This window comes from Drosophila kikkawai, chromosome 2L, assembly GCF_030179895.1.
Source record: "Drosophila kikkawai strain 14028-0561.14 chromosome 2L, DkikHiC1v2, whole genome shotgun sequence".
Lineage (NCBI taxonomy): Eukaryota > Metazoa > Arthropoda > Insecta > Diptera > Drosophilidae > Drosophila > Drosophila kikkawai.
Window position 1 is genome coordinate 7,363,804 of NC_091728.1, and position 72,089 is coordinate 7,435,892.

Consider the following 72,089-nt stretch of genomic DNA (forward strand, 5'->3'; position numbering starts at 1 on the left):
TCTGATAGATATATACATGTTATTATTATTTAACAAGCATTTATAAAGTCCTAAGGAGCTTAAAATCTAAGTCAACGAGAAATCCAGAACTCTTTGGTAAAAGTGCCTCAACACTTAAAGGTTTAAGTCAGCCAGGGATTCAATTGATATGCAGCAGACAAAATAATTTCCACTTTTGGTGTTGACAGTGCAAGAAGGACGACGCCTTAGCACCCTTCTCTTTCGTTCACGCGTCCCGTCTCTCTCGCTGATGGCGAAACAAAAGAGCTTTTAACATGTCTGCCTGCACGCGTGTGTGTGTGTGAAGTAACCTTTGGCCGATTAAACATAAATCCCTATAAAGCAACAAAGTAAAAATTGCCAACGAGCCAAGTAAAAACTTTGGCAAAGTGCTCAACGTCTTGGAGCCTCGCTGCCTTGCTTTCCACGCTTTCCACGCTTGATGGCAAGGACGTGGGGCTCGGGTGGGGCTCGGCGGCCGGATGAGGCCTTTGAAGCTGCTGTTAATGCAAAGGCAACGTGGGCCAAGGCGGGCCACGGGGCGGCTGAGTAATTTATATGCCAGGCACAAGATCATCGCTGTTAGGGCATTAAAAACTTAAATAGTTTTAATGCGACACAAACTATGCGGGAGTAGAGTCGAGGAACACGACGAAGAACAAGCAAGGGAGTTTACCCAGCGCCTAGCCCAAGGTGCGTATACTTAACGCAGCCATAATTACTGCAGACCCGGCCAAGAGGATAAAATTTCTCGCAGTCGCAGAGCTAAGAGATTGTAAGCCAACATTCATAATGTGCAATGGCTCGTTTACTCGGCACGACGACAATCCCCGGCTAAAGTAAATTTAAATCAAAAAATGCAGATGGCAATGGAGATACAAATAGCGCCACAAGCTGCCAGCGGAATTGATTCGAATGACCAGGAGGGATCGCGGGGAAAGCCCGAAGAATAACAATAAACATTTCTATCTGCTTCATTGGTTATTTACTCATTTCGAGGGAGAGGGAGGGGCAGGCATCAAACAAGAAAAACAGCGTAAAAAGGAAAATTCCCAGCCTTGGTTTTTCTCTATTGAAAACGCGAAAAGGACTTCGCTTGCTGGCTGACAACTAAAGCAGCCAAATAAGCAACCGCAGGGCAGGGTCGGCTGATTTTGTATTTTTTCGCCTTCTTGCTCAACGCTCGGACTGAAGACTGAAGACAGAAGCTTACTTATAAAGCAATATACAATTCGCTGTGGGCGGCCAGGCCAACAACAATCGAAGCGAATCGATATTTTTCGCTGGTGGCTTTCCTTTTTTTCCCCCTGCCTTTTTCTTCGATTTTGTCTTGACTTTTTCTTGTCTTTGGTTTTTGGCCCAAATGGATTTTTCGACCCCCGGGTGTCGGGGGCGAGGATTGGGTCGGGACACGGCTCGACTTTTTCGGGGAGGCGGTGGCTTGAGTCTCCAATTCCGGCCACATGTCCCCACCGGCGACTTCGGCTTGGGAGTTTTCACGCCTGAGTCCGTGGTGAAGTTTTCCCATCAGCTGCGAGTTGAGGTTGGCTTTTCCGACTCTGCTTTTTCCAGCTCGGCGCCGACTCACTAAGTGAAAACTTTGTTATACCAGCTGTAAAATTCCGAGAGAGTCAAATAGGGGGAAATTCACTAGGAACAGCTCTCGGCTCCCTCGCTCTTATACAAACGAGAGCGGATGGATAACAGGAATAAAAAGCGTTGAAAGTGCTTATTAAAATCGGTGGAAAGTCAACGGGAAAATCACAAACAATAACAAATAAGCATGCAGGTAAATAATAAATTTAAACACATTGGATTTTGTGCAAATTTAAGAGTTGAAGTTAATTTAATTTTTATAATGAAAGGGATTTTTTTTAATAAAATATAATATTATAAATATATTTTTAATTATTAAAATACATATTTCTACTGACTTAAAAAATGTATTTTATAAAGATTAGTCTGCTAAACTTAAAACTTAACTTAAACTTAAAAGAAAAAACAATTTACCCTTTGTTTCTCATTTTCTTTATAAAACTTGTTCTAGACTTTATTAAAATGCAACTTTTTATTTAAATTTTTTGTTTAAATATGGACTTTTAATATTTTATGTTTTAACTCTCCACTAAAGTGACTGGCTCACCGAAAGGGAAATGTAAACAAAAATAATAATTCACCTTAAAAGATAGTCATTTAATATTTATAGGTCAATTAATGGCAACTAACGAATACTAATCAAATTACGGCTTGCCTATTTTTCCATGAGTAAATCTCTTTTATCAGCGATTGTGATTTTTCATCAGATTTATTTGTTTGGTCTCCTTAATTGTCATATGTATTTATTTTAATTTGCAATTGATAAATCACGTTTATTATGCACTTTACAGGCCGGGATAAATCTCGTGGAAAATAAAAATAAACCCAGCTCTCTCTGTCTCTCTCTCCGATGCAGGGAGAGGCAAACGAGTTTCCCGAGGAAGCGAGAGCGCGTATAACAGTTTCCCGAAGTGGAAATCGAGGCACGAGGACGCTGCCGAGCTCGGGTAGTCCGGCTGCCTGGAAATCCGTCGAGCGTTGCGGGCGCAGCAGTTGAAAAGCGTTCGCCGTGAGCGACAGACACGCCGCAGTTGTTCCGCTCGAGAAATCGCAGTCCACATTCCGCATCCGCCGTGTTCCAGCCCGTAGACCGCCCCGCTGGCCGGAGAGTGCGAGGATTGTAGCCACAGATCTCCTTAGCGGAGTTCTACAGTTCCAAGCCCCCCAAAAAGAAAGTGACCCAAAAAGGTGGCCCCCCCGTTCGTGTCCCAAGAGGGCGGCGGTGAAAGTGCAGAAAGCGGAGAAAAGTGTACGTGCCTCAGTGTGGATTTTCCGAGGGTGCCGGGTAACGTGAGACGGATACGGGAAACGGGGAAGGAGAACTCCGGAAAACAACCTGAAAGCCATTTGCCGCAAATCGAGCAGCCCGGCGACAACAACATGTGTAAACGCTAACGAGCGCGAAAACGCGAACATTTTGATTGATTTTGATTGACATGCCACTCAGCGCCCTTGCGCCACCCACCACGAAAAAGTAAAGAAAAAAAACTCAACAAAAATAATAACCAAAGAAAAGCGAGGGAAAGATAAAAACATATTTCCAGTAGGGGAGCATAAAACTTGAGGGAAATGCCACTGAAAACCCAAACGATAGTGAACAAATATTGAAACGTTTGAAGCACTTTCGGATCTAAAAAAAAAAAGAAATAATTGCCCCAAGGGCTGTCAGCGAAAGTGCCAACAAAACCGGAAAAAAATATATATATGTACATCCCACGCAAGCCCAGAAACAAAATGCAATCAAATCAAGGCCCATAAAAACCGCACAAAACAACGCATAAAAGCAAAGCCAGCCGACAAAAAATCATACAAAATAATAAAAAAAATCCACAGCATCAGGCGGCTAATCAACTACAATAAAATAACGGAAAATTCCAAACAAAAAAAAAAGTAAATAATAAAGAAAACGCTGAGTTGGGCAACCGTTTTTTTTCGTTGGCATCTCAGTTAGATTTTCGTTCGGCATTTTCCGCCCTCGCCGTGTCAGTGTGTAGTGGTGTATTTTATTTGTAAATACGTATTTGTGTGCCTCCTCCAAACCAATCATATATACATATAAATATATATAGGTATACAAAAAAAAAAAGGATAAAATATGCCGGCATTGATTTTCCCCGGCGACAGCAACAGCATCAGGCACAGCTAAGCCGTCGAACCAGAACAGCAACTACAATAATAATAAGGAAAGAAGAAGGAAAAGTTGAAGGAATCGAAGGAAAAGTTCCTCGGATATTTTCGGTATGTTGTTTCTAATTTCTGCACTGTTTTAGTTATTCCGCTTGTTGTACATAAAACTCAACAATATTGCTGTCAAAGTTCTGACAGTTTGAACTTTTTATGCGCTCGAGCTGGCTTTTCCCAATCCGCCTCCCCTAGTATCCATCCTTTGGCGGGAGTTCAATGTTTGGCTCGACCCCAATTCGATATTTGTTATGCGGGAAGTTGTGTGTATAATTAAGTTAAATGCTTGTAAATAAACAAAAGTGTTCGATTTAAAAGAGTTGCCCACGAAAAGTTTCGGCAGTGTGAGGATGGACTTCTTTTGGGGATTTTTATAAGTTATATATTTTCTTTCTGTTTCCAGAGAAAAACTTGTTTGGAGTTTATCAATAGGGATAAGTTTTTCCAACTTTTGACAGGAGCTTGAAACAATAAGAAATGCTTACATTTACTTAGAAGTTTTATAGTCTTGTTGTTTCGTTAGCCAAATATTAAGCAATACGAATAAGGTTTTAAAAATTAACAGCGGGTCAGAAACAACCTCTCATTAGTCACCTACTACACACATTCATATATGTATATATATTCTCTTTCGGACAGCTTCCTGAACCTTTCACTGGGACTTGTCATTAATTTGTCCAACATTCAATTAAGCCCGTGTAAATTACCGATGTCAAATGGTGGTCAGACCCGAACCCTCTGCCCTCTGATTAAGCCCCTTTGATAAGGCCATTTAATTGGGAAACACACAAAGTACCCAAAAGTAAAACTTGCAGATTTTTTAAAATGTTTGTGTTGTGGCTTCGGTAAATTCGTTGGAAAAAGGGGAAAGGTAAAAGAACCACAACAAAGGACCGCAGCCCAGGTACCGTACCCATTCTGAACCCCCCGAGCTGTGACGTCCGCCGTTCGATGTCGATGTCGGCACTTTCGGGGGGCCAGCCGGGGGTTAACCTGCAAATATTTGGGAGCCCACAGAAAGAGTCGTGTGTTTGCCTGAAATTAAAATGTAAGCTGGGAACAACGAATGCCGAAGGCAATGCCTTTTCACCGCCGACGGCGTGTAAATGAGAAAATTCATTATTTAACATTAATTAAGGCTTATTATGCACATTATCAACACAGTCGGGCGTCACGCACACATGCACGCACCGAAACATGTATGCTAACCGCATTAAATGTCAGTCAAAGACTCGACTAAGTAAACACAAGCCAATGTAAGTTTCCCTCTTTGTGTGTGTGTGTGTCGTGTGCTGTGGGGTGTGTGGTGTGGTGTGCGGTGTTTGTGAGGGACAACTATCGGCCCTGCCACACAGGTGAAAGTTTTACTTTCCCGCACAGCCTTATGCTCTCAAAAGGAAAGTCAGGTTCATAATTCAACGCCCATCGGCGGAAAGACGGCAGGCGTTCTTGAGGGTGGCCAGCAAGGAGCAAACAGGAAGCGAAGCAGAAGCAGAAAAAAAAGCATGAACAACATATAGGAAGGAGCTCTATTAAAAGGATACGACAGGGGTGGTACCTTGTATTCAAGACATTTTTAAAAATATTTTGGGGGAATAATTATGTGAGGTGGAAACTAAGAATAGTAGTAGTTAGTAGTTGGAGTTACCTTACCTAGTTCTCATAGTGCTAACTTGATCATATAATCATTTCTAAATATTGAGTAAATATCCTTTTCCCTGGCCCAATATCCCCTTGTTTACTGATCTCCTTTCACCTGCTGTGATGGAAAGAGGTGTTTAAATTATTCAGTAAATTGTCAAGTAAATAACACGAGAGGCACACGTTAAAAAGCAACCAAAAGACAACAATAACAGCGGCAGGAGCAACATGCACAGACATCAACACCGCCATTGCCATCGCCATCGCCATCGCCCGCCCCTAGTGTCTATGGCCACTGAGGAAATTTACCTCTCATATGGCGGGAACGATGATGATAATGGCGGTGATTCCGGCGCTGATGGTGCTGATGATCATTCCTGGAACTGGAGCCAAGCTGATGATGACACGCCGCACAGTTCACGGCTCAGCGGAGTTGCCGGCAGCAAATGTACAATAAAATAAACACCAAATGTGGAAAGCTAGCCTCGAGGTTTACACGACGGGAAAGGGCCTGAGAGTGGGTGTGATGGTAGAGGGTAGCTGCCAGGCGGGGTGCTCGAGCAAAAACGAAACGAAAACAAAGCCGGAAACGGAAGCAGCTATGAGAGTTCAGGCGGCTGGAACGACGCACTCTGAACCAAGTAAACAATAGCGAGAAATTTGTTGGCACAGGAGAGCAGGCCAGGAACCGATGCAGGAAAGTCGAAAGTAGACAAAGGCCCCATTGACTTACCTCAATGGCAAAGTCTCTGCCCTCAGACCGCTGATAATTGTTAAGGGTTGAGGGTGGCAGACCCAGAAGTAACGAAAACAAGTGCACTTCACAGGAGTCGATGAGTTATTCCGCATAGAAAATTAAAAACAAGCTACCCTTTAGAAAGGCTTTAACTCAAAGGAGTTAATAAATTCGTGTTGTTTTTATTTAAATGTGCTCACCTGCACTGAATACTGCTGGTGCAATGTTATGGCTCGGCTCACTGGGATTTAACACTCTGTAAAGCAAATGAAAGCGTGCTTTTTTGAGTTATTTTTGAACCTATAAATATTGAAGATTTATCTGCCGTCCAACGAATGCAAACAAGCTGGCCAACTTGGCTGCGTCTGAGCCCCCGCAGAGCTCCTCCACAGCCCTGGCCCGATCCCAATCCCAATCCCAGAGTGCTCAGACGCAAATGACATGCAAAATAAGCAGCAGAGGCAGAGGCAGAGGCAGCGGTGGTGGAACCAGTGGAACCAGGACCAGCAGCAGCCGGGCCACTTACGGAGGCCCCAGACATCCGCCAGATAGGGTTTATTAGGGCACCGAGCAGCCGAAGCGAGCCAAGCCGAACCAGTGCGAATGTGCCGGGCACTGTAATTTATGCGGGTTTCGAGTAAAAATGTTTGCATAAACTTTATGCAAAAATATGCTCTGGCCAACGCATGCTGGGTTTACGGCGGGTGGCATGAAAAGGGGTGTGCTCGGTGGGGTGGCGCAAGGTCTTTTGGCAGCCAGCTCCTGGCCCGGGCACATTAACTGAAATTGATTTTCGATTTTTCCCCCTACTCCAGCTCGGTCGAAAACAAAGTCTGAAAAATGCTCTCTAGCTGAATTAGAAAATAAAGCAATTTGTTTTTCGCATTTTGTGTCGTTTCGGTTATCCTGGAAAAAGTTTGATTAGTTTGTTTTGCATTTGTTTTCGGCGCCCCGAGAGGGCTCGGGGTCGAGAGTTTTGGGTGCGGATAATGTTATTAATGTTTATATATAGTGTGGCCAGGGAGTTTATCGAACTCTCGGCCAACATTCTATTTCCAAACACACTTGCCGAAAAAAGCTTTTGCAACATATTTGCCGAAAGTTTCGGGGGTTAGGGGGCATCCAAAAGTTTGCCCGAGTGTGTTTGAGGATTTTCCTGCGTGAGTGTTGTTTTTGTTGCACACTTTTAGCCAAAATTTTGAAAAGCCTTTTCCGGAGGGTTGAGAGTCAAAGGGTTCCAGGCACTGGCCTGGCACCTGACCCTCTTAGCATTTTGCAGAAATGCACTTTGACTTTACGCGGTTTTCTGAGAGAGTTCGAATGGAACGGATTTTAAAGTTAAATTGTGCGAAAAAGTGGAGATTGGGATTTGGCCAAGGCTAATGGAATCAAATAAAGAATAAGGATTAGGTTTTGGCTTCATCTGAAGTAACTTGAACTTAATGAAATATAAATATCTTTACCAAGTTTTACTTCTTAAATTTCCTTTTTATCATTTATCTAAAAATGTATAAATATCTACAAATAAATTTCGCCCATAGTTTGGAACATTTCTTGCTCGAACCCAATTGGCGCCGCTGAAGGTGCTAATTTTGTTTCCACTTTTCGACAAGATCAAAGGCCAAATTAATTTTTTTTTTTTTTTTGGCACTCCTCGGAGAGCATTCGTTAGCCTTGACCACATTCCGCTTCCAAACTGACCGTGACCAGAAACAAATTGGCGTGCAAAGTGTTCGACAAATCAATTGCAATTACCCGGCCGGCCGAACTGCCATCGGGGAAATGGGAAATGGAAAATGGGAATATGCCAAGTTGTGGCGGGGAGTCGATGCGAAATGTAAAACATTAAGTAATTCCGTTCCGTTCCTGCTTGGCGCCGCAATGAGCCACGAGCTCAATCAGAAAGTTAGCCAAACAAATTGCGGAGCGAGGGCACAAATGAGATACGCTTTTCGGCTGACTTTATTTTTGGCTTTACGCATCGCTTTGTTTTTCCCCGGCCGAAACAACAACAAGAAAAAAAAAAGAAAAACAGCAACAACAACCAGGCGGAAGGTCGGCGGAAAATCAGGCAACAATAACAAGCAAGGCGGCAAGGGCTTACTCCACTTTTCCGCGGAGAGCGAAAGCAATTTCCGTTCGTTAAACCTACATTTCGAAATTAAATTTTTTACACTTGAGAAGTTCGCAGCTTCAAATATTTTCATTTTGCCTCAGACGCGGCGCAATTATGCGCTGTCAGTGGTACTGGGTGGTTGCGATGGCAACCCAACCCAACCCCCTGCCCGGCCCACTCAGCCAGGAACCAGGAAACAGGGCAACCCCCAGGTTCAAACCCAGGCCAGTCATTCAGCGAGTAAGTCGTCGTAATACTGTGGCGAGGGCGTGACGCCTTTAAAACTTTGCCCCCTTGGCTTACGGGAAGTGGTATTAAATCAACGACTAAGTGCTACCCATTGAGGATGCGCGGAAGAAAGCTCATTTAATTTGATTTTCACGGGTAATTATGGGCATTGGAAACGGTTGCCATTTACAGATTACAGCTCCTTTTGATAAAGGCAAAAAATTGTCGTAATATTAAGTGGGTTTAAAACAGGCTCTTTATTACTTTTAAGGAATGGTTTCAATCAATTGCTTTTTAGCTATGCCTTACAGTCCTGGTTGTGACTTCCATTTCCAATATTTATATCAAAAAAACATTTATAAAACTCAGAGAATAACAATCAAATGCTTTATAAAAATGCTAAAAATGTTTAAATGTGATAAAAATTTAGATATTTGAAAGTAAATACTGTATTTTCAAAGCCCACCAACCAAAATACCCAATAAAAAGTCGCATAGGGTACGAACAACAGCCGTCAACAACGTGCAGAAAAGCTGAAAAATATACACCAAAAATATTGCTGAAACAAATGTCGGGTCCCAGACCTACCCACCCCCGATTCTCCAACTCCTGCACCTGCCACCCTCGAAGCCCCCGCACTCATTACGACCGGCGTGGCAAGGAGCCGGGAATACAAAGTTTAGACTCTGTTTGCTGCGGTTGCCCCCTCGTAGTCGGTCGTCCGGGGGCGGCGTGGTGGATGGCAAACAAAAAATTCTGCCGAGTATTAAATATCTATTGGGAAAAATGCGACGATGCCAGGCGATGAAAATATTATGCTTGCTTTTCATTATGTATTTTTTTTTTTTGCTCTGGCGAGCTCCGCACAAAATTGCGCTGGGAAGCTTAATTAAGGCATTATTTGTGTCATCGATTTCGGGTGCGCTGCTGCCGCCTAGACCTAAAATATGTATGGGTATCTGATCACACAAAACCGACCCGATCCCATCTAATTTATATTATCTGCTTAATTTATATGGAACACGAAATTGCAAAACAAAACCCAACGCAAAGTAGATAACTCTCGTCGTCCCCCACTTGCCAAACGAGCTAAAAATGGAAAAACACAGAAAAGGGAAATGTTGGACGAAAATTGGAATAAAGAAAAAGGGACCGCCAATAAAATCTGTTTTATTTGCATGCTCCTGGCGAGGACAGGGACGTGGTTTTATTTTCGGCCATCCGAAGGGGGCCCCGGGCTAATAAACGGCCAATCAGAATTCGAATAAACTGAATGCAATTTGAGCTGAGAGGAAACGGAATTAATGTTTTCAGTTTACAGCGCTTTTATGGCATTGCAGTGCGAGTTTCCGGGGGAGTTCAAACTTGAGTTATGGAGTTATGAAGAGGTCAAGGGTCCTGGACTAAGACCACGCCCCGCATCCTGCCGGAATGCAAAAGTTAGGCGACGCGTCTGGCATACTACGACGCCATTAAATAGAATATTTAATTTTATTGTTACCCCCGGTCCTGAGGCATTGTCCTTTGTCACCAAGGATACATCACACACACACACACACACCGATGCCGCAAAAAGGGTCAGCCTGGCTGCCTTCACAAAATGAAGCGACGCGCATTTTTCGAGGCTTAGCTACAAATTTAAATTCCGAGCATGCTGCTGCGAAGGCTCCGAAGGCATCCAGCACATATTTACATATTCCCCGCGCCTCGTATTATTTTTTTATTTTACTTTACAGGGACAAAACAAAAAATGGAACGAAAAGTTTTATACATTTCTAATATGGAAACCCTTTTGCGATGCTTTTTTTAAAAGCCTTCTCTTCTCTCGCTTTGCAGGTTGCCTTTGGACAACTAAGCCGCGGATGATTAAAACGCTAAAAAGGTAGGTTTTCAACAGCTTTAACTTACTTTTTGGGTGAAAAAATAAAGCTATATACTGAAGGTATTAGGTAAATTTTTTGTATAATTAATTACTTTAAAAAAGTAACGTGTAATAAATAATAAGAGTTAATTTTTATGTTTTTTTCAAGCAATTATATCCTCAACTTTCAGTTGAGGCACTTTAATTTAATTTATTTTTGTTATAAACCAAAATGTCCTCAGTTACTGCAACTCCCAAATAAAAAAAAGTAAATTTACATTGCAATTTATTAGGCTTTTTTTGTATTTCTACCTTTTATTTTATGCAAATCAAATTAAGTATGGAAATCAAAAGCGAGCCACGGCTTTGAAGTAAGTTTTCAATTTTGTGAAATATTTATTTTCCTTTGTGCCTTTTGCCATGAAGCCGTCATGTGCTTGGCCCTTATTTATTTATGATTATATTTATTTATTTATAAATGTTATGTGTGCATATGGGCGATTCGTCAGAGGCGCTTGCAATATTTCATTGGGGTTTAAAAACAATATTTATACGCTTGCGGGCCACAAGTGAAACCGAGAGTTTTTTATTTCAGGTTTTCATAAATTTTCTCCTTTTTTTTGTGCTTTCGGGCTATGGAGTTTATTAACTGAACGACATAAAAATGGTCACAAAAATCGGCGGCAAGCGGCAATGGTCATGTAAAAGTAGCACAGACAAACGGCATTCGCAATAAAAACGAAATTGATTTATGAGTGGGCTTGAAATGTTGCCATTCTGCCCAGTTGATGCCGGCTATTTGTGGTCATATGAAAGCGCAGAGTAGGTTTTTATTAACCTACTTGACAGGTATAGAGGTGTGCTAGCTTCTTTTCTAGATTCTGGTGATTTAGCTATAATTCTACTCACTTGACTCCCTTTAATCCTTAAACTGCAGTGAAATGCCAGATAGTATGCCACGATCAGGGGCATTTTCATCAAGTAAATGAATATTCAGGCAGCATTTCTCCCTGTTCATTATTATTCCTGTACACTCAATTCTCAGCCGCGCCAGTTGTCTCCACGTTATCTCATTACAAGTACTTGAGGTTGGCGAGGTGGAAAATACCGAGGAGAATGGCAACATTTTAATTTCTTTTTAATGCCGTACGAACTCATGGTCTTAGCTTCTCTGGCTTGGGGTAGGCCAAAAAATTAATTATCGTTGGCAAACAGGCTCAGTGGGGGCTCAAAGGAGGAGCTGCAAGGAGCCAGGGTGGAGGACCGGGAGGTATTATTGCAAGCGAATTGAAAGCCGCTGCCGAGACCCGCGCTTTTTCATTATATGAGCGTTGTTAAGCTAAAAATAAATTGCTTATTAAAAAGCCTCCCCAGCACACGCATAGCCAGGTGGGTGGTGGGTGGTGGATACTGGGGATGGTAGCTGGTGCCATGGGTGGGTGGGAGTCACTCATTTACACTTCAGGGGGCAGCAAAGCGAAAGGGGGCGCGGTCGTTGGCACAGACAATGCGGAATAGAGCGATGGAAGCAGGCAGTCAACTGGGTGTGAATGACAAAGCCGCCAGGAATCTCTCACTCCCAACTGCCCCTTTCTCTCTGCGTATCCGAAACCGTATCCCTGCTTTCTCCGCTTCTCCCTGTGATCCCAGCGTTAAGCGCGAGAAAGTCCTTGAAGCAATCGACTTAATGCCTGGCTGTGGCGTTTGTACATATTTAGTTTGCATTTACATGGTACACACAGACACAACAAGGACATCAGCACAGACCGGCACTGGGAGAAAAATATTCAATGTAATTTTTTTAATAAGAAATAATTTATGAATGACACTTTGATTTGAAATAATCTATTTATAATTAATATTTTTATTTATTAAACAATTTACTAAATTTATCATTTAATGGTACTTGAATAGTTTCAGAAATATATTTTTCACAGTGCCCAAGATTGAAGCGAGCACATTTAATTTTCTACACACTGCACCATGTCCTGATAGATTAACTGGGTATTGGGATGCCACTCCATATATGTATGTGCTTAGCTCGGAAAGAGCGCTTTATAAATATGTCCTTGTCAGCGTCCGAGGTGGAGACAATTTGCCAAACCCCTCTGCATACATATCTACGCAGGGATCCTGGGCTCTGGGCTCTGGGTCCTGACTGCTGGCTCCTCCAGCAGGCCTGATTGGATGGCAGAGCAGAGTTCGAAAGTCAAGGTAGTATTCTGTCCGTCCAGCAGGAGTGCGTGAGTGTGTTCGTGTGCGTATCCTGCACGCTTCAATGAATTTTTGTCAACGTGATTCGCATTAGAATGTGTATTCAAATGAGCACATAATTTGTTTGTTTGTCTGACTCCTAGCTACCCTGAGTCTGTGTGCATTAAGATATGTCTACATGTGGGATTGGACTTCCTGGGCATTGAGCTGATCGACCTGGCGATGCCAACTACCAGATAACTGGATTAGGGCTTGTGAAGAGAAATAAAATAATAGAAGTAGAGACCGCGGGGTGTTCTCAGTATTTGCGAAAATTCTAGATATTCTATATTTAATTCAAAATATAAAATGGTATATTAATATTATAGAATTTATATTTTCCTCAAAATCATTTTCCATCATACCCCATACTACCATCTAAAGGGTAGCAATCGAGGGCATAAATATCGAAGCGTGCGGAGTAAGACGAGGCTGAGCATTTGGCATTTTATGAGTGCAATTATGTGTGGCAGGGCGTGTATGTGAAATAGAGACCCTCTGGGGCCCGGAAATAGTAGGTGTGAGGCGTGCGTTTGATATAAATTTCGAACAAATTACAAATAAATTGGAGTTGTCGTGGCTGTGCTATTGTCAACCCCAAAAAGCAATCGCTGCCAAGAGGCCCCACTAGTAATTTAAAATATGCAAATTTCCCAGGGCTCTTCCAGTCATCCTCCTTTCAGACCAGACACACCCTCCACTTGGCTGGGTATTTATTGCGATTTGAGCTTTGTCGTCGCCGAAAACTGTTTTAAAGACAATTTTCATTGGGGCTTTCCGCAAAGCAACCCAGGCACACTCCACCTACCCCAAAAACCATAACATTTAATTTACTTAAGTTGACTAAGCCGCTTTCGGGCCAATCACTTTGACGAATATTGTGTGTCTGGGCCGCATTTTAATTAAATGTATGAATCCATGTGCGGGGCTTATCCTTTCGCCATTTTGTCCTGTCTCTCTGTCTTTATATGTGTGTTTGTGTGTGTCTTATATTTGATTGATGGGGCGCTTGTGCCACTTTTTGCGGCGGCGAGTCAACGGGAATTGATTTAATGCGAAATGCATTTGGTTTTATTATTACTTGTTTGTCGTTGCTTTATTTCTGATGGACAATTCGCGGACATATTGGGTTCCGTTGATCCGATCTGGCCATAAATATAAATTCTTTAAAGCGTGTATGATTGAGCTGCAGGGCTGACTGGCAATATCCACTACATTGCACAATAAATATCCATAGGGAGCTGTGTAAATCATTGCGCTGACGAATGAGTAAACGACCATAAATTCGTTTAAATTATTTATTGAAATACGAGATATTTTGAAAAATTTCAATTTTTCTTCTCTAAATGCATTTTATTTTTTGTTAGTTGTTTGTTTTTAAGACTGATTGATGCATTTGTTATGCATTTAAAAAATAAATTTGAGGAGTATCCATTTTATTGTATTTTTATTTGGTGTTTTTCAAATATTTCCAAAGTTTGTTTCGTTTTAGTTACCCTTTTCATTTCGCATTCAAAGGAAGCTACTAAAAATTAAATGAGAAAAATTCAAATGTATGCTGCACTTTTCTAAATGAAAATACACAACTACAAAACTAGCGAAAAAAGAATACAGAAACTTTACCCTTTTCCGTATTTTTGCGACATTTCAGCAATTTGATTTGCTTCCTGCAAACGAACTTATATTTTAGTGGAATTTTGGTCCAACTTTCACTCAAAGGACGACAATAAAGCAGGAAATTTAGTTATGTCTTAGCCCCTCCTTGGCCCCTCTGAGCCGGCTTTATTTTCGCGCATTTGCTGTTTATATAAAACAATAATAATAAATTGTGTGGCAGTTCAGAAGACGGTTTTACTCGCATTGGCCCCGCCCTTATTCGCTTAGCCACCCCATCAACCCTCCACCCCCTAGCTTTGCTGTAAACTTTCACTATTTGTGTTTGTGTTTTTCGGGACCGGAAAGTTGTGTGCCTCTTTTGCATTGAATTTATTTGTTTGTTTTGTGCGCCAAGGGGATTTTGGCAAATTATTTAAGCCTATTGAACCTGCCGGTTGCCTGGCAGTGGTAATTGCGTAACCAAATAATTGCTGGCTTCTTGATTTTCGACTCACACCACCACCGATGTCTGGCTTTATTAAATTTACAATGGTACAACGTGTCGTATACTTGATGCCGGGAAATCCGAGTGAAGGGGGAAGGAATTGAAGCCGAAGCAACGTTATTAAACAGTTTCGCCAAAAACTGAGTTTGGCATTTCGGTTCAGTTTGCTGGCTTGTCTTCTCGTCTTTTCGTCTTTCAACTCGGATTCCTTGGCCTTGGGGTCCATGCGTTGATAGACTTTTCCGACGATTGAGATTGAGGCGAACCGAAGGATGCAGAGGGCCCAAAGGCATAAGGAAACTGGCGCCATTTTGTATTCCGCACACACACAAAGATATATGTGCACTTGAAGAAAATATTCGATTTTCTTCTTATTAATAGTTTCATTTGTTTGTGTAAAAAATCAAATGTAGTGACTTGAAGCTTTATAAAAATATGAAAGTAAATATAATAAATACAAAAAATAAAAATACAAAAATTAAATAAGATAGATAATTAATCAAAAAATATTTGTTGCGGAACATGTGCATCTGCCTTCTTATTTTTTATTTCAAAAATCATATGTAAATATAAAAATATGACTTTAATAATGAATTTTCAACGAATCCAAGTTTATATCAAAATTCAAACCTTAACTTTTTCCTGTGTACGTATATGTATTCTGAGAGTGTGTGCGGCAAAGTGACGATAAAACATTTGCCTCGATTGCTTAAGTATGCCATATCAGGAAAGAGCTGGCAAAGCCCTGGAAATGAGGGAAATCGGTGGGAAAAACAGGGGCAGGGAGTACGGCAGAAAGGCTGATGAGCAGCTTGTTCCCTGCACCCCAAGGAGTTGGGTATTATGATACCATTACGTAATTCTATGTGCGAACTTGGAATTTTATATACCATCAGAAAAATTGTGCAAACTCTATTATTGATGTGCCGGCGCGTAGCAAATCAAATGTGAACTCAAAGTCTCAGTTTTCAACTGCCAAAAAAGGGATTTCTGCCTTTGCAGCTATCATGTTCATTAAGTACTTTTCGTTATTTTGTATCTGAAATGTAGCTAAGAGCATTCGAATATCCACTTACATTTGTACAAGCTGCCAGAATAGAAATTTCATTGATTTTCAGAGTGACACATGAAAGTAGTGTCTAATTCACAGAGAAATCCCCCAGGTTCCTAGCTGAAACTTGTATTTCTAAATTTTTAACTTGGTAGGAATTTCTTTAAATATTCTTTAGTAAAGTTTTTTACTCGAAACAAAGTTAACCAATTTTAAAAGAATTTTTCCTTCAGTCCAGAAACCATTTCCAGGAGTCCTACGATACAATTTATTATTTTTTTTCGAGTGCACCCACACTTCCATGAAAGTTAATGACTAACCGTTAGTTGAGAGTCCGAAATCCGAAGCAAGCTGCTCGCTGCTCTGTTAATTTAAGTAAAAAGCATTTTGGCTGATGTGTTTATTTGCCACGCCTAGCTGAGGGCCACGCCCCCGCCCCTAAGCTCACATAGGGATACACACACAGACACGGGCAGACACAAGGACTCTCCTTCGCAGAGCATTATCCTGGCGCTCCGATATTACTGATAATTTAGTTGGTCTCTTGTGCTGGCAGCGTACATTTATTGTTTGCCATGTACCAATGGCTCTATATAGCAGCTCTAAGCGGGTGTCTCTGTGTGGGTTAGCCCGGCACAAGTATGGATGTGCCAGGATTTTTGGCCTTTTGCCAGGCCGACACATTGGCGTCCTTTTATGCGAAAATGAGTTGAGGCAATGTGTTGGGTTTGCTATTTTTCGCATGTCTCCCCATTTCTTTTTTTTTTTTTTTGCGCCCTTCTCATATCATTATGAAACGCTTGAATGGCTTTTTATGTGCACAAGTGTGAGTGTGGCAGTCGGTGTGTATGTATATGTATTGGCTGAAACCATGTACATATATACCACGGCTAATATATTTGGCTATTGATTTAGAGCGGCGATAAGTTAAATATTTAATAGATTCTATCAAGAATTTAATGCTCTGCTGGCGCAGAGGATGCAGGAAATGGTAGAGATTAAATGGAGTTGTAATACCTTCTTGGGGAAATATTAAGATAAATATTCATATATGCTATTTAGTGAGACATAAAGGAGAAGAACATCATATAAACTAGGTTTTTTCTATAGAATTAAGAGTTTGCGTTGTTTCCCTTTAATCGATTTTCAGGTCACAGTTAAAATAAATGTTTATGCTAAATTTTCGTTATTTTCCAATTTGTCTAATGCCAAAAAGTGCACAGACCCACACGCGTATCTAGTCTGCTGTTTGTTTAACAATTATGCAAACGCCCCGCACAGACATGCAAATACATTTTTCGGTAAATAAAACATTTTCGCGGCAGCTTTTAATGCCGCTAAATAACACAGAGCAGCAACAGTATATACGTACGGGAGCATAAGAAAATAAATAAATAAGGGAAAAGTGCACAAACATTTTTTGGGCAACATAAATTATGCCGAAGCATGTGCCGGCAACAACAGTCGGCGGGCGGGCAGGCAGACAGACAGGAGCAGCAGCAGCAGCCTCATCCGAGCCGCAACATCATTGTCGTTGACCTACAAAACGGCGGGGCTCCGGCGAATTTCCATTTCCATTTTCCCGTGGCAAAGTTTTCCGCGCAAGCCCGCGCAAATTGCGGCCAATTAATTAGCTGCAGTCCGCGGCCAGTCGGAATGTGTCTTCTGCCCTGTAATTTAAGGTCTGAGCGACACTTTAAGCATTTGCTTCTGGCCTGGCTTAAAACTGTCACGACCATGTTCAGGTGCCAGGCAGCCGAGAACTCGCTGTAAAATATTTACATCCTCACAGTGTGCACTAAAAGTGCATTTCCGGCAAGTATTTTAATTGCTTTTACTGTGGGTAATACATTTTTACTTATTATTGAAGGAATTTATTTAAAAAGTCATCAAATTATTTTAAGAGTTATTCCTGTATAGGTGATTATTGCATACTTTGGTAACGCACTGTATAAAGCTGACCAAGTGTTGCGGACAATAAATGTTTAAAAGAGGTTTTCACAGCTTTATTTTATTTGCTGAGTGAATCTTTGTTTGGTTTTTATTTTATTAACAATTCAAAAATAGGTCTGTAAAGTTATTCTAAAGTATTAAAACAATCAATTCAAAAGAAAGACAATATTCTTCCACAAACAATGAAAAATTGAGGAAGTTAATAGCTATTTCTCACATTCACTAAGTACTAGTAATTCTCTAGATTCACAAAATATTTATGGCAATTTAAGTTTCCCCTAATTTATAACAGAATCTTGTAACAATTGGCGCTTACGTAACATAATCCGACTAAGCCGCCAGATGCTAGCTCCCCTTTCCAAAACTTGGCCTTATTCCCACGCAAAACATTTAGTGCTGGGAATCATTAGAATACTTGCCTTGTTAATAAGATTACGCTGACGTATGCAGCACAAAATGCTGCCAAGTTGGGTGAAAATTGTTTGAAAATATCCAAGCTGCCAGCTGTGTTCGGGGGCACCGCAACAACCAGCGGAGTGGGTGGGTGAGCGCCGAGAAGCCACCCCTCCCTCGCCAAGTGGAAGCCACGATTCCGACCCGGGGTAACCTGACATTTAATCAAGGCACAGCGCAAAGGTAAACAAACGGAAATAAGCGAAACTTCCTGTTGCTGTCACCGGTCTTTGTTGCTTTTGCCTTTGCTGTTCCTGCTGCCTGTTTGCTGCCTTTCTGCGCATACGAAACGGAAATACAATCAAAATTGTGTAATGTTTGCTTGCCACCGGAACACTCTGAGAAAATTCGTAAAATAAATTCGAACAAAAAGTGTTTAGCTATCTGCTTGAAAAGTTTATTATTTCGAATTTTTCTTATAATAACTGAGGAGTTATAAAAAGGAATCGTATTAATTTATTTTCAGAAAAATTTAGGGATGTTAATCGGTGAGGAAATTAAATTGAAACAAAATTAAGATATTATAAGACATGCTGAATGTTGAAGATAATCAGTAGAAAATTATTAAAAGCTTAAATATTAGAATCGCCATATACCATTATTTTCTTTAAGCGTACCGGCAGCATCAGCTGGCAGCAGGAAATAGCTGATAGCCGGGGGTTTCGGGGGCCACAGTGGGGTAACACGTGCCAGATTGTGGTGAGGGTTTTTAGTTTCTTTTTTTTTCTTGGTTTTCACCCCAAACCCTCCATAAATGGGATTGTTTTTGGGCTTTGATGGAGGGCTTTTTTGGCTTTTGAGGTTTGCTGCGCCGCGCCGTGTGCTGACAGATGTGATCGGCGAATGTGGGGGGCGCTAATGAATTTTTGCCAACCATCGAGTGATTAGCATTATGCCAATTAAATATTTAATGCCCCCATTTATTTGTCATGCCGAAGCGGCATTCAATATGCAAAGGGAGAGCCGCAGAACAAGAAACTCACATCTCGACTTATTGCCTAACTTGTAAATGCAAATGGCTTTTCCGGGAAAAAGTAAGGGGGGGAAATGGTGGCGGGAGCGCGAAACATTCGACGAGTGTCAGTTATAATTGATGTTTTGACAAGTCAATTGTCAGCTAATTGGAGCGCATGTGAATCGAGGAATTGAAATCAAGAAATCAAGCCTGAGTTGTCATGTGAGGACTGACAGTGACGTGGATATAATTAACTTTTCAGCTGAAAGTGAAGGAGCAATTGCAAGGCACTAAGGCGATTCAAATTCATCAATAAATGTGCTTACTTTTTGGAACCTCAACAACCTTCATTAAACTTGGAAATATAAACTTTTATGTGGGTCTTTCAGCCCCATTTTAATTAGATATTTTTTGAAAAAGCCAATGCCTTTATCGAAAACTTTAAGTTCAGATGCCAATATGACGCCTACATTTGCCACGACAGCATGTAAATGAAAGTTTTGGAAAGTTTTTGGAAATTGTGAATGTTTTAAAAGTTTATAGCGAAAATGGCAATGCGTTTGATTCAAAAGTGGCTAGAAACAGTGTTCATTAAAATGTCATTCGTGGAATTCATTTCCTTTAAAACAGGAGTTTTTGCTCGTTAGGAAATCCATTTCTAAATAAACAAATCGATGGACATAAAATCCTCTATCTGTATATATATTTCAGGAAAATCGTTCGTCATTAGTGAGGGATCAGAGTCAGAACTATTCACACGCAATCTCTCAGTACCACTTCCTTGATTCATGGCCTCTCCTTGAACCAAACCTAACGAACCTAAACCCTTTCATGGCGATGGCAACGCCCATTTTATTTGCTCCAAAACAATTTTCAAAGTCATATTTTATGCCATCAAAGGCATTTGTCATTTATGCACAAAATGTGTGCCAATTTGGGCAAACAGTTGCCAAAACAGAACTATGTATGTACGAGTATGTTGTGTAGTTCGCTGCCAGAGTATCTGACGACACACACGATGTGAGGACTTGGTTGCTTGTCATAAAAATATGGGCAGAAAGGGTGAAGAACATAATGGAGAATGTGGATATACGAGCTGAGGAATGGGGCCAACAGCAGCCGACAATTTAGCAAACTTCTGTTATTTGTCTCGCTGCGCAAAAATGAAATAAATACAACAAATGTGTACGAGCAGAAAAAAAGGAAAAGAAAATGGTTATGCAAAAAGTTGACAGGACAGGAGCAATTTGATTTTGGCTTTAGTTGCCAGCAGCCGGCCTCCGCCGCCTGACTGACAAATTTTTGCCATTGCTTTTGGCTAATAGTAAAAAATATGCGCGATGGAGTTTCTGTGTGACAGCTCTCGAGATTGCCATGAATATATAAACTTGGCCGGAAAAATGTATATGTACGCATAGGGACATGTGCACCACCCAGTTCTTGGTTTTTATTTTTCTCCTCCACAAACAAAAAGTGTGAGCAAACAAGCGATATTATTACAAATGGTATACGGGAAATTTTGGATAAATTCAGCAGGAAAAATCCTAGAAAAGTAAAGATTTTTTTTTGAAAAATTTAATATATATATACTGTAAGGGAATTTCTTACATTTTACTCTTAAATAATATTTATAAAAAAAAGCAACCATCAAGTACATTTAGTTTAGAGTGAATCATGGTATATTTGGGGCATTGATTTCTATTTTAAAATTTAAAAAGGTTTAAAAATAAATAAATACTATTTAAGAAACAGGGTACTACCTAAGCGAATTCTTAATATCTTTTTTTTTTTTTGAGATAGAATCTTGTTATTTTTCCCTCAATGTTTGGTTTCTTTTTTCCTGTTTTTGAGGCCTCGTCAAAACGGTTCATGTTCTAAATGTTGTTTTTCCACATTTTGCTGTTGCTGGAGAATTGCCAAGCCATGTAGCTGAGATACGCACACACACACACAGAGGCCACTCACCCACACACCCATACTCGTGCACTTTGCGTTTATTGTAAGGCAATAAATTCGCAGGATAATAATTTCAGTCTGGCGTCATAGCAATGATAAACTGTAGATGATATATTATTGCGTTTTTAGTAGAATAAATAGCGACAAGTCCTTTGCCGACTCCTGCTCTTCCTGCTGATCCTGGCTCTGCCTTTGAGTGCGTGGCAGGATTTGGCGCTGTTTACCACAAAATACAGGCCGGAGCTCGGGCTAAGCCTCAGAGTACATAAATCTCATCGGCGGACCCTCTGCGTCTCTACTCCTCCATAAAGCCCTTTCACATGCAAAGTGTTGTCTCGTGTTTGCAGCCTTGCAGCCTCTTTCAGCCCCTCCCCCATATTTTTACTGTGGCATTTTAAAATTCTCCCCCGCCCCTGGGAGACCGCGTTTTTATGAGTTAGTGTGACGAGTGCTCATAAATTTGATGGCTAAGAACTGAGTGGCAGCATATATATTTATGCCTTGAATCCGGCTGAAATTTACAAGTATTTTGGGTGCTTATAAATTGGGCGGATGAAAGGTTGCGGTTGAGCGAAACCAAAAAGCAGAGAGCACGGATTACGCAGGAAATAAATCATGAAAAGAGCCTGGCAAAGAGGTTTTCCGGGAAGCGTTTAAAGTGTAGCAAGAAAAAGGATTGGGGAAACAAACTAAAACAAACAGAAGCTCCCTCTTATCTCAACCTATCAGGAAATGAAATATAAAAAAGGGAACCCACGCAAGCAATTGAAAGACGCATGAGACTGACATCGAAATTCGCCGACTGTCAATGGCAGGCACGCCAAGAAAACCAAAATTAAATGAAATTTTTTGTGTATATTGAATATGCACATAAAACGGAAGCGAAAAGAGTTGAGTGGTTTGCCGGGTTGGGGTTTCTTTCTCTTTTTGTCTGTGGGCCTGTGTTGAAAGGTGCTCGACATACCGATCGATTTCGCGAGGGATGCAGGCCAGACAAATATTTGCCAGCTCCTTGAAGGGTCTCGAGAGCCTTTGTCGGCTGTTTGATGTGTTCGATGTCCCAGCGTAATGTGATTGACTTTAAGAATCGCCGAAACTCGGCCATTCTCTCTGTATGCCCGCGGCGTAAAAAATTAAAACGAACGAAGGCGGCCCCAAAAACCACGGCAAATAAGCCAGCGCCTTCTCCTGGAGGAGCTGTGCCTTTTCCCGCTTTTCCATCGGCGGTCAATGGAGCGTTGTGCCGACTTATCCGACTGTCGTAACGTGAAATGAAAGCACGTAGCATTTTCATTTCGGTCAGTGTGCGGAATGCCAATTACAAGATGCGCCGGGCAGCCACTTTGCCAGCCAGGAAGTTCTACCCTGAGAGAAATATCGCACGGTATTGCGGGAAATTGCATAAGAAATTTCCTAAAAGGGTTTATTTCCTGGATTTTTCATTAAATTTGTATTAGGCATTTGATGTTGCTTGAACTAATTCAGATTTTCATTTTTAATTTTAAATGTTTTAAAATCTGTTCTTTATTATTTCATCTATATTTTTACTCAAAATTGCCTGAAACTTTTTCAAGTGCCTAGTACCTTGGAAATTCTTCTCACTGCTCTAGCTTCCTCGGCCGCAACTCATTGAAATGAGACGCGCAGTGTCGAATCGAGGAGTAGGCCCCATAACTGATAGATGCCTCTCGAGCAAAATTTTTAATAATCCCCAGCAGATGTGAGTGTGTGTGGAAGTCTGAGTCGCACAGGAGTACTTACGTATGCCATATTGGTCGTAGTGGACTCTACATATGAGGTGTAGAAACAGCACAGTGGTTGAAAATGTATTTTTTAGAGATTTTATCAGTTAGTTTTTTAAACTAGGATATTGCTTTCAAAAAGAAAGAACGGTTATTACAATTATTTCAGAATTAAGATATTATTTTACATATTTATCGGACTTTTATTCATTTTTCAAATATTTTATATAATTCTAATTCAATGTCCACTGTTTCCACCTCTGCTCCAACCGTTTGCACCTTTTTGATCAAACGAATTTCTGTGAGAATAAAGAAATGACGCAAGCACAGTCGCACTTAAAAGTGTTTTATTATTGTGGTTTGCTATTGGAATTTTAATTTTAATTTTATAAGCTCTGCGGGCGGAATTTCAAGCATCCTATAGAGTTTACTTTCCCTTTCTATTCCTTTTTTTCCCAAGCACTTCTCAGCTTGACTCTTCATCTGCTCTCAATTTCTCAGGCTTCTGTGTGCGAATAATTTATTATATTCATACGTGTGTGTCTGGGTGAGCTTTTCGTCCGCTTGTATTTCGCTTTTCCCATTTCCCATTTCGCATTTCGCTCGTTGCTAATGGCCTGCCCCCAAAAAGTATGCCACACGGCTTTGTCCCACGGCAGACGTGGCGGCTACTTGATATGCACACCTGGCAACGCCTTCTGCCCCAAAACGCTCCCCAACTCGGTAACTTTAAAGCCCAACACGCGCCTTCTCGGGTAACTAGCATAGAAAGAAAAAGGAAACAATGATAGAGAAAACAAAGAAAACAACAAAGTAGCCACGAAATGCCAACATATACTAGTAATCAGATTGAAGGATAAATACTTTCTCAAAACCTTTAAAATATATTCCATGTAAATCTGGGAAAGTCATAATCTTTATAAGGAAAAACGATTTGTTTTCCTTATAGCTTGAGTATTTGTAGCCCAATAATTACCTTTTTAGTTATTATTTAAACATCTTTCCTTCGCTGCTACGTAGCCCTTATTAAATAGTAAAATAATCAAGTGTAGCCCTACAACTAGCAGTCGTCATACCCCGTTTTCCACTTGAGGGTAGCGAGAGCCCACTATATATCACAATGTCAGCGCACTTAACATAGTTTATACCCGTGTCCCCGTCGTGTTCGTGCCTCTATCTCCTTCAGCTATATCTCCCCTCTACCTTGCACTTCGCCATTATGCACACGTCGCGCATAACGGTGACGATTATGTTAATGCTCTGCGGGGTTGGAGCACAGAGGGGGAGGGGTGCAGTGAGGGGGGGTGGCCAGGTATAACACCTTACTGCAGACTTGTTCTTACGCTGCTTGTCAGTCGCCTTGGCTTATTTCTGCGTTATTTACATGCCCCTAAGTAGTTGTAATGGGTGCTCCACAGTCGCGACAAAGTGTTGGCAATAAAGCCAGATCTCGTCCTTGGTTTTGGGCCATGGAGTGGCTATAGAAACTATGAATGGCACCGGCTAGTTTCTCCATTTTGGCATACGACAAACACTATTACGCGGCTCGTGAGGGGATTTGGCTAACGAGTGGCGGGTAATGAGTGACGCAAGTGAATTATACAACGTCCTGAATGGGCGTAGGATTTTCTTTTATGCGCCCAAAAATTCTGAAAACGCTGAGCCATTTCCATCCCATGAAACGTCATAAAGAGCGCATTGCGAGTCGCAGACCCGAAAAACTCAATTGCGCATGCAATGGCCGATGGGCGGGCGTAAAACTTTCAATTTGCGTTAATGGCATTAAATAAAGTCACACTCACACGCACACACCGGGCAGGGGCTGCGGAAGGGGCGACATAATGCCGGTAACGGAAACGGAAACCCAACCCGTCCAACTTCCATTGGCTAGCCACTTAAAAAAGGTTGCCAAAGCCGCTCGAATGGGTCCGTGTCCGTGTCCGTGTCGGTGTCATGGGTGTAAGTGCAGGCTGTGATGTTTCCCCTTTTCGACTTTTTTTTTTTTTTTTCTTTGTAAATCGCATTAAAAATCATTGGCGAGCCATTTGCAAGGTGGCCAAAACACGACACGAGCCGAACTGAACCGAAAAATAAGTAAATAAAAAGCGAGACAACAAAAAATAACAGCACGCATGGCAGCGAAAACAGTTTCGTTTTCGGCTTAAAGCACGTAAAATCTGGCCAAGAACAAAAACACGACAACAAGGGAGCCCACCAATCAGGCAGGAAAATAACATGAAATGTCTGGCAGCGGCAAAGGGCGGTCGGGGATTGTTGTTCTCGTACTTTAGATAAAGTTGCCGCTGCTGCTCGATGTTTGTGCATGATGTTTTTTAGACTTTGTTACAAACATTCGACATGCAATGCACGTAATGCCACAAAAACACAAAAACACACACACCAAAGCACCCCTACTCGCCTTCAAACACCTGGCAAAAGTTTTGCTTGTGAGACTTTTATCCCACTTTGCCTGTTGTGATATTTTCTTTCTCCAGTTCACTCTCTCTCGCTTGCTGAGAGTGTGATAAGTTTTTCTAAAAAGTTTGCCACGCCCGGAGCAGGAATAAGTATACAAAGTATATATTTTCCCCTAATCATCCTTAAGATATTTCAAATGCGTGCTAGTTTCAGAGATTTTAAGAAAATTTAAATGAAAAGTTTTTAGTCTGTGGAAATATTGCTGTTCCAATGGAATCTGTAAGAACTTTTTCTTGAAAATACCGGGAAAAATTGATTTTCAGACCTTTGAAAAGGGGTTTAGCCTGAAAAACTTTTAAAAACCTTTAGAATGTATACAAAGGTTTTTGAACTTGTCAAGGCGTCAGTTCTCACTTGTCTTTTAGATTATAATGTTATTTATAATATTTCTAATTACTCGTTAAAAACCGTATAATAGAAATAGTTTTCTTTAAACAGTATTAATTTAATAATTATTTCATCCTCAACTCAGTTTTCATTTTATAAATTACATTGAAAGGGTATTTAGCTGTTTCGTGCAGATTTCCTTGATACTTTTTCCATTTACCCTGATTCGTTGGCTTCTATTGTTGTGTTTAAAAGGAAGAAAAATACACGGGAAGCCAGAGAAAACTCAACCATTTGCCAGGACAAGGCTCAGATATTACCACGTCACGCATCCGCCCCGTGGGCCGACGTCAAAGAGTGTGGCTCACTTTTCGGGGCAAGGCCGAACGCATGGAACATGATTTGTATTTTACTTACATACCGTTGTGTAAATCACATACACATCCCACAACCTGCGCCACAGACACTTTAGGAGCCAGAAACTTGGGCATTTACAGAACAACAAACTCGGAACGGCAAACGGCAAACGGCAGGCAAAACAAATTCGAATCTCTCCCAGAGAACTCACTTCGATGTCTGCCCTCGACTCACTGCAGTAATAATAATAAAGGGAATTGTTATTGTTTTCTATTAATTTACTTTTGTTGTTTGCTGTTATTGCTGTTTCCTACAGTTCTTTAGTTGCCACTGCCACGTGTGTGTGTGCCGGTTTGAGCTGAGTGTGGGTTTTGTGTGTGCTCCTTAGTTGTAACATTTTTGTGCTGTTGTCTGCATTTAATTTGATTTGTTTGGTCTTGATTTTATCTGTTGAAAAATTGCCCAACCACGAGATCTGTGTCCGGGCGGGGTCTGTGCCTGGGAAATTGTCTGTCAGATCGGCACTGAAGTGAGTAAATTGATATAAATAGATTTAAATTTGTAAGCGGAGTTTAAAGAAAGTGGCAGGAGATTCAATTTGAAGTCAAGTTAAACTCACCTCTGGTAGCCAGGAACCTAGGGCCACTTAACATCTCAATGATTTCATACAAAGTCGAATGAATTTTGTACTAGTTTGAGCAGGTTGCAGGTTTATTAGGATATTTACGAATCAGTCCGGAGTTTTTCAAGTATTTTATATTGATTTACATTGAATATTGCTTGAATCACATTGAATTACATTGAATCTATTGCTTTAAAAATATCCCAGAGTATTTTAAAACAAGCTTCAAATTTACAAGCAGATCATCAAGATTTTAAGTCAAAGGATAAGCTGCATAATTTGGCCAAAAATCTTATAAATTTAATAGCCTGAGGGAGCTGAGACAAATTTCTTTGCCAAAGTGCAGTTCCAGATGGGAAAAGTACTTGGCATTCCAATAATAAGAAAAGCAAAATACTTGTGAACGAGCCTGCCCGGCCATAGGGAAATATTTCTCATGAAATGCCGCGCTTACATAAATATTTAAACTAAAGCAGCGGCATGAAAGGCATTTCTCTACCTGCTCTTAGGACTCGGCTAGAAATGGAAAATAAAAGCCTGAGCCAGCTGCCGGCGTTGTATTTGCCCAGCAATGAGTAGGAGAAGGACTTGACGGAGGAGCAGCAGCGTCTTCTACCGAATCCCTGCTTCTCCATCCCCGCTCCTAACACATTTCCATCGATCCTTGGGCGGCACGCTGACTAAGTGAGTGAGCGATGAATAAGTCGCTGTGCTTGTGTGCGTGGATGTGAATGAGAATGCGAATGCAGGGATGTAGGCCAAGCCAGCTGTCCTTGGGCCGGAAAAACGGAAAACGCTTTTCAATAGAAAACTCAAACTGGCAACATGTTACAGATTGCTTACTAAGACTCCAGCTTTGGCACACTCTCAACAGAAAAAGAGAATCAAAATACTGCACTGCTGAAAGGTTGAAATGAGGTTGAAAGTTCGGTGCAAAAAGTCCATTATTTTATAATATAGAGAAAGTGGAAAAGCGAAGGCCATATAGAAAAGTTTCGAATATAAATATTGTCACTTGTTAATTATAGTTGAGTCAAAATTCTTTAATATTTATTTCCCATTTTTGTATTTCCTGTGTGGTAATAATTTTGTTAGCCTTCCTAATTAAGGTAATTATCCTGACAACCCCTCGCGGCATAAGGATGTAATATTTATAAATATATATATCTACTCTAATCTCATTGTCAGCTAATCGCCTTTCAACTTTAATAATTATAACTAATGCCATAACAATGTAACAATTATTATAATGTAAATCTGATCTGTTATTTAAGTGCCATATTGGCCTATTTTGTCCCTTTTATTACAAGAATATAGCATAAAGCTTATTATACCCTTGCTGGGTATTATAATTTCAGTCAGAAGTTTGCAACGCAGTGAAGGAGTCGTTTCCGACCCTATGAACCATATATATTCTTGATCAGCATCAACAGGGGAATCTTTCTAGATATGTCCGGAAGAAATCGATTTTTTGGCCATTTTTGCGAAGTTTTATAAGGGGTTACATCATTAAAATTTTTAATTTTGATAAAAAATTGAATTTTCAAAATTCTTAAATGAAGTATGCAGATTTATTAACTGTAGAAAATCTTGCATAGAACAGTTTTCCGATTTAAAATTAATGCTATTTTGCCCGAGTTATGACATTTTTAATTTAAAAAAAAATCAAGAAGTTTTTTAATATAAAAAATCCGATTTTATAATACAAAATAATATTTTTCTAAGTCAAGGAATCATTTCCGACCCCATAAACCATATATATTCTTGATCAGCATTAACATGCGAATCTTTCTAGACATGTCCGGAAGAAATCGATTTTTTGGCCATTTTTGCAAAATTTTATAAGGGGTTACATCATTAAAATTTGCAAAAATGGCCAAAAATTTTGATTTCCTAAAATTTTAAATTTGGTATGCAGTTTTTTTAAATTAATAAAAACTAACACAAAACTGCTTTCCGAATCGAAATTAATGCATTTTTGGCTTAGTTACGATATATTTGAATTGTTACCTGCAAGGGTATACAAACTTTGGCTGGCCAAAGTTAGCTTTCTTTATTGTTTATTACAAGAATATAGCATAAAGCTTATTTTTATCTTCAAACTTGCAGTATAGTAATTTAGAAAACGTTTCCAGCTTGAATGAGTTCTGTCATCAACCGGATACTGGAAATATTTGATTACTTTTCCATACATTTTCTGAATGCTTTTCACAAAAATTGTTTAGAAAGTCGACGGCTTTCTGCTTTGTCGAATTTCCATTGAAAACATTCGTACGGCTGTCAGTCAATTGGCATTTGTTATTCACCGAGCTTGCCTCAATTTGCTGCACGCACTTTTGACGCCTTTCGAGCTGCAAGTTGCTATTGTTATCCCGGGGAAGAGGAGGGGCAAGTTGCGGAAGGGACGAAGACCAGAGCAGAACAAAACTGATATAAGCCAAGTGTCTATCTCGCATCTTGTTGCTGTCATTTCAGGCTAATGTCTTCGCTCCATTTTCCCTTTTCGTGTTCAATGTCTATCGTCATTCCCATTTTGTTTTCCTCTCGGCCTCAGCCACATCGTCGTCCTGGCATCGTCCTTTTCCCTCTGTTTCCCAACCAAACACTGCACTGAGTTGCTGTTCTGTTGTTGTTCGGCTTTTCCTTTTTTGCTGACACAGTTGGTAGTTTTTTGCCGCTCGTCCTTGATACACATCATTCAAGCCTGCTTAACGTGTCCCATCATATTAACTTGGCCAAGACGCCAGCGAATGTTTTTCCGCCACTGCTGAAATTTATGCTGAAAGAAAAGATACTGTCAGCCCGGGGTGGATTGAAGAAGACGTTTCTTTGAATTAATTATTTTATTAAAATGAACTTTCTTGTTTTCCACTTGCAGATCCTCAAACTGCGCGGAAAGCTCTTGAAAGGTATGTAAATGAATGTTGAAGATGATTCTCCGAACATCAACGAATCAAACAGGACATTAAAATTCCTGCACTCGAGCTAATATTGGGTGGGAGATTTTAGCAGAATGCTCTACAAAAGCCCTGAAAGTTAACAAGATATTTTGATAAATTCAAAGAAATTCATCCAATTTGAAGTCACAACATTTCTTAAAGATTTCTCAAGACACAAATATTTCGAAATATTAGGGCTTTACTTTGCAAACTTAATTGCCGAGGCCATGTACCATGTGTGCTCCGCAGAGTGTGCGGCAGACTTTCGGCTTAGCAAAGTGAGCAGCAAATTTTCCAGGATTTGGCCAAGTGCCCTGCAGCAGGCACGAACACCTGATTCCGGGGAAAAAAACCTGGCTCCACGGGTGGCTTAGGGGCCCGGCCAAGTTAAGCAGCTTATGGCCCCGAACTGATCAATAATAAACGAATTTAGTTCCGAGCTCCGGCCCATTATATGTAGGAGCCCGGGATGCCTGGCTGGCAGCAGGCGATTTCCACTCGGAAATGTATAATCCACAAGGCAAACTGCAATTAAAACGACTTAATTGTTTATTAATGCGCACTTCCCAGCCGGGGCGTGAAAAAATAAATTAATTAGTTGCTATTTTAAATATGGCGCAGACAATTTAAAATGCCACGCCAGTAAAAATAAAACTCGCTCCTTTCCGAGGGGGAAACTCCTTTGATTTATGCTGCCTGCACTTGTTCGAGGTCTGTTGGAGTCGTCTGGGCGTGGAAGTGGAAATGCAAATGGAATGGAACGGGGGACAGCGCTGCATCGAGTGGAGCAGCCACTTTAATTGCTCGCTGGATTTTCACACTAAGTCCATGTTTCCTGCAAACAGCACAGAAATAGCCCCTCGAGCTGGCGAACATCACGAACGCGCGAGCCCAAGAAATGGGGGACGGGAGTCCCCGAGTTCGAGGCATGTCGTGCGATGATTAATGAGACAATTTTTATGACATCGCACAGTGGGCGATGCATGTAATAGTCCGCCGACATAAATAACCCAAATGTGGAGGCATTAAGTGGAAATGGGCAAATATTAAATTGATTACTTTACCACAGCAGCGGAAGAAAAAAAGTAATGACTGAATTCTTTGATAAAATAGAGATGCTCTTTAATCTTTAAGATAGAAGGTGTAGCTAAAGATTCTTTATAGTTTTACTGTTTACGAATATACATATATTATATATGATAAGCTATAAGTTACGGAGTTTGTTAAGTTATTCATTTTAAGATTGATTTTAAAATAGAGATATACACGTCAAAATTCTATTTATATAGAAAACAAAGTCCACATATGCTGCCAAGTGCATTTGCGATATTAAAGTGAACTGTCTAGTCAGCAATGCAATCAATTCGGCTGTCACTCGAGAGGCCATCCCCAACCACTGTGCATCTTCTGCAGACTGTTATCCGAGGGATGACTTGTCGCTGGCACATGAATAACATGAATTGTGTTATGAAAAATGTACGACAGAAGTTCGGGCGGATGGATGGGTTGGGCCACAGGGATATTTGGGGGATTTCGGGGTCTGATGCCATCATTACAGAGCTGAGCGATAAGCGACGTTGCATGCGGCGACACAACTGACGATTGCAATATGATGGATATATGCTGGATATATGTATGCATGGTATGGAATTGATGTGTCACGTGGGTGCAGTGCTGTTGACTTTGAGGGATTTATATGGAGAGCGCTGACAGCTGGCAAAAATTAGCTGCCAGTCGGCAAACTTCTCCGATTGCAGATGCTAAAATGGGTAAACTCGTCCTGGCACAATTAGCACAAGTCCAAAACTTTGCGACTCCGACAGCTAGTGCTTACCATTATTATGGCGCTGGCTGGTTGTTGGCCATTGCTGGCTGCATGCATAATGCGGCGAGGAACTCAAATTTTGAGTACGAAATCCCAAAATGTCAGTGGCCGGCAGCCGGCAGCCGACAGTGGAAGGCTGTCAGGGGACAGGACATCAGACAGGAGCAGCTGCTGCCTGCCAGCTTGCCAGTTGCCAGTTTGCCAGTTTGCAGCTCCCTGCCTGTGGCAACAATGCAACAGAGCACTCAGCAAAACTGCAGCAGCTCTCAACGCTCTCATTATTCAAATGTGTTTTTCGATTTGGCCAAAAGTTCTTCTGAACATAGTCAAGGATCACTCAGAATAAAATGCAGGGTCTTACGTACATATTCTAGTTTGCAGAAACCGTTGCAATTTAATCAGAGCTTAAAATACCCATAAAAAGTTACTTTAAAGCGTACAATCTTAAAACAAAATAAGTTAATATATTGCTTAAGCGACTCAAATGCAATTATTAACGGATAAAATTGTTCTATAAGTATCATTTCTTCCATTTGATTTGTTTCACAGTATTGTTTTCGTTGAAGTTTTAAATGAACTGGCTCTGCTCTCTTTTGTTGCTGCTGGCGGCGATCGCCTCTACAGAACAGCAGAAAATAAACGACAATTTTACGATACAATGCACGAGTTGGCCAGTATGCAAAATGGTTTCCTTGTGTTGCATATAAAGCAGTTGATATACATATATCATTATAAAACCATCCAACCACCACTTAAAACAACTGTTCTTGAAATAAATAATTACAATAATTAACCTTCAGTCCCCAAAAGTCAACTTTTAAAAAATCTGTATGGAAAATATAAATGGCAAATTGGTAAAAAACATGAATATAGAATTTGTTTTTATTTTGCAAGAATAAAAATACATAGTTTTTACCTGTCATTTTAATAAACACCGTTAAACAAAGGACTTTTAGACAGAATGCTGAAAGTGCCTCTGCAGTTAATAAGAAAGATTATTTTGTATCAACAAATACCTAAAGTAAACATTAATTAGAATCAGAAATATATATATACATTCTACTTTGAGCAATATTTTTGTAGTTTAGTTATAGGTTACCCATTCTTCAACCACAATTTCCAAGTAGAACTGCTCTGCATCCGTGGAATAATCCCAGCTTTTTTTCCCAGCTGCATACCGCCAACTTGTGGGTTATCTTCTCACCTGTCTTGCATTCTCTTCCCTTAATCTCCCACCACCACCTGTCACCCCCTTCCAGTTACCTGTTCTATTGCCGTAACAAATCCATTTTACCTGTCAGCTTTAACGCGTAAGCAAATGGCAAAACGGCAGCAGCTGGCTAAGGAAGAGAGCCATGAGCGCAAAAAGCGCAAAAAAACACCAAAATGGAGAGCTATCTACATACGTGAATGTGAAGGTGTGTGTGTGTATGCTAGGGGTGTGTGCCAGGTGAGCGGCAGGTGAGAGGGGCTGCTCTGATATATTGCCAAGGCGCAATTAGAGCGCAGACCGCAGAATGAAACGAAACGCTGGCAACGCCGTGTAAACAAGCCACAATTGCGCTGGCAGCCAAGAAGAAAAGCGAAATAAATGTGCTGGGTTAGACTCTATGATGAATACCCTAACATTTTCCATGCTAAATATTAGTGAATTCAATAAAATAAATAAAGGAAACTTCTTTAAAATGTCTTGGAGTCTAACAATCTTTCTTTCATTCATAAAAGTAAGGGAAAACTTGGGCTTAAGACTTATAATCTATCAATAGCTTAGATAGTACAAACCAATATTACTATTTTTATACCCTTGCAGGGTATTATAATTTCAGTCAGAAGTTTGCAACGCAGTGAAGGAGACGTTTCCGACCCTATAAAGTATATATATTCTTGATCAGCATCAACAGCCGAGTCGATCTAGCCATGTCCGTCTGTCCGTCTGTCCGTCTGTCCGTCTGTCCGTCTGTCCGTCTGTCCACCTGTCCGTTTCTACGCAAACTAGTCCCTCAGTTTAAAAGCTATCTGAATGAAACTTTGCATATAGTCTTCTATATACTCTCACTGCTATATATGTCGGAACGGGCCGGATCGGACGACTATATCATATAGCTGCCATACAAATGTCCGATAAATTTTTAGAAAAAAAATTATAACTTTGCTGTTTTTCAATATTTTTGCACCATTTTTTAGATATGGCCATTTTATATTATTTCTAAATTTTGGTAAAAATTTTATGAAAATCGGACGACTATATGATATAGCTGCCATAGGAACGATCGGGAAATTAATAGGAAAAAAATTATAGCTTCGTTGTTTTTCAACGTATTTGTATCTACTCTGAGATATAGGCTTTTTTTATTGTTATAGAATTTTGGTATAAATTTCATAAAAATCGGACAACTATATCATATAGCTGCCATATAAACCGATCGGTAGATGTATACAAAATGTAATGCTGGGAATGCAAAACTGTAACTGTCAAACTGTAAACATAATAAGTATAGGTAAAATGTAATGAAATAATATTTGCAAGGGTATACAAACTTCGGCGTGCCGAAGTTAGCTTCCTTTCTTGTTTTTTTTTGTATTTTGTGCCATATTTACCCCTCTGCATTCGAGTTGGGGAGAAATTAAACGAAAACACAGCATTCGCGAGAGATCAAAGCAGATGCGACAAGTCTTTGGGGATCCGAAAATGTTCCAAGCTGTCCGGGATGGGAAATTTAAATTAGTTGCATCGTTTAGCAGGGAAACAGGATGGAAACTAAATGCAAATAATAACTGGAACTTGAGCAGATAAAGATTTTATATGGATTTAGTTTCCCCTTTCAGAAAGATCCCATTTTCTGCAGTATTTATACCAAATCAAATGCATTGAAAGAGTGCCATTTGTAATTATATTGATTATTTTGCACTCGATTCATGGCGACACTTGACCACACAGAGAAGTGAGCAATAATGGGACCAAAGGAATTCAATGAATCAAATTTAATTTCCAAGAAAATCGGTGGAAAGCGAACAATTGCTGAGAATAATGAGGCAAAATCGCATTAGATGCGGCAGCATCTGCGAAAGTCTCTAATTGTCAATGGCTAAATAATTGAGAGCCAGAAGCTAAGGAGGCGAACGGAATGTGGATCTGGCAAGGAGAAGGCAAAGTGAACAGAACGTAATAGCATTAAGAAAAAATCCAAATGAAAATCACTTTAAATGCTAAACAGATGGTCGCTGGCAGAGGCGAAATAAAAACACATAAAGCGCCCTCGGGCCTTTAAGCATCCATTAAAAATTTAATAACTTTGGCCCGGGCCAAATGCAATTTTGTGAAATTTTCTAGCAAAATTAATTAGTCAAACAATCCATCAGGGCCGCCGGACCTTAACGTGGCCAAGCCGGCAAATTATGCTAGTAGGAAAAAGGTACGAAGGCAGCGGCGTGAACGTGACCATAGCATCCGCAGTGCGGCCGGAGGATTTTTCATTCAAACGTTCACGTGCGTAGCCCAAGCTGGCAAAATATTGACCCGGCCAACAGGCTTGGCCTGAAAAATGGGGAAAACGGAAAAGGGACAGGGACAGGGACAAGTGGGACAGTGGAAGTGGAAGACAGACGTCCAAAGCCCAACACTTCAAAGGCCGCACCAAAATGTAATTTTAATCAAAAATTGTTCAGCCCCAGGAAATCCCAATACATTGCGAACAACGCAAGGGAATTCAGCCTGCTAATCCTTCTTAAAGGCAGGCGGTGGGCTTACGTGAAGGATATTGCGACGCATTTAATTTCCATATATTTATGGCACAATCAAGCACAAACAGAATCCCTAACGAAATTTCAGCATTTTAATTTTATTTTCTTTCATATTTCCGAGGTCTCTGAGTGAGAGTTGATGAGCATATAGGGGCTTCTAAAGCCTTAAATCATTATTTTCAACATGTTTATTAGAAATTCTGTATATAAATATCAGAGTTTGGAAGAGAGCTTAGCTTTTGCTCTGCTGTTTTGATTACTTTCAAATATTAAAGATAAAATAAGGGATATACCATCGAAATTTCCAAGTAAATTGTCTCTTACTAACCTTAAAGTCACTTTTAATGACATGCTCAAGTGCTACTTCGTCCTCCTTGAAGACTAACAGGTCCAGACAATTTTCCTGTTTAATCGACTTTTGTGCTGCACAATCACTACCCCAAAGCAATGTCAATGCAGAGCAGAGAAAGGACCAGACAGAGCGAGGGGCTGTTTGCCGAGCCACAGACAGGACAATTAATTTTTAATGCAAGCCGCTCGGTAGATCAGCAGCAGAGCCGGACACAAACAAAAACGGCATCGTTGGGGGCAAGTGGCACTGCTAATTGCACTCATTCACACGGCAAGCGACAACAAAGGCGGCGGTCTGAGGAGCAACGGGAAAATGGCAGCAACAACTGCAATTGCTACGAAAATTGCAGCAACTTCAATGGCAAGTCGGGCAACAAGAGAGCCGTCGTCTGCTTGACGCACGGAAACGGAAGCGTTAGTTGCAAGGATATGTTGCAGTGCCGCACAATAGTGACAGTAACAGTGGTATGAACTTTCTTTAAGTTTATGGAAAATGTATTCATATAACATTGAGATACATTGGTTAAAAAATTTAATTAAAATTAAAGGCAACCTAAATTAGACAGATTATTTAAGGCTTTGGAGAACCCTTTTAATGCTCTTAAAGCAACTCTTTAGTGAAATATCTTGAGTTCCCTGTCCAGAAGTCCTTCACTTCCAACAGCATATAACAATCGTGGACCTAATGAGATCACAATATGACCCACTGTGCCTGCCGCCGCGTCTGTGTGCAGTGCAATTACGTGCCATTGAGGCGGCCCCATTGTTGGTGCAGTGCAGATAGCAAATAGTCGCATCCAGAGAGTCCGGCGCTTACATCCGCCGCCCACGCAACACTCCAGTGTCATTGCCTATTTCCGGCGTAATTGTTATGCCAATTTTTAGGGCCAGCCAGTGTGTGAAATTAAATGAGAGTCAAATAAAGTCGGGCGTCCCGAGAAGAACGCATAAATGCGGTTAAATTTGCAGCGTTAAATGTTAACAGTCGATTTTCCAATGCATACAGCACAGCCATAAAAATATCAGCGCGTATTTGCCTGCTCCCTTCTTCTTATCTACTTGAGTCCCCCTAAAACCCTAACCCGATCCCTTCTATTAGCCCCCTCAACCGCGACGCCACTGACGTTCCTCGTCATCATCATTCCGGCTTAGACTTTGGGGGAGTGCAAATTGACAATTTCTGTGAAATTGCACAAATACGAGGCTGTGCTCCAATTTTTTATGGCAAATTACCCAGCCGCATGTGTGGATAGCTCGGGGCGCGGGGGCGTGGCTTCGCAAGGATCTCTCAGGCAGGAAAATGTCATAAAAACGTTTGGCAGACGCTCGGCTACGGCAGGGTTTTTATGATTGGTTTTTAGACGGGTTTCCTCCCAAAAAGCGAGGCTGCAAAGGAGGAAAAATAAAAGGGAAAAATAAATAAAATATAAACTGCGTTATGTTTATGCGCAAAAAAAAAAAGGACAAGGCGAGCAGAAAAAGCTATCAGGACATCATCAGCCAGCGTATAATTAAACATTACGCAAGGGCAATAAAAATGCGAGACAAAAACCGAAAGGACTTTTGCTGCATTTAAATGATCCTGAAAAATGGGATAAAAGTATACGGCCTACGTATTTGTGATAATGGAACGGCCTTTTGTTTTGTTAACAAAAAAGCAACACACATTATTAGGGTAATAATTAACCAACAGAAATTAAATGAAATTCCAAATTTTAAGGGAAACAATTTTAAACCGAAACCTTTTGGTGTTCAAACCGCAACTTGGAAACTTTCTTGACAATGTTGTTTTACGGGGGAAATCAAATAATATGAAAAACAAATTTGGCTCAATGCTATGCAAAAATATTTCCCCTCGACAGCTGTTGTTCTTTGGGGGAAACTTTTTGCTTATATTAAAAAGCAATTAATCTGCATATAAGAGTACATGGAAAGTTAATAAACAGCACAAAAGGAAGTCGTCGAACCGAGCAACTTTCTCGCCTCTGTTTAGTTGTGTTTTGACAATTTTTTTTTGGTAGAAAATCCGTTTTGATATTTGTTTTCGATGGCCAAAATGTTTCACGATATTTGCGAAACTTTAAAAGCAATTAAAAAGTTTGTGCAGTGCTATGATTTCCCCGGCAACGCCGTTTCCCCGGCTGTATACCTTACGGCCAAAATGAACTTTCCGGGCAGCAGCTGCTGTTGGCCAAGAAAGCGGCTACATTAGGGCTCACACACACACACATATACATAGTACTCGTAGTATAAACATAATGATAAACATAATACGCCGCTGAGTGCCTGGAAGTATTCTTAATTCTGTGCAACTTTAGTGCCTTTAAGTTGCAAGAAAAGGGAAATCCCCTTAAGTGTGCGCCGGACCCTGGAAAACTTTTGGCCAACCCAACCACTCCATACCCACCTCAGTGGGTCCCGTTCGTTTCTCTAAGTGCACATGCCACAAACAACTTAAGCTTCGCTAGGCAAATGTACATCGAAATGTGGAACTCACTGTCGGCAGGACGAAAGCGCCCAAAGGAATGCCGGCAGAGGCAGAGGCGAACGCAAAAGGCGTTTATTTGCGTTTATAATGTGTGAGCTATTAAAATTTTAGAGGCTGTTAGTGAGGGCTGCCAGGGGTGTGTAGACGCACTTGAATTAAAAATGTTTCTGCAGCAGCATAAAACGAAAATTAGTTGATTTTTTATACGCTCTGTGTGTGTGTGTGGGGGCGCGAGGCTCTTAAAGCTTTTAGGGCGGCAGCAGCTGCTGCAAAAATCTTTTAAGTGAAAATCCGCACAACGCTTGTGTTTGGATTACATTCATATTCATATATTTGTACTTGTGTTGGCGCTTGTGTTTGTGTTGGCAAGCGTAAAGTGGAAATTAACATAAAACAGGCGGGTAAGCAACGTGTACACAACATAGATTCGAAGTCGTGATGCCCTCGAAGAAACCGGATGCCTTAATTGTGCAGAAATAAAGCTCAAATTTCTTCTCTCTATGAACTATAATCTCTGCTGTATTAATTATGCAACCAATTTACTGACTCGGCCCAAGGACCCTTCATCGCTGCACTGCAACCCGCAGCAGAGCTTAACGAACCCAAAAGTCCCAGCATTTTTATTTACTTTTATATAAATATTTTTTTGCTGTAAGCCATGGCATTTTTTGCACCTCTCCGGATTCAGCTGCAGCTTATTTTTGATGCATATTTTATTTTGCCATTGCATGCGTAATTTTATTTGCTGCCACGCCCATCTCTCCACGGTGCTGTTGTTGCGGCTAGTTGCGGGCTCGTAATTCGCAGAGCAGGTATAAGTTTTATGACCATTGCTGCGATTTTGTTGCTCCTGCTGTTCAGAGAAGTTCAAATGGATGTTTTTAAGCCATATTTTTACATTTTTGAGGGTTGATAACGTAGCAATATAAATATTATATATTTTAAATTAAAGTTACATTATATAAAACACTAATGCAAAGGATATTTTAGTTGTGCTAACTTAAGCTATCACTTTGTAATGTAATATTTTAAAAAAATATTTAAGAAGATATATATTTTAAATAATTTTAAAAATATATAATGATTTAGCTGGTTTATATATGCAGGTGTGCAATAAGTATGTTTTTTTAAAGTTACTTAAAATATCCAGAATTAACTTTCAAAAAATAAACTCATATTTCCTCTAAGCTATACCTGACAACACTGATTCTGGCTGATGGCACAGCTCTCTCTCTATTTGGTGGATGGTTGTAAAAAATGTATGCATTCTACAACAAAATGCTGCTTGTTGTCGCCACTGTGGCTGCACCTGGGCGGATGGTTGTCGTCGTCGTCGTCGTCCTGCTGCTGCCAGGATATGCACGGCAATGTGCCAAATTAAGTGCTCTGCCTGCCAAAAAAGGAAAAGCGAAAAAAGGCATGAGAAATAAAGGACGGAAGGCTGCGTCCGGACGTCGCTTAAGTTGTGATGTAAATTTTAATTTCGCCATGTTATGACATGTTCCTAGGGCTCCTTTGAAGTCCTTCCAGGACTGACTTCACGTTCAAGTGCAAATTAAAGAGGCCTACCATGGCTGGAGCCTTTTGAATTAGTGTTTGGCAAATTTAGTAATGCAATTTGTTGGCCTTCCATGAAGCCTCCCCCGAGTTGTTTACTGCGGTCTGGCTTCTCGTTGCCAACGGCAACTGGCTAACGCCTGCCAAATTGGCATTTTAACGCAGCTGTTGATAAGTTTTTAATTAGCTTAGGCTTATTAGGCGGCACTTTAGTCGGGCCACGGCAATAAAACTGTGCGGTTGCACAAAGACTTTCCGAGCTCAAGCGTTTAAATTGGTATTAGAGAATAGAAAGTGGCCTAAACTTGATGGAGCAATTTTCCAAGTTACTACAAACACACAACAACTGTGGTTTTTAAGTACAATAAATAACACAAGTGGAATATTTAAATGTTATTTTCATTTTATTCTCTACATTTGGGTGATTATTTTACTTCCAGCACGAAATATATTACCCATTTTATTTAAATAACATAAATAACTGCAATGCCGATAATTAATAGTGTTATTGACAAAATAAACGTCCAGGCAGCTAGGTCAATAAATCTCCCTCTCTCTTTCGCTTTTCTCTACAACTTGCACACTTAATTATCACGTATACGTCATGTTGTACATACAGACGGCCAAAATAACTTGTAAGCTGCAATAAAATCCTTTTTCACACACAAATTATCCAACACGATTGCCAGAGCCATCAATATTTCAAAGGGATTTCACAGCAACCCGATAGCACAATCAATTTCTTATGAAATTTTCATCTGCTCGTGAGTGAAAGGTCAATTTGGTGTAAATGCCTATTGATTTTTTCGGAGCAGCCGCTGGAATGAAATTGAAATTATTTCCAATGACAGCAGTTTAGGGGACGTGTCAGAGCCGGGCCATTGCAAAAATACAGGAAGACATGTGAAAATAAAATAAATATTTATCTAGCCCGTATAATTCCGGTAGTAGTAGCCGGGCGGAGTTGAACAAATCTCTCGAATTGCCCAAGGCTGCTACGCTCATGTCGTCTTATTAAATCACACAAAATAGAAAAAGTTTCAGAGACTTTTCCGGGCCAAGTTGAGTGTTACACATTCAGCAGAGGTTGAACTGCCTCTTGGTCTCCTCGACTGTCAAATCATTTTGTGATAAGGATATAACAAATGGGCGCACGCACACAACTGCATGCCAGGATTTTCTATCTCGTGTCTGTGTGTCTGCTTCATAACTGACAAATGAAAATGTCAAAAAATGTTTGCTGAAAAGCTACCAACCAAATGGGAAAGAAAATATTCCATTTTTCTATGCTACCGCTCCGAAGTTGGCCCGAGAGATGTTTCCCAAAAATTTAATTAAAATTTCATTCTGGCTTAAACTCACCAAAAACGGCAGCAAACCACTGGAAAACTCTTAAATTAACAACCAATGGCAACGTTTGGAATTGTCAAAGCGGCATTTAAAATAATTGTTTCCAGAAAAATCATATTAATTGGCTCGTTTAGAGATGTCTTCAAGAAATGTGTAGGCTCAAAATACGCAATAGCATAAAAGAAGATTGGTATTTGAAAAACACAAATATGTATTGCTTTTTGGAATGGGTCTATATCCATATCCATATATTTCCCTAATTAACAAACTCCCATTAGGAGTAAGTCAGAGGCTTAAGTGTGCTCTCCGGTGCGGTGTATCATTACAATCTCGGCTTCAATTACAAGCTAAGCACTAAACATTTGAGCGAATGCCGAAAGCAGGTGGCCATGATTAATGTTCGGTTATTAATAACGTCGCAGGACAGACTCTTCAGGTGCCTGCCACATCGAGTCACTTTCCGAGTATCCATTACGCATTTGCATTGGCGCCAGACGGTTCGTTTTCGTTTTCTGCCAGCTGAAATTCTAGTCTGTCCGCAATTTTTAGACCAGGAGACGGGTGCCGAAATGGCAGCTAATGAAGCGACGGAATCTTTTTCGTTTTTGGATCCGTTTTTGTTCGTCCAGCTCATCGTCTCGGGTTCCCAAAGAGCAGTTGTATTCGTGTAAACACAGGGCAGGGGAAATCCGGGTCTTTGTTTTATGCTGTTTTCCACGAACGTACTCGCAATTGCTTGGTGCGCACAATAAACCTGCATTTAAGTTAATTTTCCTGTAATTTATCTGTTATTTAACTAAGGCAGCCACCGTGCAATATGTTGCATGATTTATGCCTGACATTTTCAATTGTTTATTGCTCTCGTTTCCTGTTCTACTTCGGTCTGTCTTTTGTTTTTCACTTAGATTAATTTTGACAAATATAAATGTCAAAATGGTCCTGGTCCTGGTCCTGGACAATTTAATGAACCGCCCTCATAAAAATATGAATAATAAGCAAATAACGGCGAGGACAAGGTGGAAACATAATGATGTGCCTTAATGGGGCCAGCAAATTATTGGGATTATGTCAACAAAGCGACCAATCCATTTCCATCCAATTAAAGTCGGACAATGCCAACTCAATTCGTACTTTCGCTGTGTCAACGAAGGGATGCGACTGCCATTGCGATTTTCATTTCATTTTATCCAGCCGGATATGCATTTACATAACTGTGACATCGATTCGTATAATAATTAGCTTATTGTTGCTCTGGCCCGCTTTCAAGCTGAAATCGAGCCAACTTCATCCGACGCAATTCATTATAAAAGAAAACAAACACTTGAATAATTCAGGGACCTTGTTGAAACACGAACATCGCAGTTGCAGTTTGCTGCGAAGCGTATTAAAAATAAATCAGCCGGATTGTGTGAATGTGAAAGTTTATTATTGGGAATAAATTACCTCGGCCAAGGGCAATTTATGGAACCATGTCACGCAGATAATGCGCCAAATTATTTTCAATTTATTTGTGCGTTAATCGCAGGATAGAAAATTAGTTTAACTGTAATCGCAAAATGCAAAACATGTCTGGGGATTAAATAAAAATATTTCTGTTGGCTTGCATTTTTGAATCCGTGGGTCATCGATTTGTAATTAATATTTGTCTGCTATACAGATAATAAGCGGCTTATAATAATATGGATATAGAATCTAAAAATCTGGAAAATAATACAGAACATTAAACAATTTTTAGGTCAACAATTTTCAAATAAATGTTGTATATTTAGGAATTTCTGTATTGGGAAATACTCACAAAACAAAATTCATTACTTAATTAGTTTCCGTTTTTATTTAAGAAAAAAATACAGCAAAAAACCAATATTAACACAATTTCGTTTTTCCTCTTGACTAATACCTTCTTTGTGGATCTTTTTTAATTTTCTTGCAGGAACCGCCATTTAAGGACACACAAAACAACTTTGACAAGGACATGCCGCAAATGCATTACATTATAATTTCATTAAGGACAAAAGCCTTTCTCAGCCAGCGGTGAAACAACGTTGCCAGGAGATAAAAGAGCGAAAAAGGAAAGCGGTGAAAGGATAAGGGCGTGCGAAGAAAGTCGGAGAGTCGCAAGGACCGACAATAGCCGCGGAGCCCATTGCCTACTTCTGGGCGCTGTCAAGCGGGAATCAAGAGCCTGGCATTTTTATGAAATTAATACAAAGGACACGGCAGGAGCAGCAGCTGAAGCCGAGGCGGTAGAAGTGCCAGCGGAAGTTAGAGTGGAAGCGGAAGTGCCAGCCATGACAAAAGCGGCGGCGGCGCCAGGACAACGATGAGCGGCGTTCCGATAGCGACAATAATGGCAGCAGCGCTCCTTCTCTTGAGGCCCGACTCCGTTCGCGTAGACGTGACTGCCTCCGATCGACTAATAACATTTACCCGCGGAGCAGATTCCGTGGCCTAACTTGACATGCCAACGTGACCCAGCTGGTTAAGACAAATACTGAAGAACCAAGGAGGCTAAGTAGCGGAAAAACACTAAAAATTCTCTCAAAAAAATAAACAATCTCGGAGCACTTGAGACAATGGGTCGTGGCCATCATTTTTGGATAGTGCTCCTAGCAGCGGTTACCCTCATCCTGACCCCGGTGCGGAGCTGTCCGCCCGAGGTGTGTGTGTGCAAATGGAAGGGCGGCAAACAGACCGTGGAGTGTGGGGGCCAGCAGCTGTCCAACCTGCCTGAGGGCATGGACCCCGGCACTCAGGTGCTCAACTTCAGCGGCAACGCCCTGCAGGTGCTGCAGTCAGAGCGCTTTCTGCGCATGGACCTGCTCAACCTGCAGAAGATCTATCTGTCCCGGAACCAGCTCATCCGGATCCACGAGAAGGCCTTCCGGGGTCTAACCAACCTGGTGGAGCTAGACCTTAGCGATAATGCGCTGCAGAATGTGCCTAGCGAGACATTCCAGGACTACAGTTCCCTGATGCGCCTCTCACTCAGCGGCAACCCTATCCGGGAGCTGAAGACCTCGGCCTTCCGCCACCTGTCGTTCCTCACCACGCTGGAGCTGTCTAACTGCCAGGTAGAGCGCATCGAGAACGAGGCCTTCGTGGGCATGGACAACCTGGAGTGGCTGCGTCTGGACGGCAACCGGATCAGCTTCATCCAGGGCAACCACATCCTGCCCAAGTCGCTGCATGGCATCAGCCTGCACAGCAACCGGTGGACCTGCGACTGTCGCCTCCTGGACGTCCATTCCTGGCTGGTCAACTACAACACTCCGCTTGCGGAGGAGCCCAAGTGCATGGAGCCTGCGCGCCTGAAGGGCCAGGTGATCAAGGGCCTGCAGCGGGAGCAGCTAGCCTGCCTGCCAGAGGTGAGTCCTCAGTCCAGCTACACGGAGGTGAGCGAGGGCCGGAACATGTCCATCACCTGCCTGGTGCGGGCCATCCCAGAGCCGAAGGTCCTCTGGTTATTCAACGGCCAGGTGATGAGCAACGACAGCCTGATGGACAACCTGCACATGTTCTACTACATCGACGAGACCATCGGAGGCAGTGGCGCCGAGGAGAAGCGCAGCGAGATCTTCATCTACAACGTGGGTGCCGAGGATAACGGCACCTTTTCCTGTGTGGGTCAGAATATCGCCGGCACCACCTTCAGCAACTACACCCTGCGGGTCATTATCAAGGAGCCGCCGGTGGTCAACGAAGTCTCCTTCCCGCGGGACTACATGAACTACATCGTGGCCAGCAGCGCCGGCGGAGGCATCATCTTCGTAGTGCTCCTCTGCACCATAGTGGTCAAGTGCAAGAAGCCCTCGGAGCCGGCCAAGCAGCGCAAGAAGTGTGACCAGGTGACAAGCATAGCTGGCGGCACGGACTCCTCGACGGGCAGTGGCCAGGATACGGGCATGATGAAATGCGCCTCGATTCTGAACGATGGCGGTGACAGCCTGAATGGGAATGCGGGTCTCCTTTTGGGAGACACCCTCACTCCGACAAAGGCCGCGAATGGAGCTGCCGGAGGGGGCATCATCTTGGGCAATCAGATGAAGCAAAACCTTCTGCTCTATGCCACGCCAAATCCCGCACAGCAGCAGCTGCAACTGAACGTGAACCTGATGGGATCTGGCCCAGGATCGCCGCCTCTTTTGCTGAGCAACGGACATGGGTTGGCCGCCGCCTACTGCTCTCCACCAGCCTCCCTGCGGAACTATCAGGAGAAGAACCCTGACCTGGTCAACGATGCGGAGAGCGTGAAGCACAAGCTGAAGACAGCGGTGAGTCTGGATGGAGCCGGCGAGTACGAAACCCAGAGCGATTGTGGACAGTACGAGGGCTGCTACCAGCTTGCGGCAGCTCCACATCCCGGACACCCCGGACATCCTGGTCATACCGGGGTGCACCCACATCCGCTGCCCGGACACCCGCTGATGGGACGCTTCGCCCAGGCGATGACCACACTGCCCCGGGGCATGCAGCTGAAGCCGGCCCCCCATCAAGTGGACGTGCACCTGAACCCAGTGTGCTTCCTGGGCCAGGACGGGGCCTTCGCCTACGACTACAGCAGTGCCCACCTAGTGCAGCAGTCCCCGACGCAGCAGCAGCAGCAGCAGCTTCAGCAGCAGCAACAGGTTCAGCCTGCCGCCAACTTCTACCGGACGCTGCCACATAACAGGTTGCACAAGCAGCAGCAGTTCCAGGCGGCAGCGGCGGCCGGTGGTGGCGCCGGCAATCCCACCCTGCGCTACAGCCTAGAGGCGGAGTTCATCCAGCGCGGTCCCACGGTCAGCTATGAGAAGTATCAGCTGCCCAATGTACGCTTCACAGCCGAGGGATATCCGCAGCAGCAGCAGCAACAGATCCTGCAGCAGCAACAGCAGCAGATCCTGCAGCAGCAACACCAATTTCCGTCACCTCCAGAGGGCTACAAGAGCGACCTGGCCGTGATGCCGGCGCCGTTCCAGCAGTGGCCCAGCTGCCTGCCCGGCTACCGCTTTGCCCAGTCACCCACCAGTCAACCAGCGGTAGCCACTCCTCCCGGACAACCAGCTCCACCAGCACCAGCATCGGGCCAGGCTCAGGCCCAGACCTGCAGCATTCCCGAGCTGGACGAGAACGAGGCTCAGTCGCCGCGCTTGGAGGAGGCCGCCTCCGCTGCAGTGCCTCCTGCCGGCGAGGAGGGCGACTCGGAGGCCGCGAAACTTAAACAGCTTAACGGTCCCTTGGCCGACAGTCCCGACGAAGGATATGTGGGCGATGGGCAGGAGACCAGCGACATTTGACCCGGCCAGCAGCCAGCCCGGAGCCAGGAGGAAGCGGCCTTAGACGACTCAGTTGCCCTGTAAGAGGCCAGGCTGATCACCAACCACTCATAGCCTAAGTTCACCCTTTCCAGCAGGAGGGACCTCTCCCGAAGTCCTCGCCTGCCCTTACTTACACTTCCCCTTTTTTTCTGTTTGTTGGTTTGCCCGCAAAAAACAAGCAAACAAAAGGCAGACCCAAGTTTAACCTAATAATTGGCAGAGGGAAAGAGAGAAGGAGAACTCGAAATACGAGTCTGAAAAGGAGAAGTCCGAGAAAAGCGAAAGGAGCGCCGAAGAAACGTTGGACGCTGGGGCAAGCCGAAGGACGAATACCCATTTGCCTTGGTGTATTTTGTAGGATTTATTTTATTTTATTTACTCAATATTGTTTCCTTTTGTGTCTAAAAATATTTTAATGCTAGACTTCACACTTAAGGAATATAGTTTAAATTATTTTCCGAATGTTTGGATTCCGCCGAAATCTTTTTAGAATATTTTTTAACATCTGTTATTTGCTTACCAACAAATATGAATTTTTCACGACCAACTGCACCACATTTTTGATGGACTTGCGGCTTGTTAGGGTACCTGGCCGAACAATGGACAGGACCTAACCTAATAAAGCCGAAAAACAAAGACGCCGCTAAACAAAAGCCTCTTGTCGTTGTTTGTTTCTGTTTGCTGCGTGCTTCGAGTGGCAAGCTGGCAGCATTTTATTTCCGCTGATGTAATTGAAAAACTTTTTCATTTAATATAAAGTTTTCAGCAGCCTCCCCGCAGCACAATGAAGAGAGCAAAGAAAAGGCAAAGAAAATCCCGGGCCTACGACTAGACATGTGTATGTTGGGGTGGTGTTGTGGGACTGCTGTGTCCTGTATGTATGCCGATTGAGTTGTCCGACTCTCGGAGGCGTTGTAAGTTGACAATCGGTGGCAAGGGGTCGGAAGGGGGCGGAAGGGGGTTTTTACACACACCACTTCCTCGGGATCCTTGGTATCCACTTGGCAGCGGTTCCGAGTCGGTGGCTCACTTCAGAGCCAAGTGGCATGTGTTTTCGCCATGGCGACACCTGCTCTCCGGAACACAAAGGACTCCCCGGCTCGAGGATTCGGCTGTTGAACCTTCCGCAAAAGCCATGCCGAAATCCGAATGGGAATCGCAATCGGTAGCGGGGACGGAGACGGGAATGGGCCTGAAAGGCTAAGTGGGGAATTCCGGACGAAAATCGCGAGTGGCATTAAGGACTTCCCCCTTTGTAGTGTGCTCTAGTTTATGAAATTTTAATTTGGGCCACATCCGCTTCACTGTTGCATTTAAATAATTTATAGCCTTTACTTTCCTCGGAACTTTCTGCGGGTCCTAAGCAAACTCTTGTTTAGCCATCACCTCACCTCACCCATCCAGACTTTAATTCTCCCGCCTTAAGTTTGTTGTACCGAATCGAACAGACATGAACACAAGTGTTTCCGGGTAACATTTAACGTAGATATCGTAAATTATAGCGGCTACCATTGTAAGGACTAACTATATATAGGATAACCCCGACCGTTTGAGACTTGTATGTAAATGTAGCCGTAGGAATCGTTTAAGCAGCGCCCCGGCTTTCCCTTTTAACGTAAATGTTATGTAAAGTAAACATCGCAGCTCTCCCATTGTAAATTAAAGCAGAAGTCAGGCGTGCGGGAAAAGAACAAGTAGCAAAATGTTTGCAAAATATTTTGAAGAGTGTAAGTAACCACAAGCAAACAATTAGCAATAGACGACCCGCATTTGAGGAGGACGACGAGCAGAAGCAATCATTTAAGCCGTATGGAGTACTGTAAATTGCATAAATAAATCATTAGCTGTAAGAACAAGGCAAACACAACACCTACAGGACACACTCTCACGTACTCGGTATGTTTTCAATGCGTAGCGAATGGTTAAGTTTTATTTTCACCAAGTGAGTTAGTTGGCAAGCGCACCCAAAAGGATTATAGTAACACAAACTAAATTAAACAAAACAAACAGAAGAGAGAAAAGATACAAAAAACCCACAAAAAAAATACATTTTAGCTTAGAAAACTGTTTAAATCACAACACAAACACAGACACTCAAAGGAAAACTGAACAAAAGAATTTGCTGGCAGGACTCTGCGAACGGAAAATAGTTTTAAATATTATATGGAATACACTGCAGAAATATTGAAAATGTTTAATATTAAGTTAATGGTTAAGCAAAGCAAAACATATACGCATTCAAAAAATAGTAAGTGCGAAAACGGTCACCAACATTTAAAGGATAACAATGAGAGAAAACGTCAGAGAAACAAAATGAAAAACACAGTCTAGTTATAAATTAATTTTTTAAGTTTAATTGAAATTCAAATGCATTATAATAATAACAGAAGCAAAGTGTAAAAAGGATAAGAGAGAAATTAAACCGAATAAAAAGCATTAAACAGAAGAATTTAATAAGAACTAAATTATGCCGTCTTTTATTCAAGCCGACAAAAAGGATGCGAACAATTCCAGCGATTGAATATTAAATAGACGAAGATGGAGCACATCATCTTTTCTTTTTTGCAGCAGGATAACGCGGAGATAAGGACGAATGGCATGGGAAATGCAAATGCGCCACTAAGTAGGCAGCAGAAAAAGTCCAGCTGGAAGCTCCAAGCTAGATGTGTTGGAGTATTGAAAGAAAATTAAGTAGGGGATAAAGTGTGATGGAAACAAAAAGAAGTAAAAGAAAGTGAAGATAAATACCTCTTGGTTTGATTAAAATCATCGTAGCTTCAACTTGAATCAACTGAAAAGTTCTACAGAATCTGAAATCATTTTGTTAAGGAAGGAGGAGAAGGAGATCAAGTTAAAGATGGGTAAATGTTTATCAGAAATTAAAAATACTAATGGGTTTATTTAATTTTAAACAGTGGTCGTTACTTGAATTTAAAAAATGCTGAAAAGTGAGTATTATTATCAGAAAACCCTTTATTCAGAACCCTATTCTCTGTGTTACTTTTAATCTGGTTAATCCCTTAAGATCGGAAACACCGAATGTGCCTAATCCCAATGTTCTTGCAGCACTAGTTCCGTTGCATCACCAAGGTCGTTTGCTTGCCTCAAGATGCGCAAATCACGCATACGCAGTGTGTGCCCCAAATGAGCACAACACGGCGCGGCAAGGTCGCAGCCCAGCTTTAACCCAAAGCCAAGCAGATCCAAGCACTGCAAAGCCCACACAAGCCCGCACCCGGACCGTACAAGGAGACGTAGCCCGAGGCGAAGGCGGACTGAAAACCCGGACCCGGCGCACTGACGCATTATACGTTTCAGTGCGCAATAATGTCATTAAAAGGCGCAAAAGGAGCACGGCTGCGAGCGCCGAAAGGAAAGCACAACTGGGTCAGTTAATGCAGCCAGTTGTTACCTCGACCTGACATTTATGAGCAGCCGTAGTTGATAGCTGACCCGGAGCCCAGGACCCCTTGCCGGCGTCGAGCAATTAAGAGCAGGGTTTAAAACAGCTCCGCTCCGGCAGCTCCACACGAGTCGAGTGTCGAAATTTATTGAAAATGCCTTAAGCCCGCACACCCGAAAGTCATCTAAAGCCGTCAGAATTATGGGCGCCCTCCACTCGAGCAGCCACATCGTTGACAGCGTCGGAGAGAAAGCAAAGCCAGGCAGGAATTGCGGTAGCGGCATCAAAATCAAAGACGGGCACCCGGCTCCGACCAGAAACCAAAGTCAGAGGCGCGCATAATTAATGTAGGCATAAAAACAAGTGACTTGTAAATATTGCCAAGGCAATGCACAAGTTGCGGATGAGGCTCCGCACACAAATACACACACAAGCAAAGGCACATCTCCCAAATGCCGAGTATCTTTGGGTTGCGAATATGGCCGGGATTGCGTTTGGTGTGGCCACTTACAAAGTGGCAAGTACAGGCGAGGACTGCGAGTCTGAGGTTGCCAGGCAGAGGCGCACAGTGGGATAGAGTCGGTCAAAAAAATAAAGTACGTAGTGCTGAAAGCCATTTTAGCAGTATATCTAGACTTGATTGTTACACTTTATATTTACATTTTATTGTAAAAACTCATAATATTTCATTTGCAATCCAGTGTTTAGCCATGTCAACCACTGTTCTGGATCTAAGTTTTACTTTGGTGGCATGACGCCCGAGTGGGCAAGACGCAGAGCCACTTAAAAGCGAAGATACACACAACCATGCGTGTGTGGGCGGCGTCCTTGTTGTTTATGTATGTGTGCTCGAGCGTCCCTCTTCGTCCTGCCGGGACTGGCGTTTGCTTCCCGGCGTTTATACGGTCTGGCGATTGTGACATTGTAGCTACAATTACAAGCGGAAGTGACGCACATCAACGCACAAATATGGAGGCGTCTATCTCTGCTTTATGTACGGCTAATGCGCCACTAAAGCTGCGCACAAATTGGGCTTATCGTATGGTTATTCCGATTCTATTTTATGCCCCAACTCTCCTCGACCCAACTGCCTTAGCCTGAGCCAGCCTTGGCCCCGAAACATTGTGTGAAAAATGTTGAGTCAAAGTTTGTGGCATTAATGCGGAACATCCGCCATGAGCTGTGTGCATGTGCCGGCGGATGTGTGGCCCAGTCGTTTGATATCTACATAAGTTGGCTAGTTTGTCTTATAAAGTTATTAACCAAAATTAATGTTTGTTATAAAATTTGCTCTGTGGTTCGGAAGTGCTTGTGCATAAAATAAACGATTCAAGGCAGTCCATATGCGTACAGTTGCTGTCAAAATTATAGCACTATAAATGTTTATATCCCAAAATTCAAAGGTTATAATAATCATTTTCATAATTCTGCAAATTAAAGTACACGTAAGTCTTGTGATAAATAAAATAATAATAAATAATACGTATTTTATTCAAAGATAATTTTGCTGCTATACATAAACCTTTTAGATTTTAAATTAGTTCCAAGACATTTCTAATTTCAAGCTTTATTTATATGACCGCTGGTGTTTCTCTGTTTTTGTGGTTTCCAACCTCAAGAAAGGCAATCAGAGTCATGCATAAGTAAACTATCTCAATATGCCAGGTGATTCATGGCAAGCTTTGTTGTTGGTCATTAAGGCTTGCAGATATTAGGCCTTGAGGTGGCTTAGCCAGCCAATTAAATATTGACGAGTGCATTATACATGAAAGCTTAAGATTTTAAATTAAAACTAGCACTACTTAAAACTTTGCGCATAAGTTACGCCATATTTGAGAGAGCACGTTTCCTGCAACTCGAAAACTTGGCCAATTTCAAATCCCTGACATCACGACTGCCGTTGCCAACTTGCTCCATTTATATGCCTCGTTTCGGGCTGAGTCATAAAAAGAAGAACGGATTCCGGGAATCTCTTGTCACATGTTCCTTCTGGAGTCGGAATTAAATATTCACATTTACGCATGCATGCACATTAATTTGCATAACTAATAATGTTGTTCCAACGAAAAATGTACAAAACTTTCGGTGTCCCAAGCAAAATGGACTCGGGGCGCTGGACTCTGGACTCCGGACTCTGGACTGTGGACTCTGGAAATATGTCAAACTGCAAAACTCGGATGACAAACAATGGACGGGGACCGAAACGTGCCTGGCCACGAATCGAGCAGCTGCGGAGATGTCCTCAAATTAATTCAAACTCATAAAATATTGACTATAAACAGACCTGGCTGCCAGCTGGCCAAAAGATGATGCGGGATGCCGTGGGTTGGCCATTTATCTTTGAAAAACCTACACGTACTTTGGGGCCCGCTCCTTTTTGGTATTTGTCTAGTTGTCAATTTTTAATGTGGCTGCTTGACAAATCAATTTTGCGAGACTACGACAAATGAAACGAACAACGACGAACAAAGGACTTCTTCGGAAACTTTCTATTTGCAGGATCCGGCACACAAAGAGCAATGTCAACGTCTTTAGGATAATTTGATTCGGATCTTCCCTCGTCCCTCTCTCTCTATCTCTGCCATCGCACAGGCTTTCTCACTATTTTGCCAAATTGATGGAATTTTAAATTTGTTTTGCCAGGCAACGTCCATTGACTGGCAATTAGAATAATTTGGCCAGCTGTTGCTACAGACCAGCTCCTCAAAGTGGACTTTGACTTGGCCATTCTGCCGGTGATTACACTCGAATATTTGCCAAACTATTTAATAGTCACACTTGGCCCTGACTTTGCTAGTACTAAACTACGACTATTTGTTAGTCAAATTTTGTTAATTCGAAAAGTATCAATAGTATTTTATAAATATTTTCACAACTAACTGGGAAAGCAAGTGGATATTTTAATGTTGTTTAAAGCGTATTGAAAAATCATTTTGACAGATTAAATAATGAATTTTTACCCAGCATTTCCTTCGGCGGAGTTCGTTTATCTTTGGCCATAAATGTCTGGAACCGCACACACTCGGACCCTTTTCCAAGGATACTCCGAACACTCTTTAAACACAAATCACCAAATAACCAAACAGGTTTCTGGTCAAAGCCATCCTTTGGCCACACACACACACACACACACACTATTTCTCCATGCGTATTAAGTGTAATTAACTTGGCCAACAACTCCGACTGAGCTCCAAGATGGCCCGAGGGCCTGGCCTAAGCCTTTGTTTGTTTATTTCTAGCCTTTGTTGTATAATTTAAATGGATTTTGTGGTTATTTTAAAGATAACAGTTGCAGTGCTCCGAGTATCTGCTCCATAATAAGTCTAAGCTCGGGCATGCGGTTCCATGCCGTCCTTCCGTTGTTTTTTCGGGTCCGAGCCCAGCTCTTTGTAATTTATACTAGTAGTTCCGGCTGACCCAGTTTCGTAGGAAAAGCGCTAAAACGATTTACGGGCCAGGCAAGGAGTTTAGTTGCGGCCATGATATAACAATTATTTGCTGTTTGCAATTGAATCTTAATCGCCCTTAGGTGGTAGGCAAGACCAATGCACTTTTGCTTTAAGCGGAGAACATGGTTCTTAAATGTGGCTCGTAATGAATTTACAAGTCGGCCACCTTTGGCCCACATTGACAATTCACAAAAGCTCAACACTTTGCTGCTGCGAAAAATCAATTTATATGTTAATTCGTAAGCAAAATCCACAACACAGAGGGAAAGTGTGTGAAAGCTTTGCCAGGACTCCTCCCTTTGCGTTGCCAAAATATTCACTCACGCAGCAAAAAAAAAAAAAAAAGAGAAAAAAAAAAATGAAGAAAACAAACAAAAAACGGAAAAGTTCAACAAAGTGTTGTAGGTGCCAAAACTGACATTTGCCGAGCCAATATCTATGTGTGTGTGTGCGTGTATGTATGTCAGTTGTTGTGGTTGCGTTGGTGCCTGTGCTGGTATGGGTATGGGTGCGTTGGAGGACGCCCAGGACACCAGTTTTTAGCAGGCAGCTGTAAGCCATCAGTTGGCAGAACAACATGACAGCTCTGAGAGGCGTCACTTTAAGCCAGGATGCACGCATCCTTTGTTGTTGTGCTGCAGTAGGGCGTGGATTTAAATATAGGTCGAAAGGCAGGATGCAGGATGCAGGATGAGAAAATTTATACTAATAGCTATCTAAGGCTTACTAAAGAAATAATAAAATATTAAGAAACTAAACGAAAAACAGTATAACAATTTATAAAGTAAGGAATACCATAACGTATTGTTCTACGTAATCTTTCTCCAATAAATATACTTAATTACTTTAAGAGCTCACAAGAATAAATTGGTAATAAAAATGTATCTCAGCTTCGAAACATCATAAAACAAACTTTCCCTTTTGTCAAAAAAATTGCAACAACTAGAAAACAGAAAAACCTCGGACAAGTTAAAAAGACCTCAAAAAAGAAACAAGAAAGGAAGCTAACTTCGGCACGCCGAAGTTTGTATACCCTTGCAGATTGGTTTTCATATTTATATCAAATTATAATGCCGAAAACAGACACTAAACAGAGTTTCATAACATTTTATCTATACTTATTATTTTACAGGTTGAAAGTTACAGTTATACATTCCCAGCTTTACATTTTCTCTACATCTACGGATCGCTTCTAAGGCAGCTATATGATATAGTCGTCCGATTTTCATAAAATTTATACCAAAATTCTGATAAAATACCAGAAGCTCATGTCTCAAATTAGATTTAAAATTTTTTTCTAATATTTTAACTTTTTTTTTAGATTTTTAAAATTTTTTTTAGAATTTAAAAAATTTTTTTAAATATTTTAACTGCCAAATTTGAATTTGAATTTAACTGTCAAATTTGAATTTGAATTTAACGACGATCAATTTCAGTGTGCCCAGGTGCAGTTGTAAAATAAAACCTAAATTTGGATTCAAAAGGTTTGAGTCTGCGCTAACTTTCGCCGGCTCCGAAATGGTTTGAAACTTGGACAAAATTTACAATATGGTCACACTGGCACGTTTTTCGTGGCCCAAAGTTTTTATAACAGTTTATACCAGTTTTCAGTTGCTTGCTGCTAATTTCTGTTCGCCTGGTATCCCAATTTGGGAAACGGGCAATTTGCATGGAAATGTTCGGAAATTTGGATTGGCTGCTGTAGGGATGTTATTGTAAAAAGGTTGTTGTTGCCATAAGCTGTTGTTGTCAGCAACAAATAGGTATAAATGCATAAAATGAAATATAACAATTTATGCCAATTATTATTTTTGCCCAAATGTTTTTATAACAGTTTATACCAGTTTTCAGTTGCTTGCTGCTGGTTTCTGTTCGCCTGTTACCCCAGTTTGGAAAGCGGCCAAATCGAATGAAAAAATTTGCTCACTTGCATCAGTGATGCTCATCTCCATCAGTGATGCTCACTTCCATCAGTGATGCTCACTTCCATCAGTGATGCTCACTTCCATCAGTGATGCTCACTTCCATCAGTGATGTTCACTTCCATCAGTGATGCTCACTTCCATCAGTGATGCTCACTTCCATCAGTGATGCTCACTTCCATCAGTGATGCTCACTTCCATCAGTGATGCTCACTTCCATCAGTGATGCTCACTTCCATCAGTGATGCTCATCTGCATCAGTGATGCTCATCTAGCTATATTGCAATATTGGGAGGCTATAAAATCGGGCTTAATGGCAGTGATGCTCATCTGGCTATATTGCAATATTGGGAGGCTATAAAATCAGACTTTGCATCAGTGATGCTCATGTAGCTATTTTGCAATATTGGGAGGCAATATATCAGGCGTAATAGCAGTGATGCCCATCTAGCTATATTTCTTTATTGGGACAAAATAGATAGATGAGCATCACTGATGCAAAGTCAGATTCAGTGTGCCCAGGTGCATTTAACCAACATTTTAGCCAAAAAATGTACAATATGGTCACATCTGGTTTGAGTCTTCGCTTACTCCAAGATCAATGGTTCGAAACTTGGACTTTTTATAACAGTTTATACCAGTTTTCAGTTGCTTGCTGCTGGTTTCTGTTCGCCTGTTACCCCAATTTGGGAAACGGGCAATTTGCATGGAAAATTTCAGAAATTTGTATGGACTGCTGCAGGGATGTTGTTGTAAAGGGGCTGTTGTTGCCATCAAGCTGTTGTTGTCGGCAACAAATAGGTATAAATGCATAAAATGAAATATAACAGTTTATACCAATTATTATATTTGCCCAAAAGTTTTTATAACAGTTTATACCAGTTTTCAGTTGCTTGCTGCTGGTTTCTGTTCGCCTGTTACCCCAGTCTGGAAAGCGGCCAAATTGAATGAAAAATTTTGCTCACTTGCATCTGTGATGCTCATTAGCATTATTAAAAAATTAAAGCATACTTTTGGGGTTTTCTATTAAAAACGTGGCATCTTTTAGGCGGAAGTTCAGATTACAGTTTGATAAGCACTGGTCCAAGTGAGCTTCAACTTTTACAGTTTGACAAGCACTTTTCGGATAATATAAAATGGCCATATCTAAAAAATGGTGCAAAAATGTTGAAAAACAGCTAAGTTATACAGGCCTGCTCCGGTAATCGTAAAATTTTTTCGATTTCGTTTTGGGCGAAAACGAACCGTTTTCGTTTTTAGCTGCTCCGGTTTTCGGCAAATTTCTGCTATCGGATGTTTCGTTTTCTCATCGTTTCTCCAAGCTCAAGCAGCTAGCTTGTGTTGTTGGTAATAAGAAAACAACGTAAAGTACTGCCTATTATATTTACAATTGCCCTTTTTCTAAGCCAGAAAAAGGCAAAAAATGGTAGAATTAAGTAAATCCAGGCACCTAAGATGCTGCCACACTTTTCACAGTTTTAATTCCGGTGGTCTCAAATAATTATTTGGTTAATTTTGACCATTTAAGTAATAAAATTAAATAGCATTAATTATAAACAACCATTTTGGCGGTCCTTTAAAGTTATTAATGTATTCATTTATATTTTATAAGTATTTTTAACTGAATGTTTCGTTCCACCAACAATATGGCAACCTTGGCGATAACTTTTTGCGGTATACTTATCGACGTATCGCCAAACCGAGAAAACTGGTTGAACACGGCAAAAATTTCGTTGTCAAATCTGAGGTGGGGTCAGAAATAAATTTTTTATAAAATAACTACCTGCCAGAATGATATTGTGGTGGTGTGGAATAAACATCAATAGACCACTGAGTAAACTATTTTTTTCCTTTTGTAAATAAGATCTGATTTCATATAAAAAAAGCCATTTACTTTTAATTCCGGCCAGAAAAAGGTGCCCGTTTTTCAAATCGAAAAAATCTTTCGTTTTCGATTACCGGAGCACCAATTTCTCGTTTTCAAAAACGAAAACGAAAAAATCTTGCCGTTTTCGATTACCGGAGCAGGCCTGATAATTTTTTTTCTAAAAATTTATCGATCATTTGTATGGGAGCTATATGATATAGTCGTCCGATCCGGCCCGTTCCGACATATATAGCAGTGAGAGTATATAGAAGACTATATGCAAAGTTTCATTCAGATAGCTTTAAAACTGAGGGACTAGTTTGCGTAGAAACGGACAGACGGACAGACGGACGGACAGACGGACGGACAGACGGACATGGCTAGATCGACTCGGCTGTTGATGCTGATCAAGAATATATATACTTTATAGGGTCGGAAAGGTCTCCTTCACTGCGTTGCAAACTTCTGACTGAAATTATAATACCCTGCAAGGGTATAAAAACCAAACAGCCAAAATATGGTTAGCTTTAAAGCATTTTATAAGGCGTTACCCTTCAGGGGAGCGCAAAAAGGTCGCTCATAAATCTCGGACGGGGAAATACCTACAATTTTTGTATTGTCTTCTAACTTTTGGCTTTTGAATCGGACGGCAAGCGTTTAAGCCATGTCGAGTTATCCTTAGACCGGGTAAACAACTCGGGCGGCTTTCATCTGCCACGCCCACACCCACACCCGCCAGCTAACCCAACGCATTCGCACAAAGTTCAAGATTTAGATGCGTTAAGCGTTATTTATGGCCGCAAATAAATAAAGCTTAATACGCAATGCCTCATTGTGGCGTTGAAAGTTTTCGACGTTCATTCCAATTTGGGTGTGTGTGGGTGCCTCTCCTGCTGGTGTGCATGTGACTGTGACTGTGAGTATGTGCGAAAGGATATGCCGCAGGGCCGCAGGACCTCTGTCTAATTAGGAAATGTTCGCATGGCACATCGCAGCCGGAATAATAAGTCCGCATTCAAATGGACACAAGGATATGTGCCGCTTCCTCGTGAACATTTAATTTATTTAAAGGGAAAACCTCTTGAATATTGCAATTAAACAATATAATCATATAAACATTTTCAAAGCAATATAACATTGCTTATCAGTGCAGCGAAAAAGTCATTTACGACCCTTTAATTCACAAATATTTTTAAACACTATAAACATTAAACATTAAACCTTAATTATACCCTTGCAGGGTATTATAATTTCAGTTAGAAGTTTGCAACGCAGTGAAGGACACGTTTCCGACCCTATAAAGTATATATATTCTTGATCAGCATCAACAGGGGAATCTTTCTAGATATGTCAGGAAGAAATCGATTTTTTGGCCATTTTTGCAAAATTTTATAAGTAACCCCTTAATCATTAAAATTTTGGATTTTGATAAAAAATTGAATTTTCAAAATTTTTAAATGAAGAATGCAGATTTATTAATTGTAGAAAATATAGCACAGAACAGTTTTCCGATTTAAAATTAATGCTCTTTTTTGGCCGAGTTATGATATTTTTAATTTAAAAAAAATTTAGAAGTTTTTTAATTTTAAAAATCCGATTTTATAATACAAAATAATATTTTTCTAAGTCAAGGAGTCGTTTCCGACCCTATAAACCATATATATTCTTGATCAGCATCAACAGGGGAATCTTTCTAGACATGTCCGGAAGAAATCGATTTTTTGGCCATTTTTGCGAAATTTGATAAGGGGTTACATCATTAAAATTAGCAAAAATGGCCAAACATTTTGATTTCTTAAAATTTTAAATTTGGTATGCAGTTTTTTTAAATTAATAAAAACTAACACAAAACTGCTTTCCGAATCGAAATTAATGCATTGTTGGCTTAGTTATGATATATTTTAATTGTTACCTGCAAGAGTATACAAACTTTGGCTGGACAAAGTTAGCTTTCTTTCTTGTTTTTATTTTTATTACAAATTTAGTATGCTCATTTGTTATATAAATAAAAACCAACCTAAAAAAAGGATTCCGAATGTGATAAATTCCAAAACTTCAAGGGTATGTAACATCGGCTTGCAAAAGTAAGCTTTATGTATTGTTTTTATTATTTTTTTCTACTTGAAACTACAATTATTTGCATTCTTAATTAGATATCTTTTTAAGAGCAGCACTTTTAGCCTTTGTCAGATTAATTTCATAGCATTATTGACAAGACAGCAGAAATGTAAATAAAATTATTAATTGGACGCGCAGAATTAAGCTGTTCACAAATTGCCATCGTCTGGCTGTGCATTTTTTATAATGAAAAAAAAAGAAAAAAAACATACACAGCAGACACAAAATCTTTTGAACAGAAGCATTATGAAAACACAATAAAACCGCACTGTTGTTTGAACTAATTAATTTTGAAAATTTAAATGTGCGCCGAGCTAATTATACAAACTCTATTCAACGCAAACAAAAACAGGACACTATGCGGCAGGAGTGAGTCTGGCAGGAGCTGGAAAATCGCTACAGCAATTACAATTACCTGGAGGTGGCTGAGCGAGCAGCACTCAATAAAAGCGATACAAAATTGTTAATTAAATTTTCCCAGAATGAACTGCGCCCAGCTGCAGAGCACCAAATAAAATCAACCGCCGCTGGACCATATTAAATAGAATAGCGAATTCCAAATTCCAAATCCATATATGCGTTCGCCAAATCTGGCCAGGCCGCAGAGGCCAATCGGTTAAATTTACCTTCGATAAAATGCCAGCGACAAATGCCAAGCGTACATCTCGCAGTTTGACGAAATTACCATAAATAAATTTTAGATATACGCCGAAACCGCCATCACCACGGCCGTAGAGTGCGGACAGGAGCATTTCTGATGTTTGGTCGTCATTGGCAAATTTATCCATATACATTTTGCAACATTTCACGACTGCGCGGAAATTGCAATTAGAGTCCGGGCTGCGCATAAATAACTCGCAAATTGTTGTGTGTGGCGGCTCCTGCGTTCAGAAATTTATGGTGAAACATCTCGAATGGCGGATACCAATTGGAAGGCAATAAATTGAAGAGTAGGAAATAAAATAAAGAGGAACGCCAGGGTTTATTTATAAAGTAAAAAAAAAGGTTATTTAGCAGAGAGCTTATGAAACAGCATTGTTTTTAATGCATTCAAAGGCACAGAAGATAAAACTTAATAACTTGTAATTAATATAAATGCATAAAGCCGAGGAAAAATATATCTGCAGTCTCTCAAATGACCCCAACATGCACAAAATAATTAAAAGTATCTTTTAAGCTAATATATAACTAAGTCTCCACTAATGCCATTGATCATCTGGTGCCCTTTCTCCCTTTATGATGTTTTTCTTCATTAACTTTCAGCTTTTAGTCTATTTTTGGCTCTCTTACATTGGCCAGTGACCATCCATTCTGGCCCTCTGCCGCTTCCTAGAGAGAGTATGGCCATGGACAGTTGGCTTGTGCCTCAGTTAGGCACATAAATTATACAAACAAACTGAACGCAAAACGCAAACAAAATTGTTACGGGCCATGGCAACGTCGTAGGAATCGAAATAGGGTTTTTCCCGGGATATTGGGTTATTGGCTGGGGCGTGGAGCGTGTAGCGTGTAGCGTGGGAAAAGCCCCATGGAAATGGGTTTGAGAGCGGCACCATCAGCGGCGTAAAATGAAAATCCGGGCGGCCCTTGTCAGCATGATTAATGATGACGTTTACAAAGGCAGCACCGATGCTGGCCAGCGGGCCATCAGGATCAGTAGGGACTCGTTTGCTCCTTTTTCCGGGCTCGAGGCGCTTGCAAAGTGTCCGTGCTAATCCACATCGTGACTGCAAATAATAGAACTTAATCTATTTTCAATATGGCAGCGGCAGCGCAACACAAATTAAGAACTCATCAATTTTTAATGCCGCTCCGTGGGAGATGGGCAAAAGTTTCGCCCTCGCCGGGCTCCACTTGAAAAATACACCCCGGGGAATATAGCTCCGGAAGAAGTCTCTGGCAACTTTGCTACCTCCTCCTTAAGTGAGAGTGGGGAATATGGTGTGTGCAGCCCGCCTGTCTTGACCAACAAGAGGGCTTAAGGTTATATTTTAACAAACAACATAAAAGTTTCACACTTTCCCTTCTTGCTTTCCGTTGCCCTTGCGGGTGTTGATACAGCCAGCGTTGGTCTTTAAAAACTGAAACTGAACTGAAACCGGCAAAGATTATTGTTAGCCCGAGAGAAATTCTAACCTAAGGAAGGAAGTTGAATTTTAATTTAAACAAACTGTTGTATTTTCTTCTGAATTGAGCTTAACAGAGATTTCCGTGAAGGCTTTGAAGCAAAAATGGATTGCATTTACCTATTGATCACAAAATTAGGCCTCACGTAGACACTAGTAACCCTCCTCCAACGGGAAACTGTACTCTCTTTCATTTCCTGCTCGCAACTCTAATTAGCATTTGTCTATTTAGCACTTCAAACAAATAGCATCCGGAGCCCCCAGGAGCCAGCTAAGCGATTTCAAAGTCGCGAACTGCAAACGTATCTACCCGTTGCCGTCGCAGTTTGCTCGGCTGTAATTGAAGAACATGGACAGGGGCACATCACATCACGAAATAGGACCAAGAGCAGGAATAGAGGCAGAGCGTGGCCCAAAATTCGGGGCGAACTGCTGATCAACCGCCAACAGCAAACACACGCAATGCCAAAGCAGTATCAGCTCCAATCCCAGTGGCCTGAAATGACAGACGCAGATGCTCCACCCCGTGGATGCGGATTCAGTTACAGCTACAGATACAGATACACACAGGGACAGCAGATACTGGATACAGGCAGAGCCAGAGATACAGGAGGCAAGGGCCAACATACTGCTAAACTAATTAACTAAGCGCAGCTGTGGCGACGTCACCTTCAGAGCCACTGTCGTCGACCGCATTCGCGTCTGTTGCCGGAGGTCAGGATTTTTTTCCGCCTCACTGCTGCACAAGTGCGTGCTGCAGCCCAACGAGGGAGGCTTGAAAACGTTACGAAAATTAATTGCAAACTATGATTAATTTTAGATAATACAGTGGTAAATTTTATTTTCGAGAGATAAAGCCTATAAAGTAGAATTAATTCCTTAAAACATCAATTAAATATTTTATTAATATTTATCTCTGTTTAATTCGTATAAACTCCCTTTGGCAAAGTCATGGGTCCACCCTCGCTGCGACTTTCGTTAGTGTTTTTGTGAGGCGGACATTAGGCTCGGGCTTGTTGTGGCCGTTGGTTTGGGGCGGCGGCAATTTCCAGTTGCCAACTCTGCACTCACTTGTTTGGCAATTAATTTGCCGGCGTCTGTTATTTCTTTTACCCGGCATGAGTGTTTGCAATCTAAACACGGTTATTCGCTAATTAGCAAAAAACAAGCACACAGATACGATTCCGGCGAGGGAGCGAGAAAGCTACAATTCCCTGTGGTTCTCTGTTTGTTTTCGGAGGTGCTTGGCCTCGTTGCCATTTATTGGCGCCTCCCCAAAAGCCCCAAGCCCCGAACCCCGAAGCACCCAGACCCAGAACCCAGGCCCTTACCATGGGCTTCCTTTTTTTTCGCACTCTCGCAGAGAATTAGGTCGCCTTGTAATTAGCTGCTGCTGCTTTAATTTCAGCACTTCACTTTTTGTTTTCCTATTTTCTGTATATTTGTTTTAAGTGACGTCGCGAAAAGCGCTGCAATTGCAGGGAAGGCTTCAAGTGGGCCTGATATGAAATTCTAAATTAGGCCTGAAAAAATTGTTACTTGCGAAAGGATGGTTGAAATGTGAAGCTCTTAATTAGTAAAGTCTATTGACAATAGTAACAGAATTTAGACACTTCATTTAATTAGTAAAAGTGTAATTGCAAGAGCTTTAGATTAGTTACTAACGGAACATAACATTTTCTAAACGTAAACTTTTAAAATAAATTACATTTCAATGCAGAGAGAGAATTAATCTGAAATACATTTCCCATTTTTATTGAATGCCAAAGCCGTATTTTATTTATTCACACGACCTGCCAGAACTTTTCCACTTGAATGTCTCTAAAACAATTTATATTTCGGTTAACGTGGGCTTTGATTCCATTACGCATACGCCGCATGGTACAGAAACTTTTAAAGGAATATTTAAAAGACTCGAAAATGCTTACTACAAAACCTATTAAAATAGTTGGCAGCACATTGCTTTTGCTGGTGGCCTCACCCCAGCCACTAGTTGTTTATTAAAATGCCAGAAATAATTTCTATTCGAAAATTTCCTTAGTCTTTCGCAGGTAGTTGACGTTTCTGTTTTCTGCTGAGGTGTGTGCTGCTGCTGATCCAAGGTAGTTGAGAGAGTTTTGCTCCGCACACATGGATAATAAATATTTGCTTTGGTATTTTGATACGAAGTTTTATGCAGTCGGGGATTTGAGGGTTTCGCAAAGTCAGCAGCACAAACATCGCAGGGGTGGGGCTAGATTTCTGAACAAAGCGCATAGTTCATAAGTTGATGCTCAGCTATGCCAGGAAAACAGTTTTTTTCCTTTTGACTCTGCCGGGGGAAATGCCTGAAATGCTTCAACTCTTGCCGGATGCCCAAAAAACGGATGCTCTCGTATCAATTTGGCCTGTATAATTTATGCATACACAATTTATGCTGCCATTTTTAGCAACATTTCAAACGCGTTGCTCGCTTTTCAATTTGCTTAAATTGCCTTTATCGCACATGGCCATAAATCGCATCGAGAGCGAGCCGAACCGAGCCGAGAGACGAACGTGGAAATCAATTTAATTATGTGCTGCCTGCTGCGGAAGGGCCTTAAACTTAATGTATTCTTTATGGCAGGCAAATCTATTGAACTGCACTTTGAATATCTCGAGCGGTGGGCAAAACTTTCCGTCCGCCAAGAGTCAATATCATGAATAACGATGTAATAAAATACGTGATATGAATCCAAAATTCGGCCGGCACACATGATGAACTACGAGGGCTGTTGCACTGTTTCTGACTGGGGATAAGCCCGAGCCAGCACATAATTCTTGAGTATTTTCTGTGAATTAGCTGGCTTCTCTGGGCCATAAACAGGCCCCCCATCCTGCGCATCGCTTATTTGCCTGTTCCTGTTGCCGTTCCCGGGTTGGGTTCCCAAGAGCGGCAGGAGCAGCAGGAAATTCTTGCAATTTTGCCAGCACAAACGCAGTGGCAGAAATATGATGAGATAATGCTAGAAAATAATAGCTGGGACTACTCCAACGACCAGAAGCAGCCGCACCAGCCACAGAGAGTGCCATCCCCATAGGCTCGGGCTCAACCAGTTTCTGCTGAAAAACACTCCGGACCGAGCTCCAAAAGGCATTCCTCTGCCGTATCCCACAGTCACTGAACAAAAATATATAGCTTAAAAGTAGTTTAGAGTCTAGAAATTATATTAGTTGATATTTAATTAGGAAAAATTAACAATTAAAATAAATAAAGGTTCAGTCAAGATGATTTCTTAACTAAAGGAAATCCCAATTGTGGTCTCTCAGTGTAGCAAGCCCATGTACCCCCGCAGATACCACTGAAAAGTCCGACTTTGGCTGCAAATTTTGTGACAGGCAGCAGTTGGGAACGGACTTGGTCCTGGTATCCAGATCCGAATGCTCATTCCCCGGGGGTCACTCAAGTCCAAAGCGTCTGTGTTTCTGCATATGCAAAATGCAAAATATTCGCTATGCTTGTACATTTTCCTTTTTTTGCTGTGGTTTTAGCCTAAGAGCTGTACTCCCCACAACTCTGCCTGGAAAGATGCAGAGAAAATATAAATTAACTTCTTATTTGTGGTATGCCTTCCCAATGGAAAATATTTATATTAAAAAGTAAGGTGTTAAAAAAGACACCTAAAAAGAAACTTAAACATTTTCTTGTTTTAAATAGAGAATGCAATTTTGTATTCACATTATTAGTGGACATTAATTAAGAGCATTAGGCAGTCGGTTGTCATCGTCGCCGTAATTCTTACATTGTTTTCTGTTTACGTTGCTGTTTTCGTTTTCATGCAACGTCGCATTAGGCAAAATGCAAACCACTTTTCACAGGAAAATAAAGAGTGCAAAAGAAACCAATCATAGACTAGGAAGAGAGCGGAGGAAAATGCTGCATGAATTCGTTTCAAGTTAAATGCGAGCACTGTCAACTTGGCTAATTTGTTTCGTTCGTGCAGCGTCCGCCTCATAAGTTGCAATGAGACGAGTGAACAAAAGTTGCCTTAAGTGCTAATTTAATGCCTGGCCGTGACAGCTTGACATAATGCCTCGATTATGCTGACACAAACACAATCGGATAAGGGCGAATCAATAAAGTGTAAATTGTAACATTAAATAGTCATTAGTGTCTAGAGCCATTTGACCGGAAATTAATCAAGCAATAACCGCATCGCCCCGGCACAATCGCTTTATATTTGACCACTCGGCTGGCTGTTGTTTTCCACATACTTCCTCGCTTCCACACTTCCGCGCAACGAAAAGGGTTAATGTTTGGCCAGCCTTTGTACATATCATTAAGCACACAAATACGAACACAAATACTGGGGCACACAGGACAATCAGATTGCGCCTTGTAGATATGTCAAACAAGTGACGGAAACTGTTTATTATTGCCCCATTGCGGGCCGCAAACGGAAAAGGATAAAGGATGTGTCAGTCCGTCAGTCGGGCGCATTGAAATGCGGGGGCGTGTCCGCCCAATAAATTTAAGTCCTGCACTGGGCCGCATACCTCGGGGCAGATGAACTCGAATTCCATGGCAGAGCTACCAAAGGGACTTGACTTCCGATTCGTAGAATTAAAATAGAAAATTGTCAACAATTTTCGGTCTCTCGCTCCCTCTGGCTGGACTGGACATCACTCGACATAAAATAAATACCATAAATGGTTTTTCTTCTTTATTTTTTTGTTGTTGCCCCTTAAAGCCGGAACTGCTAACAACACCAAAATTCAAGTCAGCAGGACGTTTGTCTTTCGGATTGTGATTGCCCCCACTAGCACATGGACCCATAGCCACGCAGCCACAGAGAACAGCCATCATTGTGCTCAAGTGCCGCACATATACTTGCATACATACATATATCCACATCCGGTGGCCAACTTCCGTGTGTCAAGAAGCGCTCAAGCATTCATTTATGAATTTTTATTATTTTTTATCTTTGCCACCATTCGCTCTCGACCGAGCCACACACACCACAATTCCCTCCCTTTGCATCCAGTTTATATTGTTTTTAGTGGCAACTGACAGCTATTGCTTAGAGGGCGTCCTCATCTCCCAGGAACGGTGGGGAAACTAGGGATCAAAGACACAGGTTGAACGGCTTGCTGGAAATGTAAACAAAGTTTTGCAGCCACACACAATTAAATTTCCGGAAATCGTCTATGCTGAATCCGATTTTAATTAAAATCGTTTCGAGCAGGAAGTATGGAAGCCCCATTTTCGGATGGGCAGGTAACCGCAACCCCAACAATAGTCTCCTGAAGATGCACAGGCCAGAAATTGGAAATTTTAAAAATAATAATGGAAGCTATAAAGATGCAGGAACATCTTACTAATTAATTCTCGTTTTCTTTTTAAAGATAATTATCTATTGTAGTCTCATTTCATTAAACTTTTTAATAGATTGCCAAACATTAATAGATGGAGAAAGTGAAGAAATTTAATTGGAAGCTCCTTAATTGTTGCGACAATAAAAAAATAAATACCATAATTGTAAATAACTACTATTATTATTCCTTAACCAAGCTTCTTAGGTATTTAATGTATGACTCCAATCCCAAGACACTAGTTGTAATTGCCCAAACCTTTTATGCAAGTGCAGATACCAAAATAGATGGGCGACAGAAATAGACTTCAGACACCGCAACCGCTAACAACTTTCGAAGGACATCCAAGACAGAAACTTTTAGCCACCGTCCTTAGCCTGGCCAAAAAACCGCCAGAGTCGCAACTCTGGCTTGGCATCAGAAGTTAAACGCCGGCCGCTGATACTCATATACGTACAGTGGGGAGCAAAAATGATTCCACGATCAACGTTTTCATGTTTGAGCGCACATAAAAATTAAACGAATAAAGTAAATGACAAAAACTTTTTTTTTATTGAACACCTTATTTATTGTTTACAATTAGGCATACGTAGCAAAATTGTAGATGAAGAAATTAAATTATTATAATTAAAAAACCAAATCAAGCGGCATGTACTCAGTTTTGCACCATCCGGTATTCGTTCATATTTTTGCTGTTCTTACTTATTTTATCAGCAATTGACCTGCAGATTTATTGTTAAATGCCTTTTGCATTTATTATTATTTGTCAGAATTCAGAAAATCACTCTCTTCCCCAAGTTTATAGTTGTTTGTTGCATTTGTAACCTAGTCGGTAACGATTTCTTGAAAAATTAAGAAGCTGTCTTATGATAAAAAAAATATTATTGTTTCCCTGACTAAAAGTGGGTGTTCGACACGCACTATTGATGAGAAGCTAAAAATTAATAAATATGTTGCAGAAAAGACACAATGTTTGTCCTTAAAGGAAGTTGAATGGTCACCGCGCCTTTTAACAGATGCTGACGCTCGACTTATGATGTCTAAAATAAGAAAAAATTGACTTTTAACGCCAAAATAAGCTTATACTGAAATAAGTAAAGGCGTAAGACGATGGATAGCTAGAAGAGCGCTAGGTAGGATTGGTTACGAGCCAGCAATGAAAAAAAACTAACCAGCTTTATCCGAGAAAAAGGTTAAGGCTCGGGTAAAATTCGCTAAGGAACACAAGAACTGGACAACAGAAGACTGGAAACGTATTATCTGGTCGGAAGAATCTAAGTTTAATCGTTTTCAGTCGGATGGAAAACAATATTGTTGGCGGAGACCTGGTGACAAGTTTCAAAGGCATCATGTGAAGCAAACAGTGAAACATGGAGGCGGCAACATAATGGCATGGGGCTGTTTCACGTTGGACAGTTGCTCAAAAATGAAGGGATTATGAGAAAGGATGATTATTTGAACATTTTGCAAACCCATCCTCCTAATTTTCTTGACCAGTGTGCGAACCCAGAGCCGGAAATCACTTTTCAGCTAGGTGGGGATCCCAAGCACACAGCGAAAATAGTTAAAAAATGGCTCGGAAACCAAAATTTTAGGATGATGGAGGGGCCAGCGCAAAGTCCCGACCTCAATCCGATTGAAAACCCATTGTCAATCATAAAGCGACGGCTCGGGCAGTACCAATCAAGCCCATCCAACTTGGACGTTCTTTGGGGGCGTGTACACTTAGAGTGGAATAATATTACGAAAGGAATTGTAGAAAAACTAGTTGAGAGTATGCCAAAACGTATAAAAAAGTCAAAGAAAATAAGTTTCTCTGAACAAAATATTAATAATGAATTTATTTTGTATTTTTTCTTCAATGGTGCAAAACTGAGTACATGCCGCTTGATTTGGTTTTTTAATTATAATAATTTAATGTCTTCATCTACAATTTTGCTACGTATGCCTAATTGTAAACAATAAACAAGGTGTTCAATAAAAAAAAAGTTTTTGTCATTTACTTTATTCGTTTAATTTTTATGTGCGCTCAAACATGAAAACGTTGATCGTGGAATCATTTTTGCTCCCCACTGTATGTGCAAACAGCAAGCAGCTGAGTAGCGCTGAGCAAACACAAACACTGGGGCAAATAGCACACACCCACAACACCACACACACACACAGCGTCCGCACCTACATTGCACATATGTACGCGTTGATTTCTCAAAACCAAAGTCATCCAGCCATGAGGCCAACAACAACCAGCAGCAGGCCAGGAGCAGGATCAGCTGGAAGTGCGGCAAGGGTGCACACTACAGCCTGTGGCCTTGTCAGCTGGGCCAAGGGAGCGGCAGCGGGAGCCCCAGATAGACAACCATAAATATGAATGCATGCTTCTACAGAGGCGAAGGGCGGCAGGATGTGGGCCGGTGGCAGAGCCTGGTCCGGCTTGTTATTTACAGTCGCTTTTCAGATCTTGTGGCATAATTTAAGCACCTTGTTTAGCCACTGTTTATGGTCGCTCATGTCACTGGTCCATCTGCTTGTGTGTGCACTTGGAGAAAACACCAATCGGTGACTTAAAAAATATATTAAATAAAGTTTAAAATTCTAAAAAAAAATACAGAAAGAGACAGTAAATAGATAAGCAAGTCTAAGTTAGGACTATGAACTTACATGGCGTATGCGCAATTTTTAAACGTAAACCTTAGTAACTTTTTTAACTTTAAAATGTGAAATTGTTCGTCCTGTGTAGGGTATTTTTCAAAGTAGTTTGTGCTCGAGTGGCTAGTGTTTGCCTACATATATACATGCCACTGCTTTTGGGGTCACGGGGTCAATGATGGTCAGCGCACACATTCATCAGGCCAAGCTGAGCGAGCTGGCGCTTTGCCACTTTAAATAATTTATAAATGCGACAAATGTGAAAAACAACTTCCCCATAAAGCCCCACCAAAGGGATTTAGGACCTGGCCACGCCCCTCAAACGCTACTTACGTAAATCAACAAACAAATCAACGGGACAAAAGTGGAAATCCTTTTGCCATAGCTTTCTCAAGCGATACGCCTGCGCTCCGTCTGCTGTCAGCAGAAAATTCCCGTTCGGCTATCAAATTGTAAAATGAAAACCGCTGACTTATTCTTCGCTCCAACAATATGGCAAGTAAGTGCGGTGTGTGTGTTGTGGGTGGGTGTGAGGTGCTGACTGCCTGGCATTATGCAAAAAAGACAGATCCTTGCCAAAGCCAAAAGTCCTTTACCCCTTCTCAGTATCGCAAATGCGTGCTGTGCACATTCAACGTGTTTCGTTCTCGCGATTTTTTCGCAAGTTGAGAATTTGCAAACATCACACAGAGGATGTAAGGGCAAAAGGGGGGGCCAGGATAAAGGCAGCTGACAGAAGGTGCCACTCCGTTTTGGCTGTTATGATTTTAAAGTGACGCCAACGATTTCATTTTGGGTTTTTGAATTCGATTAAGAGTGTTTCAGTCAAAAATGTGCGCTATATCGGGGGTAAACATGTAATAAGAGGTAAGAAAAATCTCCTAAACCCTGCGATATTTAAATTTTATGCTTGCTGAATTTAAGGTAACTGATTTTATTAGAAAGAAATAAACAAAATATTCTGTATTGGTTCTGTAAAACCCCCTTAAAGCCTTAAACAAACGCCCGCTTTAGCACTTAAATTGCATTAATCGGAAGCGCGAATCGGGGGGAGTTTGGCACGCATATCGTATTGATCGGAGGGCCATTAAATATGCATTTGCTGATATCGCCTAAATCCGCAGCGAAAGCAGCTTATGCGGCGTCAGTCGTGTGTGTGTGCCACAGCACTCCACCCCATTCGTGGTGTGTGTCGTTAAGAAAATACATGACAATCCGAAAAACCCCAAGAAAAAAGCAAACAAAACAATAGAATTTAAATGATTTTAATGCGACCATTGAATTTTATTGAAGCCGACGGATGTCGAGGCATTTTCGGGGCTCGGTTATGAGCTACACGGGTGTCATGCGAGTATGAATACCAACCAATCCCCGAAAAACCCCCGACCACGGCACGGCGACTGCCTTTCATTCGCACTGACAATAATAATAATTGTCAATTGCAGCAGCTGTCGCACAGGCGGCGCACACGAGCGACGCTTTTTTCATATTCAATTTCAAATGAAATTTTCATGTCACACCCGGGCAAACATTTCCTCTCCTTGCTCCTGCCCCAAATCCATGGCCATTCTGGTGTAAATTTCACGTTAGCTCTTTGCCAACTTAATTCCAGGCGATATCTTTTGCATACTTTCCAGCGGCTCAGGCAGCTGTTGTAGTTTTTGCCGAGCACTCCTATCGTATCCCATCTACATTTTTATTGTTGTACTTTTTCACAGTGGCCGTGCTATTAGCCGGAGCTGGAGATATGTGCGGTGGCTGAGCTATTTCGGTATTAACTTGAGCTGCTTTGCGTCTGAGCTGCTTAGGTGGTATTTGCATATTAGCCTGTCCATCGCATATTTTGATCAGAAATTGCTTAAGGTTACCGAGCCACACACTCTGCATCCTTTCGTCTAACCAAGGTTGCCCCAAGCTTGGCATTCGGCCTTGTTTCGGAATTTGGGCATATGAAATTCATATGGATTAATATTTTGAGCTAGTGAAGGGTATATGCAAACTAGGGCACTTTAAACTGTTAACAGGATTATGTCTGGTAAAACTGGAAACATTATGTGTTATTTTGGAGTCTAATGTTTCTTTGAAATTATTATTTGCTTTGTATGCGATTTTCGGGCTTAATAATACAATGTAATTAGACAAACTTAAAATATTTCATTCGGAAATATAAGAGCACTGAGAGTGTATCACTTTGCTATCTTTGCATTTATATCTATATATCCGTTTTGCTTTGTATTGGCGTCCAGCTTTAATTTTATTTGGTGTTTTCGGACGGATGTTCCCCCTCGGGTGCAGTCGCCTAACTGCATCACTTTGAGTGCTGTCAGACAGCAAAATTCGCATAATGCAAATGCTAATGACATGTGTTCGCAGCCGGGCGCAAGTCGGGCCCTCTCAGACCTCGTGGAGCCCAGCAGACGCCGCAGAGCCCACAAACAACAGCCATAATAGGCACATAACAACATTATCATTACCGCGTGCAGCCAGCACATTAAATTGCAATTGTTGTTTCGGCGGGGAGTGGAGGTATTGCGAATGCCATCTGCAATCGGAGTATGTAAATGCATTTGTCTAATTGATATTGTTGCGTCGGGGCGCCAAGAGCTTCCTTTCGTCGGGTCACGGTTCACACACGGCGTATGCGTGATGTGGATGGAGCTAGTGTGGCATCGACTAAAACGCATTTTAAAGCCGTCTTAAAACATTAGCAGCATGTGTCCCATAGTTACCTGGCTTGCTTACTTGATTCACTTTATGTGTTTGCTCACAAATTTCATTTTGATGAAGCCAATGTGTGTCTTCCAGGGTGTTCGTGTGTGTGCCCAGTAGCCGAGAGTTGTTGGCCTTAAACTAGCTCAAAAGCCCCAGCTGAGTGGCTGCCCCACCGCCTCCGATCCCCAGCCGGCTGCCTCGTCATTAGCATATGTAGTTGAGGGTCTGCCCCGAACAAGACAAGCAAAAAAGTGTACAGCATCCCCTTGCCACACACCCTTACTCGTACTCCCAGAGCACGCATCCCAACCAACACCCTCCCGGCTCGGTTTGAGTTGAGCTGACAGCCGAGCTGTCAAA

General features: G+C 41.4%; 1 protein-coding gene across 6 annotated transcripts; it reads left to right on the forward strand.

Moving 5' to 3' along the window:
- The first annotated feature begins 2,608 nt into the window (after positions 1 to 2,608).
- Positions 2,609 to 48,577, forward strand: kek2 (kekkon 2). Of its 6 annotated transcripts, XM_017177351.3 has the most exons (4): positions 2,609 to 3,834; positions 10,335 to 10,380; positions 29,486 to 29,516; positions 42,789 to 48,577. In XM_017177351.3, the coding sequence occupies exon 4, from the start codon at positions 43,432 to 43,434 to the stop codon at positions 46,132 to 46,134; it is 2,703 nt and encodes a 900-aa protein (XP_017032840.1). In that variant the 5' UTR covers positions 2,609 to 3,834; positions 10,335 to 10,380; positions 29,486 to 29,516; positions 42,789 to 43,431; the 3' UTR covers positions 46,135 to 48,577. The 6 variants fall into 6 exon arrangements, with proteins under 6 accessions (XP_017032840.1, XP_017032841.1, XP_070140248.1 ...); XM_017177352.3 differs by lacking the exon at positions 29,486 to 29,516; XM_070284147.1 differs by lacking the exons at positions 2,609 to 3,834; positions 10,335 to 10,380; positions 29,486 to 29,516 and adding an exon at positions 39,717 to 39,900.
- Positions 48,578 to 72,089: the final 23,512 nt, after the last annotated feature.

What these genes read in the sequence shown, in the direction of transcription:
- kek2 (XM_017177351.3), top strand. Translation starts at nt 43,432, where the DNA reads ATGGGTCGTGGCCATCATTTTTGGATAGTGCTCCTAGCAGCGGTTACC.